Source organism: Pempheris klunzingeri, chromosome 2 (assembly GCF_042242105.1).
Source record: "Pempheris klunzingeri isolate RE-2024b chromosome 2, fPemKlu1.hap1, whole genome shotgun sequence".
Taxonomy (NCBI): domain Eukaryota; kingdom Metazoa; phylum Chordata; class Actinopteri; order Acropomatiformes; family Pempheridae; genus Pempheris; species Pempheris klunzingeri.
In genome coordinates this window covers 30,407,187-30,479,275 of record NC_092013.1, presented here as the reverse complement: position 1 = coordinate 30,479,275, position 72,089 = coordinate 30,407,187, and the positions used below count along the sequence as shown (strand labels likewise).

General features: G+C 43.7%; 1 protein-coding gene across 1 annotated transcript; it reads right to left on the bottom strand.

The window, feature by feature from the left end:
- Positions 1-25,878: 25,878 nt before the first annotated feature.
- On the bottom strand, positions 25,879-65,953 carry cntn3b (contactin 3b). The gene is made up of 22 exons (XM_070838676.1): positions 65,899-65,953; positions 63,236-63,371; positions 52,963-53,138; positions 49,578-49,676; positions 47,625-47,828; positions 46,593-46,695; positions 46,086-46,270; positions 45,518-45,654; positions 44,420-44,549; positions 43,682-43,832; positions 40,091-40,218; positions 36,711-36,886; positions 33,633-33,750; positions 32,606-32,764; positions 32,337-32,486; positions 30,803-30,873; positions 30,174-30,408; positions 29,535-29,644; positions 27,757-27,943; positions 26,755-26,867; positions 26,508-26,673; positions 25,879-25,970 (listed from the first exon to the last, which is right to left on the bottom strand). The coding sequence occupies exons 1-22, from the start codon at positions 65,951-65,953 to the stop codon at positions 25,879-25,881; spliced, it is 3,081 nt and encodes a 1,026-aa protein (XP_070694777.1).
- Between the last annotated feature and the right edge of the window lie 6,136 nt (positions 65,954-72,089).

Genomic DNA, 72,089 nt, shown 5'->3' with positions numbered 1-72,089 from the left:
AAAGGATGAGAGTTATGTTGTCTTGGTCCACACCTCTATAATAAACCAGACTTTAGTACTCAGACATAAATCAGCTTCTTTTAAACTTTTCTTTTTAAAGATTTTTCCTTTCAGTCAACAGTAATAATAGAGACAAAAAGTGTCTTCCTTCCAAAATGGGCTGTTGGCTACACAGAGCTGATAATATTTCACTTCACTTACTAGCTTTACTAACTGTATGTACGTATCACAACTAAAATCGACCAACTTGTAAAATTCAAAACAATTATCAACATCAACGGGGACGAAACGTTGGTTGACTGTCAATCAAACTGCATCAGCGAGTCCACGGGGGAGTCAGGACCACGACACTGAACAGATCTCTACAGGTATCTGTTGGGCACGTGCAGGTCCAGGCAGCGAGTCTGTATGAGAGCTGCTGTCAGCAGGTGGAGTCCAGTCCTGAATGGTCAGATATAAAACATGATTTGGTCAGTCACCACCTGTGTTGCTTAAAGCAAACTACACTTTGTTACACAGTCCTCAAGTGAGTTTGTAACACTGCTTCAGGCGGCAATACTTCCATTCTGATTACTGGCAGTAAGTCTGGAAAGACAAAGCAGTGGGCAGTACGTCCTGGTGCAGTCATCAGTGGAGAATATCTACCAGCACAAACACAATTTACTTCCTTTTACTGAAGATAATGTCAGCTGATGAATGTACACTGCAATCATCCGACATCTCCTCACCGGTATGAATTATGTATGTGGGACAAAGTGAGTGGGGTGCTCAGGCAGGTGGACAAATGACTGTTTGATGGTTCGTCACTGAAAAGTGTGTTTTAATTTAAAAAGTGCCACTCCACTTGAACCCCGCTCCCTCCCTCTATCAGTGGACACCTCTATGGTGTTTGCTGCGGCATAATATCAGGTGTGACAGGGGAGCGGAGGTGGGGAGTGAAGCACCCTGCTAGGCCACAAAAGATGTGATAATGATGCTCATAATACAAAGATCATGTGTCGCTCATTTGAATGATTACAGAGTGGAAAAGGTCACATGATCCTGCAAGAGCGACGGTGGCCACCAGGCCAAAATCTCCTTCCAGTGTTCCCCTGAGCTTTGCTACAACAGGGTCACATGACCGATGGAGACACCCGACGGCATCAGCTGGCTGCTTGTCTGCGGCTTTGCTAACAGAGCTAACATGACTTATACTGTGAGGAGGTAATCAGTGTCAGGGACAAGAGCGCTAGCATGAATCAGATTTTGCACAGATCACTTGTTAATAGCAGATGTAAATAGGGTCATGCAGTGAGGTAGGGTTCATGTCTAGATTGCAATTATGCAAATGTGTGCAACTTTAATTAACCATGTGACTGATATCCAATCATCTCACTTGTCAAGTTCACACAGCTCAGTGCTGCAGTCTGAGACACTGCGTCTCGTCTGAGTAAATGTTAGCACTTTAGGGACAAGCAGCACATTTTTCACTTTGTCTCTGAATTATAAATAGAGAAATGTGCCATTGATTTTATCTACATGTGACGGATCCCGGCATTAATTACTTTAACGGCCCGGTCTCTTTGCTCTGCTCTTTAATTACAAGTGAATTAGACAATACCCAGTGTGAATTATGTCTAATCAGAGGAATAGATTTCACCAATTAAAGTATCCCCCAGTCCGGAGGTGAGGGCAAAATTTGCTCATAAATCCAAGCATGGATCTGAACACAGAGGCGGGGTGATTCAATAAATACACGCAGCTCTCATTGCTGCATTTCAATGTCAGTTCCTGTACTCAGAGAGAGACAATGACTGGAAACCATTAAGCTGAGTGCCGATGGCTTCAGGAGCTCAGAATATGGCTCACCGTGTCAAAGGAGCTGTTGTGACTTCTGCTGTGAAAGTTTTAATGAGAGACCTTGGACAGCTTCTTTACATTTTTGTTACCGAGCACGCTGTGAAGTGTCTGCAGACTGTAGGCTAGAATATGTAAGAACGTTGTAGAAACGCAGTTAAGAATTCTCTTTCAATAACATCATACTACAGTGTTTTCCTCAGGACTTTCATGTGCTACTAAGTGCCTTCAACTAAACACAAATGCCAGTAAAAACACACAAATTGAATAAAAGGAAATCAAAATAAAACATAAACCACAGCTAAACCTAAAAGTAGGCGAGTACGTTGATGGACGTAACATTATGCCAATTAAATGCACTTTTATATACCTAATTGGAAGAAATTACTTCTATCACTCTTTTCATGGACTTTGCAAGAATTTTTTCATTTTGTTCATTAAATTCTTCTCCTTCATTGTGAAGAGTTTTCAATGGTGAAACATCCGTCTGATGTTTACAATGAAAAGGCTGGAACGATACAGAAACAGTTGATTTAGAGTAAACTACGTCCATTCATGACTAATATGTGAACACAAGAATACGTTTAGTTATGAACATGCACAGTTTTAGCAGTGTGCTGCCTGGGGCCATACAAAGGCAAAGCACAGCTGCTGGACAGAAAACATACTTTGATGGTGATAATACACTCAAGTTCAGCCATAATGCAGTTGAAACCATTGAAGTGAATGTTGGAGGCTCAAGTATTGACGGGGGGGGGGGGGGGGGGGGGGGGGGGGGGGGGGGGGATTAGAGTAGTCAATGTGGACAAGTTGTGCAATTTGTTCATTCAAATTTAAACACCAAGATTCAAATGAAAGAGTTTCAGTGGGGAGAAAAGCACGTCTAAACTCTCTGTTCTTACACTGCGTGTTATCTAAAATAAGGATAGTGTATATTTGGAACCGTACCCGCGGTGGAGGACGCCACAGTGGTGACCTAAACTCCCCAATGGCATCACATAAAGTTGTGTTCAGCAGATAGAGAGAGAAAACAGCCTAAAGTGGTGGCAGAGATGCCAACCCAAAGAGTACGAGTGAACGATCGTCTGTGTCAAAACCTGCTCAGAGAACTAAAACAGGATTTTCCACCTTAGCTTCTAAAAGCAAGTCATTCATCACCCTGAGAGGCGCTGCCTCGCTACTATGAGCTGCACAAAAGGCAGATTGAAATTTCTTCAGAAACTATTACAGCTCAAAAGAGTAGCCCAACTAATTAGTTTGGACCTTTTTTCCCAAGAACCTTGGGCAGGACAGGCACTATAGAGATCAGTCAGTCGTAGGAAGAATGGGTCAACATTTCTAAAGCTGACATACAGAACAGTTTCATTATATGGAGGCTGTGTCTTTGGAAAAGGATGGACATATTAGTAGTTTTGAGGCACTATTCATTTCATTTTACAGTTTTTAAAACAAGACTGGCTTTGCAGGCATACAACAAAAATACATTACACATTCACGTCAAGGATAAAACATCAACATCAATCTCTAAAGGCTAAGTTACCCAGAGCACACACAGAGAGAGAGGTGATAATAGAATCACTGCTTCTCTCACATACACTTTAGTATTTTTTAACCACAGGAGCAGCAGAGCTCTGGGGAAGACAGTGCTGGCCTGCAGGGTGAACCATCCTGACAGCTGTTAATGAGTTGTCAGCGAATTTGGTACAGACATACAGAGCATTGTCCTCAGAGGATACATCTGAGTTGCACAACACTTCAACAAGCACCAATAAGAGGTTAAAAGCCTGAGCGGTATTGTGTTAATAATGCTAACACTGTGTGCTAACTGGCCCAGTGGGGATCTTGCTCCTCTGAATGATAGAAACCAACACTTAGATTCAATATTTCTGAACATTTCTGACTGTGATCACCTGCTAACTATTAGCTATTACTATTAGCATTAACCTGGCATATTAGTGGGCTAAGTAGCTAACATGCTAAATGACGGCTGCATCTGAGAGGTCTTTAAGTGGACTTTGTTGAGAGGATTACCACTTTAATTAATGAACGAGCTCTTCTCTGGGGCATCATTTTAGAAAAACATACAGTAAAAGTGTCTCCATATTTTTTCACCTCCCCAACAACACGGCTTCTTCAGGACTGTAATGAGCTTTCTTGGTTAACAGAAGAATGAGGTTGCTATAGGGATGAACAGTTTTAGAATTAATATCCTTTACATGTGAACTGTAATCTGTGTTTAACAACCTGTGTTCAGTGGAAGATCAGTGAAATGAAGATTTTATTAATCATATCGTCACAATAAGATGAGATTCTAAAAGTCAGTACGCAATAACACTCAGTTTACCCAGTACCCAGTACACCATATTATTCATATTATTCATCTTCGTAACGTTTGATTTGTGGGAAACGATGGAAGCCAAACTGAGTCTAATGATACACAACACAGTAAAAATGTGTGGATGGAAAGAAATTCAAGATTCCCTGAAGGACCTTCCAAACTCTTCTCATTAAAGGGTTTGAGACATCCAGGAAGACATTTCTTTTATTTGGCCACAACATATTAATTATTTAAGATACCATTTAGTGAGCGTAGGTGTGGATAAAATAAGGTACAAAAGAAGAGCTCACTCAGCTCTTTAATCTTAAAATTAAGATTAACAAGCTTCAGTGGCATGTGGTATTTCAGAGTTAAAAAGATTTGCTTTTCCATTCTCTCTGCTCTTTTACAGGGTTGTCAGACTCCATAATAGTGGGAGACGACCCCCCCTCACCCCCCAACCTTACCTCCCAGAGCACCTGAGCTACGTTACAGCACACCAGTCACCAGCCATGCCTTTGCTATCTAATGCATAATTTGGTGCCTAATTTGACAGTCTTCACTTCAGCCTGTTTTGCCTGTAGGTCCTCAGTCAGCAGAACAAGCTCTGCGTGTATTGCTTGCTATTTTTACCTGAGTGCACATCTCTGGCTGATAGGTAATTGTTGAAACCTTTCTTCTCATCATCATCAGAGTCTGGGAGCCTCGCATGGCAACGTGGGCTCGTTTTACCGAGGAGAGGATTTTCTTTGAGCAATACTGATGTGGTAAAATAAATAAGGTCTAATTAGTCATTTTCTGTACCGTATTATTACCGCGAGGTTAAACGCGTGAGAAAAGAGATGGAGAAAATGGAAACATAGAAACGGGCTGTTGCATCAAATGCTCGACCCTCGCACCGGATCCCTGCGTCTCGTGTGAGGACCCAGTCCAATTACATGAGAGCCCTTCACAGGGAGCCGCTGCAGAGGTCATGTGATTATCCCTTAATAGTCATGAACCAAAATCCTCCCCAATCCCATTTGTTGGTAACCCCCGTCTGTGTGGCTTATGAAATACGAAACGAAGCTGGGAAACAGTATCCAGAAAGGTTGCCATTCTCTCCAGTAAACACAATGCCATTATGTGTGCCTGTAATGAAATCGACCAGCGTCGGCCACTCCGTCTCATCTGCAGTCATTGCCGGCACTCTGGAGATGGACTCCCTGTGCGCATTCACTGTGTTGAGTGTTTTATCAGCAAACAATGATTCAATGCTTTGTGGTCTACCACAAGCTGTGCTTCTCACACATCAAGTGGAGAGCTATTAGGGAATACTTGGGGTGAGGACGGGTGGGGGTTGGTGCCTCGGGATGAAGTCTCTTCGCACTGCAGGAATTGTGCTGACTGAGCCGTTCTGATAGACAGGCCGTGTCTGTATTCAGAGCTCAGCGAGGTTCACCAGCTCTGTGTGACAGCAGCAGTGTTTGCCAAGGGGGGAGAAGAGGCCACGGCAAAACAAACACACAGCTTTAGTCCTAGAGCTGGTCCTGTTTGCCAAAGTCCTCAGCTCTCTCTACAGCAGGAGCGACGAGATGGGAAGAAAATGCTTCAGACCTCAGTGGGAAAAAGCCGCATCATTCCGCCGTACAGACGACGTAGTTTATGTCACTTACTGTATTAAGTCAAATGTCTTCAAGCTCCAAATGGAACTTTTGACACATGCATTTGAGCATGATGAATGCCAGCCCTCTGAAGTCACACTCCGACAGCAGCAACAGGATACAGAGCAGTCTTTTGTGTTTTATTTTTGTGAAAGAGATGATTGACCGGCAGACATAAAAACACGCTCTGAGTTACAGTTTACTTCCCGACACTGAGCCTCAGATGAACTGTTTGCTTCTCCACCCAGACTCTCCTACATCCTGTTTCAAGTGGCTAAAATAAGCAAATGCAAGGGAGCAAATTTGACACACTGTTGTTTATGCTCTCTGTGGGGTTTATCAAGCAGCAGCTCAAAGGAAAAGGTAAGTGTCTCATCTGGCATGAATATTATACATTGCCAGTTCCTAAAAAGTTTTCACCTTCGGATATTCAGACTTCCTGCTGAGTTAAGAATAGAACGGCAGCATTAGCACTGCTGACTTTGTCAGCACTTAACATTGCACATTAGCGTGTAATTCAAGATGTCTGTCGACAGTGACAACCTCATGTGTGGACAACGAGAAAGAAAAATAATTACAGTTGTTTTAAGTGTTTGTACACACAAAATGGCTCCATCACAAGCCCGGCATGCAGGTGAAATCTGTGCGACTGTCACAGGAGAAAAACCACATCGTCTTTTCAAATGTCGCTGGTGGTTTTTAGGCACATACATATTCTCTGCATGTTTGCATCATCTCTGTGGATGTTGGTTGATGCTGTTTGATCATATTTGCCTCCTAGGTGAGAGTGCACTTACAAAACTAGAAACCACTCAGAAGGGCAGAAACTGATGTGAGTAAAAGGTTTCTTCTCATGGGGTCAACAGCCGCTCTCATCCCTCTGTCAGAAAGCTGCCACTAGAACATTCACAAACACTCCCAACATGCTTCAGGCAATGTTTTCTCCTTTCTTCTTACCATAGCATTGAGATTCTCCACCCCACTCTTAAAAAGTGAGCTGACGCACCAAGCCCTTCGTCTTTTCCCTCTTTTATGTACAAACTTTTGGTGAATTCCTATATATCCTGTTCAAATAAAACGTGATTGAATATCTCCTTGAAGAGATGGGATGTGCTAAAAGTCCAAAAGAGAGGCACCAGAGGTTTGTGAGAAAGCCCCACAAATGTTTACTGGAGGTCATAAAGATGCTCAACAAACCTTTGACTTTGGGGTGATAATGATAATAATGATAATTACATTTGCTATACGGCAAACATTGTTGAACACGTTCTCAAAAGTAACTTGAATATATATTGCTTTTGTGTTTAGCAATCAGTTCATATTCATCTGCCCTCAGGTCATAATTAAATGAAGAATCAGTATACAACAGGAAAGCAAAACACCAACAGCAGAAAGATGAAGATAAGATGAATACCTCTGGTGATACCACGTTTTTAAATCCTCCTATTTAGCACAACTATAACCGTTCCTGTGAGGTTTAAACGCTGCATTAGCAGTTTCTGAGTGATTCGAACACAAGACTGTACAAAACTTTACATGAATGTAAAATATGATTCAATTATCCATTGTATTCACTAATCATGTTGACTAATGACGGACTGAAAATGATTTAATACAAAACGTGACATGCTGTTATTATATGCAGGCGTCTGCTACTCACAGAGTACACAGAGTATATAGAGTACACAGAGTACATAGAATACACATAATACACAGAGTACACAGAGTACACAGAGTATTTAATAGTTGGCTCCACATTGACGAACCACAACATTAAGATATTCTTACATGCACTACTTGGTGATAATATATCTGTATGTCTATAATATCACAACATTTTTAAAGGTGCATTGGAGTATGGAGTATTTTCACAGTGTGATATTTGTGATTTTACTCAAGTAAGGAAGTCTTGCACCACCGACCACACCAGTGTTTTTATTCTGCTGAGAAATAAGCTCAAAAGGGGAGTGTCACCGTACTCCACTGTCAAACCAGAGCAGCTGACTAGCCCCATGTGTTGTGACTGCATGTCTTTTGTGAATAATTCATCTATGTTGCATGTTTGAGGCCGGGGGCATCTCTGGGACCACTACTGCATAGATCAGGAGCAGCCCTGTGCTACTGAATGGTGAGTCAGTGCATTAGTATACCACACCCCTCAAGCCTTACACAGAAATCAATCTGAGATTCAGGAGCTCTCCCCTTCAATCCCAAGACTCTCTGTGATGGCAGTAAATTTATAAGGTAGCAGACAGATTGACAGCAATTGAATAATCCTCAGTATTTATGAGAGCAGTGGAGGATCTCCAACGTAGCAGCGGATAATGAAAGATGATGCTGATGTTGTGTGAAAACACTGAGTGGAAGAAATGTGACTGATATCAAAATAATCTAATTTTGTGGAATCCAATGCATATAGTGCTGTATAAAGGGAGGAGGTCTGGCTCGCACCAGTGTGGGGCTGTCAATTCAATAACGTGTCCTTCCTGGTGCTGAATCTTATTCAATTCAGCAGAGGTTAAAACCGTTTGATATGACTAGACAATTCCCCCACTGAAATCTTATTGTTCCCGACAGTGAGGACAGATGATGTAGAACAAAACAGTGAGAGAAATAAGGGCCTTCTTCTTTCCCAACTCGGCACAGATTGCCACATTCATTATGTGTGTGTTGCCAATCTTCAGCTGATGGGCCAAACGAGTGTAAGCTTGTCCTTGAACTGTTAGACCTCAAACCTCGTATTTCATCTTCACAAAACCAAATGTACCAGCTGAGTACATGTTGTGAAGTGATTCATTTCGTCTGAATTCCAGTCAGAGAAGAATTGTTCACATAGATGCATGCATTAGGGCAACAATACACGTTTTGATGCTGGAACATCCCCATCTGACGTCTAGGAAAACACAGCGTGCCCGGAACGTAAAATCAATGGCAACCTTCATTAGAGTCAGTGCAGATCTCTATCGACACATACAAATGTACTGAAAGTGAAATGGATATATTCAACTACAACACATTCTGTGTGTGTGTGTGTGTGAGTGTGTGAGTGTGTTGTGTTAACCTTACACATCATGCCAACAGTGGAGACTGCTGTTTCCACATAATGAGATTAGCTGAGTATCTGTGCAACAGGATCGCTGCACTGCACTCTACCTCCTCACATCCACTGTTGGAAGACGCCACTGGCTTCCCAGTATTTGTAACATAGTATCCATCAGCTTTCATATTAGCTATGAATTAAGAGGCGTGTCAATAGATACAGCGGGGTTAATGTGACAAAACTCATGTGATTAAATCAAACAATCAGTGGATCATTCTGCAGCACACAGTCCCTTCGTGTGTGCGTATGAAGCCAGCTTGTTTCTACATGTTCTTCTCACCAATACCTCCTGGCATAGAAACCGGCCATGCTACGGTGGCTTGCGGTGGTGGTTGGGCTGTAAAGGCCCGGGGGCGGTACACTGGGAGCGAAGACAGTGGGGGGGGGGGGGGGGCTCGTGAATTTGGAAGAGGCATGAGATGAGAAAATACACTCACCGATTCTATTGTCTCCTGGAGATTGTACATCACGGTTCACCCTGGGTGGTGTGTTTCTAAGCTCTGCGACGCATTTACTGTCCAAAAGGAGGATTAGTGAGGAACACACAACAGGATTTGTCTTTTCTCTGGAATGGCTCAATTTTCATATCTCCTTCAGCAGAGGCTCAAGATGGAGTTCAACGAATGGTCGGAATCACATAATTGTTATTTCAATTTCTTCTTACAAAAATCTAAACGTAAGACAGTTGCTATTGAATAAATCAGCTACAGTAGCATTGGTTTCTGGTCTTAGTCGGTCAGTCCTGGGCCTGGTGAGCTTGGTATGTGCAAAGTATGGAGCCTCACATGTTCATCATTACATAAAGATGTAATTATGAAAAAATAATCACATCACAACAGTCACATTTTATTTTAAAATGTTCCTCAGAGAGAGAGAGAGGAGAAAGTGGTTCAGTCTGGTGGCAACAGGAGCTACCAAAGGTGATCACATGACACCAAAATGGAGAAGGGGTTTAAAATATATGCCTCCTTATACACACATGTGACTACGAGGGTCTGTATCTGTTAACATTAGTTAACATTAGTGGTCACACATGGGGATCATGTGGTCCGTCACCAGCATGTCTGGTTGGTACCGAGCATCTCAACAGAGACGGGGAGGAGGCAAGGTGGCTCATTCGTTAGCTACTTCCATCGTCATATCTAGAAAAACATGTTTATGTGTGAAGACTTTTGTCCAGTGTGTAGGTAAAAATGCCCCTGAGTGCAGCAGACAGAGCGTTTCTTTCCTACATATTCATCTGGGTCACTGTGTTACTGCGACATGTTACGTGACTGATGAGAGAAACAGAAAGACATTTCTTCAACCAAGGTGACTTAGAGGAACTGTTCACATCTTAGGCTCTACAGACGAGAGCTCGGCCTTTTATGAGCGCTCTTCTTGGCACTTTCAGTGTTGGATGAAGGATCTTCTCCTCTTCAGCCCAACTCTGTGATTCTGATTGCTATGGAAGTGACATGTTCATCAGAAGGTTGCAATGTAGTTGTTATAGAAATAGCTACTGTTTATGTGGCTCTGAGCTCGTGTTGTATTGAGGAAATCAACAAAAATAATGAAAACGTTTCATGTCCACTTTATGTCTCATGTAACTGTTGTGGTGTGACTGTATAAGGGATGCTTTCTGATTTCATACTGAGAGGGGTCAGTTGGCATTTTGACAAGTTAAAGCCCTCAAAGTCTAAACATCTGACTTGCACAGCAACATACAAATGTATCATAGACAATATATCGAGTCAGAGAATCCAGTTCTTGTAGAAACGGCTGTCTTATTGTTTATCACAAAGAGCGACGAAAGAAACAGAAGTGAGCAGGCCCACTATCAGTTTGGTGAGCAGCGTATCGATGAGCGGCTCGGTGTGCAGCTCAGTGGGGCTAACTCACCGTCAGGTCTGTGGCCCTTCCCTCCAGGAACAGCCCCCTCTTTCAAACATCACCTCTAACCTTGAATGACACCTGTGGAGATGAAATGTCCACTGCAGACTGTTGTGGTCCTCCCAATCACCAGATGTCTCACGTTATGTCTCCTGGTGGCGGTGGAGATGATCTCCTCTCGGACTTTACTGGTCTTGACAAGACATTTTCTTCCTCTCATTAACATTCAGATATTGAAATAAATGAAAATGGCAACAATAAAAAGTATTAGCTGGGATAGCTGATTGCCTTAAAGTCCATAGCCACCGCTGTCAGCTCATGTCTGCCAGCTGACTTAGTGTTAATAGCTGATAACAGATTCTCCTTTTTCTAGAACATAAAGTGTTAGAAGGGACATGTTCGTCCTCTCACTGACGATCAGACACTAAAATAAAAAAAATAGAGCCAGTACAAGTACAGATTGATGAAGTGAAGCTTAATATATCAGTTCATCTTCTACAATCATACGGTTACGAGATGCTGCTGTCACCGTGGTGATCTGCATCCAGCAGATGTGATGACGCCACAGTAAATAAATGGGTTGGGATCACTACCGCACAGACTCTGGCTCCAATTAAGGTCACCAGCGCAAGAGGGCAGCGGGACAGTGGGGGGAAGCGGAGACGTGTCGTCCATCTTTATGTGTTCTCTGGTTTAGTCATGTGACATTTGACATCAAGCCTGTTGTTGAGTTGCTAGATTTAGAGAGGCCGGGGGAATGTGGTTGGCTGAAAGGTGAGGGGGCGGGGACAGCTCCACAGTCCTGTCACATGACATGATGAAATAAAAAGAGGCTTTAGAAAAGAGACGTTGTGAAATACTTAAATGTACCATGACATGAAAATGATATCCAGTAAAATGAGAAAGAGTAAACAGAAATTTCAAAACAATGAGGTTGACTTTTATTGATTTCTTAAATTATTTCACATCTTCTGTTAAAATGAAAGCATTAATAGTGTATTACGTGATAACACCGCAGAGGCATAAAGAAACTCCTGTAGATAAAAAAGTCATGGAGAATATTATACTCCCATCTCATCATTTATTATTTAAATCCCAAAGTAAAGTAAAGAACCCACTGAAGAATTATGTATAGACGCTGGAGAAATTTAAGATCAAGGTTACTGGAGCAGTGGGTCCATTGCCCCCATCATGTTTCAGCCAGTGTTTGAAGTGCGTGCGGCGGTACGTCAGGGGTCTCTGCGGTGGAACCTTTGAGGGCAGGATTAATAGGAGTGGGGGTCTGCTGATGCATGCTCTTGCTCCTTCGGGTCTCCATAATTCACATTGTCAGCTGAAGAGCCGGTGCCGAGCGCCAACCCGGAGCTGTCTCTCATCATCACACACAGTCAAGAGCCTGTCAGAACAGATGAAGCCACTGGCTCAGCACTGTCGAGGAACATTGAGCCGTAATTCACATTCTCCTGCCCCGACAGGCCTCACTAAATCCAGGTCCTGCCATGAAACGCTGGCGTCTGATCAAGGAAGCCCTGTGTGAAAACCACAGGAGAGCCGCCACAGTGTGCCATGAGCTACATTAGCAATGATCAACTCGCTCTGCCTCCCTGTCACATGATGCTGGCACCCATAATTGGTATTTGGCCCTCCACATCTGTACACATCAGTATGTGGCTGTGCATCAATGGAAAAAAACAGAAAATGAAGACATATCCTTTCAGTCCATGTCTTATTCACAATGCAGCAGATTTGTTTGACACATATAATAACTTCTCTGCATTTTTCTTGAGCAAATCGTGTTTCGGCGAAATAAAAAATTAAACTCTGAGGGGTTGTTGGGAATTAAATTAGTGTAATGATACGCATCATTACATTGCAGTGTCCTTTTGCCACAGCCTAGAGATGTGTGTGTGTGTGTTCAGCCGACCCAGTGTAGCAGGATCTCACAACAATTATCCGCACTACGATATTTGTGCTGATATACACATCTTGGCAGATGCAAACAAAAGCTGCAAAGCCCCGATGTTCCTCGCACAGCAAAGAAATTCCTGTGAGTATATTTAACTGAGAATTTCAACACCATCAGCATACAGAATCCACATCTGCGTTTCAGTGGCTTAATTAAGCTGTAATGAAGAAGTGGGGATGCTACATCCAGCTCAGGGATTTCTGGTGCCCAGTGTCAGACCTCATTTATAGCACCAGGCTCCATGATTGGCACCTCAGTCTCCAGGAAACCTCAGGGCAACACGAACACCAGGAACAGACTGAGGAAATTATCTTTCACAGGACTACACACCACAAGTAAGACTGAACAGATCCAGCAGCTAACAACAAGAGAACGAGAATACTTTGCAGAGACGTGCTCATTTTCCTGGAAGATATTTGTCATTGGACACAGATGACTGTATAAGAGCATATAAATGAAAGAGCTCTTGTGTAGACATGAGTTGATTTAACATAAGACGCAGTTTAGGAATGCTAATAACCACAACATCCATTGCTTCCTTTGCTGCTGATACAAATGTTTAATTCAAATAATTCAAATACATATTTAATTTGCTCCAGGCTTGTGTGCAAGAGAACAAATTACAGTGCAGCAAAAGAACTGACATATTAACATATGTCATCTGCCAGGCTCTCCTTTTACACTAGCTGCTCAATTAAACGCTTGTTTAAATTCGCACATCTTTTCACAGTTCTACAGTAGCAGACTGTAAACGGCTTACTATGATGCATGCACCTCACAGGGCTTCACTGCACTGGATGTGCTGGATACACATAGATGCATGTGCATGTACTGTGTGGGCTGTGATTCATTTTTCAGCCTATTTACCAAACTAATGCAGAAGTAGTGAACATACATGAGTGGATGGCTGAACAAACTGTGTAGAAATGCTGTATTCCTTGCATTAGGATGTGTCAGCAGAGAGTTATTTATACGTCTGCATTATCATTGGAGTTACTCAAGAGCCTATTGCATGTCATGGCTGATGTGTGTGTGTGTACCCAAATGACAGGAAGTTAGCAACTAGCTGGTGAACACAGTGCAGCATTTAGCAGCTATGTCAATGTCAACTTACAGCCTGTTGTCCTAAAATATCAACGGCTACTACTGTTACTGTGGTATATAGAGTTAGAATATGAGCCAGGCTGATAATATATGACTTCCCTCTAATGTCCAGTAGTGGTGCTGTCAGCGGGTGAAATCAGAATCAGAACCAGAATCAGAATCAGAATTCCTTTAATAATCCCCAGGGGGAAATTGCTTTTTGTTACACACAGCTCCAAAAGAATAAGAATAAACTTCAAACACGAAAGTAATAATAATGATAATAATAATAATAATAATGATACAAATAATACCACTACTACTAATAATAACATATAACAACATGTACACTCAGAGTGAGATGTATTATATAATACTACCACTACTACTACCACCAACAATAACATATAACAACATGTACACTCAGAGTGAGGAGCTGTATTATATAATAATAATAATAATAATAATAATAATAATAAAAAAATCCACTGTTGAACAAAAAATGTCCTGTGAGAACAGCAGCGTTGGGCCGTACTTTCCCCAGTAACAAGTCACAAAGCCAAACATGTTACAATTTTCCAAAAGTGATCTAAGGTGGGACTGTCCAACACTGTTACACAAACCGAAAATTGGGTCAGTGTTATTATCACTTGAAAGGTGAAGGCTGAAGGATGGTGGTCTCCAAGTGCTCTTCAAACGAAAATCCTTGGGTGATCCCATCAGAACACCTCTGAAGAAAGTCTGACTGCCGCATCTGTCATCACATGTATCACTAACTTGTGCTTGAACTGAATATTTGTCTGAAGATGTCTGACATGTTCCAGTGTGGTTGGCAGAGGGACTTGCTGGCGTAGCAGCTGATCAACCTTTAATTGCGCTGGTGAAGAAAAGGAAAACTGAAGCAGCAGGAGAAAGGAAGATGAGGTGTCAAACAGTGTGAGCGAGATAAGAATGCACTTAATGTGTTAAACTCAAGCTGAAAATAGAAACTGTTTTACAGCTCACATTTGTGGGAACGGTGTTTCCTAAAATTCTGCCTCTGCAGCACACTAATGAAGAATATTCAAAGGCAAAAGAAAACTAGAATAAACCAACATGCTTCATTGTTTCAAGACCTCCAGGTTGCAAACTCAAAACTTCACTCTTTTCACTAAGTCCACTGAAAAAAGCATCTAGCGTGTATCATGCCTGTCTATAATTTAGTTTCAGCACCTTATTGCTTGGATCCAGGGGGAGATTTATCATTAAGGCTTATTATCTGGGCTTTGGCGTATTCCTTTAAAGTAGATTGAGCAGAAAAGTCTTCATGGTATGGGAAAAATGATAAAGCATGAAGTAGATCATCCATCACTGCCTTGATCACCACGGTGCATGTGCAGCTCTCATGTGCTGCCATGCTCTGCTTTGCAATTAAACTGGCACTGGAAATATGAATCAAAGCAGATTCACCAAAATGCAATTAGACAAGTTCAGAAAAAAGACCTGGGTACATATGTTATAAATATCAGCTGCTCTTTCCAGCCTTTGCTCTTTTCAGTGAGACACATCTGGCGTTACTCTTTGACATTATGTTCAGACGGCGAGCAGGTGTCCAGCGGAGGAACAACATCCCGTCTCAGCTTTCAGTGACACATGTACAGTCTGCAAGAAGCCCAACATGCACCCGCACATTACACATTAGCTCCCATTGTGGATGAAACTATTTGGACAGCTGTAGATGACAGCTGCTTCTGTTCACCCGCTGTAGGTAATGAACCCAGAATCTGGATTAGATTAACACTTTGAGCGACTATGGCTGATGACATAGATACAGTCATTAATCAACAGGTAATCCATCAATCCTGACGAGGAATACACTTCCAGACTGATTGAACTCGACGGCTGAACACAGACAGACACGCATGTATTCTGATGGGAGGGGTTTCAGTGGTACGTAGCACTCTGTAGATGTGTCTAAGGCCTTATGAATGTGTTATAATTTAATGCTTTGGCATAATCCGCCCTGATACCAAAGGCTTTGTCTTGCTCTTTGAAACTCAAAGGTTAATTCCAGTTTATAACAAGCGGGGCCTTATTTTTGTAGTTGGTTTGGGAAATCTAACGGGAAAAAGGGAGAGACCTTAGGAGCAGCAACACAGCGGGGACAGGCATGCAGGAAGAAAGAAATGACCGTGGATCAGAGGACAACCTCCTCTCTACCACGCAGACCTGGAGAGATGACAGAACACCACTCAAGGACACCATTCAGATGCAGAGGAGAAACAAGAGATGCCATGAGAGGATGGAGCAGGTAATTGTAGACAGCACATGGTTTGAGACCAGCTGCGATCACAGACAGAGCAAGGACTGCTCACGCTGTCTAACAAGGATGTCTTGTGGATGTGTAATGTTGTTAGAGTGCCACAGAAAGTCTTGGGCAGGAGGATGGGGGGTGATGGCAGGTGTTTGCATCCCATCTCCTATTAAAGAGTAGCTCCACCCTAAAACGATCTTGTTGTATATCTAAAACTCTCTGTTAACGTTAGTAGCTACATTAAGTTAGAAGCAGAGGTCTCCGACCACAGCCGCACCACTGAAAACCCAAACTGGGTCGCCCTTAAAAACACTGTTAGCATTCAGAGGCATATGCTAACCTCATTCTTCTAATTTGTCATCCCTTATCAGTGCAGCGACGGTAGATGCCAGGTTTCCCGCTCACTCAGTTTCATTAGAGCAGGAGCTGCCAGCACGGTCACGGTGCTCTGCTGCTGACCACAGAGCAGAGCCACAAGGGCAAATGGGGGTTAAGTGCCTATATCAATGGCACTTCGATGGTAGTCATTGAGGGAGGAAAAAAACCAACCTCATTCACTTCCCCTGCTCAGATTTTCCCTGCAGGTCTGGGATTTCAAGTGGAAACTTTGTATTTAGAAAGCTGCCTGTCCAGTCTGACCCAGAAAGACTAGTATTGACCACCAGTCTCCCTCCTGGTGCATTTTAATCAATCTTCATCTCTAAAATATAAAAAATGCTTCAAGATTAGTTAGACTTTCAAGGTCACCTTTTTCCCACATCAATACTGCACGACCTCTTCAGCTGAGAGCACTGGTGATTAGGGCAATAAGCAGTGCCGAGGTGGACCTGTGTGCCTCCGCAGGATCGGCCGCCGCCTCCTGGCCCTCCAGGCCCGTCCAGCTGCCTCCTGGAAGGAGCCTGACGCTGCCGTCCAAAGCTCAGTGAGATCTGGGAGCTGGTTGAGGTGGTTTGGCTGGGGCCCCTCTGTGAGTCAGAGCTCCCATGTGAGCAGGAGGGGGAGGGAGGACCTCGCCCCAGCTTGTCCCTCACATGTCATCGTCTTTTCTACACTGAAGACTTTTTCCACTCGCACGCTTCCATTCAGATTTGAGATATGAGCCGCCCCTCACATGTAAACACTGTCCCAATTTGACAGCTCCTACCATATTTACTGAAGATATTTCCTCTGTCTGTGGCACACAAAGTAGAATCTTCATTATTTTCACATGGCGCATCTTTCTTTTCCAACCACTGCAACAAACACTTCTCCTTTCTTTTATCTAGACTGATTTAATTTTCTAAGACCTTCATGTATTATAAAAAGCATTTTCCTTGCTTTCCACTTTTGTTTGTTTTACATACAAACAGATGATGGCAGCTTTTACTTGTCTTTGGGATTTAACACCCAGGCACCTGTTTGAGGTCTCTAGCCGTGCTCGTGCAGTGCTCTGGGGACAGCAGTGCTTCCTGGCTGGTCCCACTTTGCTCCAGACCTCACAAATATTAGGTGGAGTTCTTTGGCAGCAGACATTCACTGTTTGTCCTGATGATGATGATGATGACGATGACACTTTTATACTGAAACTTAAAGCGTAACAGAGCTGTACAATATCACAGAAATACCAAAGGCGAGTTCTATTTTTTACCGTTGTCAGGTGTGCTGAATAGCAGCTCACATACTGAGCGTGGACTACTCTTTTTGATGTAGGCGCTGATGCAACAGGACAGTCTGTGTTCAGAGCCTGCTGATGAAGTCTTCATACCACATTATGTGTAATTCAGCCTAATGACTTTGTGGGGCTGAAACAGACGAGAAAGGCTGGATTCAAGCAGAACTGCTCCAAGATGTAATCATTTGCGAAGGATTTCACAAATTTAGCCAAATGTGGAAAATCACCTGCTACGACTTAAAAAAGATGGAGCCCAATCAAAAACTAAATTGCGTGTACCCTGTAACTACGGCACTCCTCGAGGTATCCAACGGTTCAGAAACAGGAAATTCTGAAGACTAAATGCTAAATATCCCTAAATATCCTGCCAGTGCAGATGAAAATAGAAGGAGGAACGTCAGGATGACATTCAGGAGCTCTTCATCCAGATCCATTCAAACTACATGTAGACAGTAGATTTGCCTTTTCAACAATAGAAACACATTCCCATTCGAGGTCCTCATGGGGTCTGAATAATTACATGCTGTCTGAACTGATGTTTTTCTTTTTCTCACTTGTGCCCACACTAAAGATTGCCTCTAAAAGCTTTGCTCCGCTGGCATCTCCACACAGTCTTCAGAGTGATGGATGGCGCTCGCCTCTGATCGCTCCTGCTCATATTGTTCTCTGGCCACACAGGGCAAATACTCCCTCTTTAATAAACCTCAGTGATTCATTTCCAAACCTCCCTCTGGTGTCCTTTCCCTTTTCGTCTGTAAAGAAGACGCCCTCCTAATTAGCCAACACTGATGGAGCATCTATAATGCCAGGGGACAAAGGTACAGTCAGGGGCTGTGCTGCTGCTGTTGAAAAGAAATCTATGAATAGCCCACTGACTCAGGCAGAACCCTGCATCTGGTCCTTCAGTGGAGTGGATGTTGCCTGAGGACATACATATCATTTTCATATGTCATTTTTCTTCCAGATTTTATATTTCAATGGCCTTTGCTCCTGGTGAACTGATGTCTTGAAAATGTACTAAGCTACACACATGAGATACTTCCCCTTACAATCTGCTGTTGTCACTGACACTGTGATGAAGTTGACATTTCCTTCTTTAATTAGTGAAGACTCAGTGCTGCTCAGTGTCGTAACGTCTCCTTACTTTACACTGAGAGATAAAATAGGCCTCTTGTATGTTAGGGTGCATTTCCATTCGTATGAATCACAGACAGTTAAAGCACGTAAGATGTGAAGGACACGAGGTAGGACCCAAACTCAGAGTTACAAAGAAGGTTTATTAACAAAAAGAAGAATAAACCCCCAAAAAAAACACCACAATGGGGAAAATGAAGCACTGGCCAGTAAAAAACCCAAAATCACCACGAGGGGAAAAACAGCTAGGGCAGGTGAAGCGTGGCAGGAAGCCGGAGACCGATCGGTAGCATTCACAAGAAACATGTGGGAATAGTCTGACACAGGAGTCACAGGGGGGCCAGCTTAAAAAGGGGAGTCTTAATGGGGATGATTAGGATCAGGTGTGTCCTGCTGCTACTGAGGAGGTCGACTCCGCCCTGCCACACTGCAGCACTGCAACACAAAGACAGAACACAGAAGCAGGAAAAACACTACCATGACATAAGAGATATCTCGCTCATGTCTGTCCATCAAATATGAATCTGGAGCCACAAAAACGTAGCTTAGCTTAGCAGAAAGCCTGGAAGGAGCTTGCATGTCCTGCTAGCAGCTGTAGAGCTCGAGAGCTTTAACACCTTCTATCCAACCAAAAACTGGAGTGTAAAAGCAGCTTTTCTGTTTTTCTGCTTCTGCTTTCAGTGCTTATGCTAAGATAAGCTGATCACCCCCTAGCTGCAGCCTTTTATTTCACGATCAATCATGAACTCTCAGTAAGACAGTGAATAAATGTACATAGACACTTAAATAGTTCACCCTAGTTTACACCCTGTCCGTCCAAGTGTAAAGAACGCTGAATCAGAGGACTGATTTTCTTTTATTTCTGAGGAAGGGTGCAGGTCTTTGTGTTTAGAAGGATTGCTTTGAGATTTTTTCACTAATTCATTAAACACAAAATACATATAATAACAAGAAGGCCTCAACTACATAAAGAGACAGTCCATCGTTACTTTAAGACATGACGGTCAGTCAGTATGGAAAATATCCCAAACTCTGAATGTATCCTCCAGTGCAGTCGCAAAAAAAACCATCCAACACTGATGAAACGAGGCTCCCACGAGGACCCCCCAGGGAAGGAAGACCCAGAGTTAGCTCTGCTGCAGAGGATTAGTTCATCAGAGTTACCAGAGTTCTCTCCTCAGATCAGAGCCACATAAATGCTTCACAGAGTTCAAGTAGCAGACACACCTCAGCATCAGCTGCTCAGAGGAGACTGAGTGACTTCATGGTGGAACTGCTGCTTCCATATGCACCTCTGGGAACTCCTCCTGGTTTGTTTAACGCGTTTATGTTTACTACATAATTCCATATGTGTTCCTTCATAGGTTTGATGTTGTTGATATTAATCTACAATGTAGAAAAGAAAAAGAAATAAAGAAAAACCATCGAATGAGAAGGTGTGTCCAAACATTTGCCTGGGACTGTATGTATATACTGTATGTTAGTAAGGTGTAAGAGTCAAGGTGATGGACTTTGTCAAGAATGATTGCTTTGATATTTTTTCACAAGTCTTTCACATCCTTTTGAATAAAGCAGCAACTGCAGGGGAGGAGGAGGAGGAGGGTCAATTTCTGTAGTTCTTTTTGTGAAAAATGAAACACTACTGAGGAAAGAAAAGAGTTAACATACAGATGCATACAAATAGATTTTTTCTTTCATTTAAATGTAATTTTAAATTGAACTTTGAAAACAGTTCACATGGTTCTGAGTGAAAAACATTGACTACAAAGCCCTGATACTACTAATATAATAAGAATAAACACAACAGAATAAAGCGACCTTGGCTTTTTCATAAACGTTTCAACTGTAGTACATGCACTCTGCAAACAACCTGCAGTAGGCAGATTAGGCCTACACTAATGCCACAGAGCAGTACTGCTGCCACGGTTGGTAAGAAAAACCCTAAGTGAGCTTCACTTTTGAGATCAAATGCACCTGTTGTGCTCATCCCCATATGTGAAAATAGTTTCCTCTCACTGAGGGAAATATCACTTTTCAAAGCCAGAATAGACCACGAGAGCATCGTGCACGGCGGTGCTCTAAAGACGAGCTTTCATATATTTTTCATTACAACAGTACACTCAGCGATAATTTGCATGTATAATAGATTGTGTCTCTTCACAGCTATCTGTAAAAACCGAACAAGGAAGTCACAGCGGATGAAAGCAAATACACAAACCTTTTCTGCCACAGAAGCACAAGTTCAAATCACACGGGCTGTGTATTACTTAGAGACGACCTGTGGTCACAAATAAAGACACATCTCCTCTTCATAGAGACTGTGGCTGCGTGGGGCTAATGGTGGGTAAAACGCACAGCGGAAAAGGCAGTGCAGAGCTGTGCTTTGATGAATCGGGTGATTATATTCTGAAACACTCGCTCTACAAACTGCTGTGGCATAAAGTAATCCTGTTTAGATCCCACGGACTAAAAATGCCTGCCTGCCATTGATGTGTGAATCCCACAAGCAGTCTTTCTGCACCTTTAGTTCAATCAAGTATTTCTGTGATGTCACTATTCATGTTAAAGTTAATACAGTTACACAATGGGGTTTTACTTGATATCTTTAAAGCTCTGGCAATTAACTGGTATGAATTATTCAGCAGCATTGTCTATAGATCTATAAGTCCACACATTAATTGGTCAATTTCTACGTGTAATGGGTGCTTGGTGGCACAGCGGCTCCATTCATCCTTAAGAAGCCCCCTAATCATCACTACATTTGATAAGTCGTGGTGCCTTCTGGACCTGGACTAGACCCCTGCTTCACTGGCCCAGTCTGTGGGCAAGCTCGTCTTCAGGTTATCTCATGTCGTGCCCGACAGTGGAACACAGTTCACTGCTTGTTTGATTGCTCTATACGTTTGTCATCTTGTACTGATAAAGGAAAAAAACCCATCGTAATATTGTAAAAACTATGTCAAACGTATCACTCAGCACGGCCTGAGTAACTCTCCCACTAAACTCTCTCCACTAAAACCTCCTGGCCCGGAGTTTTGACGGATAAAAGATGTTGGTGTGGCTATGGATGAGGCAGAAGCAGGCAAACAGCCCACTGACTGGAATAAACATTTTTATTAAGTTATAGTTTTAGAAAAAATCCAACACAAATTCACAAACAATGATTAACATGCACATTTTAGTATACAAGACAAAACAGTTACTTTTCAATATGAAAATGCCATTCTACATGTCAGTATCTCACAGAGATCATTGATTAATACATCAGTATTAAGGTCGGAGAACACACTATATAAAAGCAGTAAGGGTGTCTTTGATGGCCATGTTTAAAAAATGTATGCAAGCTATTTACAGTGGACCAGGTACACTTCTTACTAGCAACAACAGCCACAGAAACCAATCTAAACCAGCCGACCTTGTGGATATAAATAGATATGTTGTCGTGTTGCGATCATTACATTTTAACCATCCTATCTGGTGGCTCCGATCACTTCCCTCACCTCCTTTAGATTGTACTTTGTAGTATTTATTAAAGCACAAGGTCAGAAACAATAGCTTTGTTTGCTTGTATGAGCATGAGCAGGGGTAAGAAACATTAGGCTGAATTACAACGATGTAAATAATGAGAAAGCTCTGAGAAACTGCCACACATTTCAGTGCCATAAATCAATAACCTATGAGTCTGGGTATTAACGGAAATATTAACACCTCTTGGATTGCACACTTGCACACATAGGCTGCTCCGAGGCCCGGTCGCACCAGAAAGATGAGATTCATCATCATGTCTTTGTGAAACAAGCGCTGCTGGAGGCTTGGCGACTCACAGGTCGAGCTAATGGCTAAACACAGTAGACAGCCTGGAACATGCTAGTGCTGGTCAGTCTCTTTGTTTTAAGGAACACACATCGATTTCTAAAAAACTCTTCAAGCTAGCTAGCCGGCGAATTGTCAGTTAGCAGTTGTACCACACCAATACACCAGTATTTACCATTGGCTTGGAAAATACTAGGCGGCAGATTTCCCACTGTTCTGACGGCACATTATTCCAAAACCCCAGTGGTCCAAAACAAAAGGCCGTTGTCCTAAAACACGAACGCCCGCCGCTGTGAAAACCTCCCCTGTCTCTGGTTAGTTAGCTCAGTGACAGCCGGCCACGTCTGTGCTGAAGAATCTGGTTCTTGGTACTACGTGATCTTTCTGGTCTTACACCAAACCACATTTCAAACTCTGTTGCTGTTAGTGTGTTGTTAGGGTCAAATAATGGAATAATGGCCACCAGAACAATGGCATGGCACCAATAACAGGACACTAAGTTCACACAGTCTATTAGAGAGACATACTGGTACCATCAAAACTGGTCTACTAACCTGTCTAAGAGCCATACCTTTCTTGTGGAGCAGGTTACGCTCCAACAGAGGAGGAACTAAAGTCAATAGGGCAACATGGCCAATACGCCACGTCAGCTTCCCCCATATTGGATTCTCCGGCTTCCTCGAAGGTAAGCGTCGTCAAGACAGTTTGCTAAGGGTCAACGGCACAAAAGAGTTCACCAAAGGTGAACTCCAAAAGATTTACACAGATTTACTTTGCTGGTTACAGCAAATGAATTGGTATGAACAAAATCAACCATGAAATTTGACCGTTTTATATGCTGGTGTGACTGGGCTTTGATACTGTTGGAAAGAAAGGTTCAGTAATACTACTGCTGGAGCACGACAGCCCAACAGTGGTCGTGTTCAACAGGTAACTCAAAAGAATCAACCAGCAAATCAATTTCAGGCCACTGGTCCAACTGAAAGACACAATCTACCACAACACTTCAAAATACTTGTAAAATATGTGAAAATACAGAAAAAGAATGTCTTTGAAAGGGAGTAAAGTTGTGGAGGACATCGGAAACATCATTGACACAACAGAATGAGAGCAATAAGAAAGCGGCCATCAGTCAATCAAGCAGCTGAATTGTGACAGCTGTAATAATGGGGCAGGAAAATCAATATCCCATTGACTGGTCTGCAGCAGTCTAATCAACGAGCAGAGCTTTATGAAACCAGTCAAGGAGCAGATAGGACAGCCTGATTATGTCGGCCGTTTGGACCTTTTATGAGGCCTCTGGGGTCTGCACACCTGTTCAGATGGCTAAGTGAGGACATCCAGTCACCTTGCATCAATTCCTTGTGCTTTCATTCGACTTTGGGTGTGTGTGTGTGTGTGTGTGTGTGTGTACTGGTGGGGGGGTAGGGGGGGGGGTAGAGAGTGCAAAATGCAGACGATGACAGCCTCCGAAATAATGACCTACACAGCCCCATGTTCAGCAAAGGCACAGTAATGTGTAGCAGTTCAGTTGACTGTATCCTTCCACATCCGCATGAACATTGTCAGGAGCCCAGTAATCACACCGCGGCTCTTACTTGGGTGGCTTCTGACAGACTCATCCACATGATAAAAGGGCGTGAAAAGTAGCTCCCTCAGCAGAGTAGCAATGTTCTTTTGTTACCGTTCAGTCTGGTGTGTGTGTCCAATAGACGCCGATGGGGTGGGGGTACAATGACAGCCATGCCTTTCGCTCCATTTCCAGTCAGGGCTCTTTCACCGCGGTATTGGCATCAATTATTCTGATGCCTTAATAGCCCATAAATTATGCCATGGATGGAGTCATACATTTATTATGGCACAGACCATAAATACTGGGACCAAAATTTCCGCCCTATATATCTCAATCCATTGTTTCTTTCCTAAAGCTGCCAACCCTTTTTGTCTTACGTGTACTTGTCTCAGTGAAAATGTCATCGTCATACCTTTCCTATTAATGGTCTACCTCTACAGTTTCCTGCCTCGCTAATTTCTTCAGGAGGAAAAAGCAACATGAATCTTTCTCCTAAGCTGTTTCAAAAGGAAAGAAAGAGAGAAAGAAAATCTGAGTGAGCTCTAGTGAAGGCACTGTTATCCTGTAGTCCATTGTGCGCTGGGCCAGCTGGTCATCTGGGGTGTAGACGGTACATGTTCTGTGATATGATATACGTATCTAGAACACAGGTCGTCTAAATGTAGAGGAGGAACAGTACACATGGGATCTGCTTGACTTAGTATCACCACACATCTCTATTCTCTGCAATCCTGGCTTTTTCGCTAGACTGAGAATGCAGTGTGTGATAGGCATTTATTATTTAGAGGAGCATGAGATAGAGGGCAAAACGCCAGGATCTATCAGAGTATTGTACAGAGGGCCTTGAGCTCTCTCACGAACAGACCTAATATTATTTCCAAACGCAAGGATACATGCATTTTTAGGCACAGTTGATCAGTTTGTTATGCTTATCTTTCACATATCTGACAAAGCCTGGTCAAACTCCTAAGTCTGCCATGGACTTTTCCACGATGGACTTTCGTTTCTCAAAAGCTGCGAAACACTGTGATAATTGTGGATGTTACTTATATCGGTGGTTATATCAATGATTTAGTTTAAGATTCATCTTTGAGACGACAAAATATGGATGCAGATACCAGTGACTACAGACCTATCACCTGCTGAGTAGTTGACCTTTAAAGATAAGTTCCTTTGAACACACTTTTTTGCAAAGAAATTCCATAAAGGGTTAAAGAAACCATGAAGCAAGCAGCCTCTATCCCCTACTTTGGTATGGACTGTGTGTGGAAAATGGGTTTTTAAGGCAGTAGTATCTCCAAAGATACTAAGAAGACAAGTCATGTAGACATCATAACTTCTAAAATGAAACCTAGAGCACGGTGGCACTTACGACGCTGGATGAAACACCGAAAGATATCATGCACACAGATCATCGCGTCTCTGTCTGATGGTCCTTTAACAGAAAGTGGCGTGGTCCCTTTAAGAGTTCGGCGGAGTCCGGTCCTTTCCAGTCTTTCCCGGACTTGTGCCAGTCCAGTGGAGGGTTTACATAGGACAGGCGCTGACTGGGGGGATGGAGGGGGAGGGAGGGCGCTCGGTGGGCTCTGATTAGGCATCACCAGACGGAGCAGAGCAGTGCACTGATGAGGACTGCAGAGAGGTACAATGGACTGAGGCGGATCGCTCCTGAACCCCGCGCTCCCATGCCTGCAACAAAAACCAGCAGAGCCGCTCATGTAGGACCAGAAATACCCCTCCAATCAAAAGCACTCCTCTGCATCCTGCATGCTATCTTCTACATTTCTGACAAGTCATCATAAATCAAAAGCCAACTGTGAATTTTTTCCACATCTACGTTATTACCGGCTTTCACCAGGAGAGGCTATTTAAGTATCCCGAGAAGATAAAGTTCGTATCGCATCAAAGAGGAGAGCGGCAAACTGAGCCGCCTCACGGTTTTGCACAGCGGTGGGATGGGAGCACAGAACTGCTTTATATGCTGCAGCGCTGTGCAGCCAGTCAACAAGGAATAATAACCCAATGGCAGAGATGGATGACACCGCGCACGCATTTCTAAAAAGGTCGCTTTCCTTGCACTCGAAATAAGTCTATTACACACGGTTGGAAGGGGATGCAATGAAGCCAAATTGAATGTTGTCTCTGAATTATTGAACCCTAAATACCCATTGACCAATTGGACAAAAAGGAAATGATATCAAGAAGGAGAGACAACAGCAAACTCACTTAATTTGTGGATGTGGATTGGTTCACTGCCCAAACCTTCGCCGCCCTCACTCATGGCCTTGATCTGAATGAGATAGTTGTCGCTGGCGGAGAGGCTGAGCTCCACAGTGGTTTTGTCAGTCAGGATGGTGCTGATGTCGTTGTAGCGATGCCTCTTCAGCAGCACCTGTGGCAGGAGAGAAAAATGAGCTCATGTCACCCTCGATTCTGGACACAAATCAGAGCGTTGCAGCGAACCGGGACCTACCAAATATCCAGTGACTTTTGACTCGGCCTCCGTGGCTACTACGGGATCCCAGTGCAGCGTGAGAGTGGAGCCAATCATGGTCCATTGTATGTTGAGTGGAGCCCGATCTGGAGCTATAAAAAGAATCAGAGGTCAAAATACTCCTGCTGCACAACTCTTTCCCGTGGTTGGTTTTCTGAAGCAACAGGACAATTTACAGATTCCTGCTTTAAACAGTAGCTCCACTTGGAACAATTGTGAATTACGAAAAACTCTCATCTTATCAGACTGAATAATGAATTGAAGCTGCAGCGGAGTGCCCTCCCTAATTAAGACAGAGTGAGTTCTACGGTGGCCCTGAGAGCTCAACACACTGCAAATAACAAATGAGGAAAACATCCGTACCAATCTGAGATCACATACAGTATGCAGCAATTAGAAAGCTTGTGAGAGGACACAATCAAATACGGAAGCAAACAACTTTCAAATTGGACATTTCCTTCATTTGCATGTGTTGTTTTTTCTATGTTGCAGTGGGCCACCACAGAAATCCACCATTTTCTGAAATAAAAATGGAGGGTCAGGTACTGCTTGGCCACTGGCAGCAGATCTGTGGCCACAGGAAATGAAAAAGATATGGCCAGAGGAAGTTGGACTCTAATCCTGGTGTCATGAAACATGAACATGTTTTCACTCACACAGCAGAATGTGGGCCAAAATCTCTAAATTTCAAGAATCTAGTTTGCGGAGCAGTTGTTCATTTTAAATACCTAAATTGTCACTGCAGCTATGTTCCGCTCAACCGACTGCTTTATCTTTGTTTGCTTTTGGCTTTTTTTCCCAAGGTGAAAGGAAAGCTCCGTTGTCAGATTGAATTTCATGTGAACAACCAGCAAAGCTGAAGAAACGCTGCGCCTCTCCTGTTGAGGTCAGCACCACGTCATCTGAGAGGAGCTGACATGGTTCGTGAACGAGGACGGTTTGGAAATGATTTCAGTGCCCGGCCTTCCGGGACGGACTCACGTGGTTTCTTTGTGGTGCTGTTGATGGGGGCCGACTGCGGCCCGGGGCCAGCTGTGTTGAAAGCAGCCACAGAGAGGTAGTACACCGTGTTTGCATTCAGTCCTGTAATGTTGACCAGTGTGTAGTTTCCAGATATGCGCACTTTGCCAATAGTGTCGGGCTTGGTGTCGTCCTCCCAGTACATGACCTGTTGCACAAAAACAGGAACACAGGGAAAAAAAAAACCTCACAATCACAGTCAGGGGGAAAAACAGCCAGATTCCACTGGAGCATTTCACTGCATTATTGAAATTCATACTCCATCATGAAATCTGAAATGCTGTTTGTATTACAGACGGGGAGGGAGGGAGCACTGATGAATAATGAATTTTTCACCAGTGGAGTCTCAATTACTGATGCACATCCTCTGAGCCACCCTGGCCATATAAACAGGGCATTAGTGGGTCATACGATCACTCACCCAGGAAGAACATTTCATGATTATTGCCCGTTTTGCTCATGAAAACAAGCTCAGCTCTTACATTTGTCTGAGGACACTGGATATCAAAAGTCAAGAGGTTACAAATAAATCCTTCGTATGTGCTATGTATTACTATTCTATGTACTAACAAGGCAGCGGGGTTCTGTGCTCTGTTAAACAACATGCAGAGACTTTGTTATCCTTCAGGCTATTAGCCTTCAATTAAGGGTGCAGATGAAGTGATACTTTTTAAAGCTGCTTGCTCGCTTTGGGTCACTTTCAATATTCATGTGTCTGGTGTTAAGTGACATATGGCTTCAATCAATAAATAATTAAAATGAAATGTGAAATCTGCCCTCGAGGGAGCTCCTGCTACAAGTGATTGTTTTTCAGATTTCTATCAGTCAAAGCTGTGTGTGAGGAGCAGCACAATTCACATCACTAATGTCATGTGGTGTGACTGTTTGAGCAGTAATAATGACGATTATATTATAACTATATTATAACTCAGCAACAGCTTGTAGAGTCCAGCTGAAGTCCATTAATCACTATCCTGGGGATGGTTGCAGCGTCTCACACGTGAACACTTGCTGCTGAGTGATTCTAATCATGTGAATGTGTTTTTAATGATGCTGAGCTTTGGCCTGTTGGTTAAACACTGAAAGCATTTTGTTCAAAATGAGCTCCACCTAAACCAGCTCCGGCAGTAAAATCCTGCTTCTCCATCAACGGTGAGGAATAATAAGTTAATGATAGAACATGTAACAGTCCAGCAGTCACAGTTTAATACTGGTAACAGAGTATTTTCACAGTGTGGTAGTTTGTACTTCCTCCATTACTGCATTATACTGTACGTGCAGTCGGCTGCTCCGGATCCAAACTGCTGGTGGCCTATTGAGATTCAGCAGCTTAAATCCACTTCAGGAGCGCGTTTGGATAAATGAGCTCTGTTCCAAAAGGACAATGTGGCCACTGCTATGGCAACTGGGGCGCTTTGTGCTGAGGGCCAGGGGTGACAGATATTGAAAGAGCACTGGGAGGGAGAAAAAACAGTCAAACCCTCTTTGCATTCTTGAAAGGATGAGGGACTCTATTTTCCTCTCGTGGGCTTTCTGTTGGTTTGAGGTCATTATTACGTTTAAAAGATCCTGACAGAGATACATGAGAAGGTATAGTTACAGTAGAATAATTTAAGTTATAAAGAGAAAGGAAACTAATTCAAAGAACAGTGAAAGGACGGCTGATAAACAAGCCACACGGAAACACTCAATCATCATGCTATTTGAGAAAAAAGGAAAGAATGATTTCACTAACGTACCTCATATCCAAGCACTCTTTCAGAGATGGCAGGGAGAGCTTCCCAGATCACTTCAATTTGCACTGCAGACACACTCCTAGTCCTAACCCTCTTAGGAGCCACACTGGGGACTGCAGGAATAGAGAGCTGGTGAGAATCTCAGAGACTCATCCAACACCGTCACCGTCACACACACACACACACACACACACACACACACACACACACACACACACACACACACACACACACACACACACACACACAAACAGAGACACACAGAGACACACAGACACACACAGACACACACTAATAGCAATAAGAGGAGAGGCACAGAATAGACCTGTAGTTTCACCGAAAAGCTATTTCCCCGCTCTCTTTAATGGGATCTGTGACTGACATAAGGGAAGACTATCTGCCCAGCAAATTCAATTAACAGAATACCTCCCTGACAGCGCAGTGTGGTAAGTGTCTGCTAGGATTTCCTGTAATCTAGCAGCACGATAACTAATATCAAGTTGACATTCCCAGTTTGAGCGGTGAGGGGAATAACAGCAGTGAAAAAAAAATCATTTCATCATTACTATTCAAGGTCATAGCTATAAGGAGAGATTATATCTTATTCAAGCATCACTCTGTGCTGTGAAGTCTGTGCCGTACCTTCCTCTGCTGAGTACACGGTGCCAATGGAGCTGAAGGGCCCCTCCCCTCGGTTGTTGTACGCCCCCACTTTCACGTCGAAAGGTGAGAACGGTGGGATGGTGTCATTGCGAAAGACGTAACGCACCACGCCAGGCGTGGAGATAACCGCTCGTGTCCACGTGACCGTGCCCACGGGCCTGAAGGCGATGATGTAGCCGAAGCCCTCTCCGTTCTGCAGTTCCTCGGGAACAGGCTGGGAGCAAAACACAAAACTATAGTGATATTAAAACGCATACAGACAAAGAAACAGATCGGCCCGTCTCTGCGCGGCACCACGACAAGGGCGTCTAGGATTAGACACGGCACCTCTCTTTGCCGTTACTGCCCAGAGCACTCCACAGTCACCTTTCGCCTTATCTTTTCCTCCTGCATGGCTATGTAATTGTGGCTAAAGTGCAAAACTCTTGAGAGGAAGTGCTCTCTGTCCCCGCTTTTGGGGGGAGAAATGACACTCGGAGGCTGAGCCAGAGGAGAGGTGTCTTGGCTCGCTAATGTGGGTCATAAAATTGCTCTGTTCAATTCTGCACAATTAAGCAAAACCATTACTCGGCCATGGAGAGAACAGTAAAATGTGACAGATGACTTACCTCCCATGTTATCACTAATTCAGACTTTGTGCCGCCTCCACCTCCGACATCAGTGGGAGCTGTATCAGGAACTGAGAGGTAAAGCCCAGAGGGGAGCAATTAGAGCACAGTTTACAAAGCCCAATGGCAAGCATCAACCACACACGTGTCCTTGTGACACGGCTGCCTACTGTCTTCTATTTTACACCCCACAAATCCCTCAGTGTGGGCAAACACAAACATTTCAGAGAAAAGTGAATTACTGATAAATATCACCGTGCATAAACACCCAGCCAAGATCTGTAGTATTCTACAAATGCCGTTCCACTGGACTCACCCCATTACTATTTCCAATCAGCTGTTTGTGCACCGCGTGTGATGGCAAAGCTGATAGTGTAGGTGGAGGAGCACTCATGCACATCTTTTAGTGTCCTTTAGTAAGTGGAGCATCGCATTTAATGTGTCATATCAGGAAATGGTTGTCGCAGCATTAGTGTCTGATGCACGTGGATGCTTGTCTGCTGGGAACTGAGGTCCAGGTATTTCTTGGGAGTTGTCACCAAACTCTCCAATTCCCTGGAAAAGTATTAGTGGAAACCTGGATTTATAGTGTGTGTGTGTGTGTGTGTGTATTCATCAACTGAAGACTTTGTCGTGGAGCAAAGGCGCCTCACCAAACCTCACCAACTCCTTCAAACTCAAACGCTGCCCTAACGAATGTGTCACCAAATAAGAAGAGGCCACAAAGCTCCTCCTTAGTGAAGCTGGACCAGTTATATAAGCGACCTCCATGAAAGGACAACATGTCGACGTCTGGCTGCTGTCCACTTCTCAGCACTGAGATCAGTCCAGAAACGTCGGCTCACACATGCAGACTTCTCCAAAATCACAAAACCTCTCATGTATGTTGAGTTTTCTTCATCTTTCACTTTTTACAGCTTGAAATGTCAATTGAAATGCAGTTAGTGAACATAATCCGGGGTTTCGCAGCCACATCAGGCCTAATGATCTGTACATGATTTCCTCTGAATTTATAAAATATCTGCAGCCATCACACAGCAGCAGAATCGATATGTACTTCTGCAAATTGAGAGAGGTGCTGAGAGACTGCGAAGCTCTGGTACCTTCATTAATTATTTAAATACTCTGACAACCCAATGTACGAATCTGCCAGTATCTAACGCTAATTTACCTCCAGCTTTTTTCCAAACACCGTATGGGTAAGCTCTTACAATCAGATCCCAAATGGATCAAGCCAAGTCATTTGTGACACAAGGGGAACGTCACAGCAGTATTATACATTATCAGACACTTGGCTGTGTGTTTTTTCCACTTCCACTTCAAAGTAAAGGAATTATTGCTCTAGTAGCACATAAACTAACGATTCTGAATGAAAAACTAAAAACTAAAGTCATTAAAATTAAAATCTAATTTCATTTACTGGGAGAAATCCCAGAAAGAAATAAGTGATATATTCCTGCTAAGTAATCATTATAAAACTCTGTGTGTGTGTGTGTGTGTGTGTGTGTGCAGCCAAGTGTTTGGTTTCACATACTGGCATCCTCTGTCCTGGTCTTGACTGAGGCCGGGCTGGGCTCTCCCAGGCCTACAGTATTGCGGGCCACCACCCTGAACTCGTACTCCACCCAGGCGTTCAAGCCCACCACTGTGGCTGTGAGCATGTTACCATTGACCACCTCTGGCACTGAAACGTGGAAAATGATTCTTTAGAAAATCAGGCCGTCACACAGCTGGACTCAAATTGAATTATGAATAAGTAAAACCCCACGTGAGAGCGGGCAGGAGGAGCGTTTGTCACGGTACCTGTGTCAACAGCCTGCCAGCCCACCGTAAAGGGCGTCCGGGCCTGGATGATGTAGCCGGTGATGGGGCTGCCGTTGTCCCTACCGGGAGTCCAGGAAAGCTGGGCCGTGCTGTCGGTGATCTCCTCCACTGATACTTTGTCCGGCGGACCTGGTGGACCTAAATCATTCAGGCAATAACGGGGGTGAATCTGAGGTGATCAGCCATCCCAAGAAGCCTCCGCCCATCTAGCTCATAAAAATCTGCACCTTGTTACTAATCAAGGCCATCACGCTCCCTCTAATTAAGGACTACGTCCTTGGTGTGTGCATGCGGGGGCTTTTCATCCACTGTGTGTGCAGGGCTACGAAGTGAGCCATTAACATAGGATGAGCAGCGGTGGAGAGAGCTGCTGGGTGGGAATGTTTGTGAGGAAAGGAAAGAGGGGCTGCATGGGAGCAGACAGCAGTGAGAAGAATAAAAGACGAGTTAGCACAAATAGAAAGACAGATAGGGAGACGCAAGCGTTTGTGACTGTTACATGCTCCGGCTTTACCGTGTTGCTGTTGTTTGCTTTACTGCTCAATTATTCAAATAGTTTCCATGATATTTTGCCGATGTGTAAATGAGCCAATTATAGTCATTTTCTGTGATAAACATTGCCTTCTCAAAGCACCTGGGACAGCTATTACAGTTTTTAAGGGCATGAATACCAATGTGAATCACCAGAGATAAGCCCACACAGTGAGCCAGATGCACCGAGCACATATAAACGAAGCTACCTCAGCGGTGCCAGTGTGATGTGTGTGCCATTTTTAAATTTAAGCAACACATATATAATGTAAACAGAGGCTGACATAACTCTGACTGAGGTAGCATCCATTTTGGCTTTGCTGCACTGCATATTTACAGGAAGCCTCAGGAGATTTTTTTTTGTGTGCATATTTCTCTGTCAAGCTTTGCCTTCATGCCAAGCTTCAATGCCACATTATTTTACAGTAAATATACTAGGATATTTGTGCAGTGTTACATGAAAACAAGCTCTTACCTTTAACAACCAAGATGGCAGAAGTGGACAGGCTGTCCACATCAGTGTCAATGACACAGACATATTTCCCTCCGTGGTTCAGCTGGATGTTACGAATCATCAGATCCCCTGATATACTCTGGACGGGAAATATGATCAAAACAAGGTTAAGTAAGAGATGGAGTGTTATTTCATCACTCCCATTTTGGCTCTGGGATGGTTGAAACATCACATTGTCTCCAGGCCACGGATTTTTGCATCTCTTCAAACACCAACAACAGACATGGCAGATGCATGCTGCACAAATAATGCTATTGGCTGCCCTTCAGGCGCTGCTCGGCCAACCAGCCCCCACCAGCTACCAAACACAGGACACGCAAAACAAACATGGTCTAGTTAATTGGCAAGACAATCCTAATTATTCTGTAATTACATAAGTGCACACAAGATATGCGTATAACTCCCAGCGTAAAAAGCAAATATTATTTCACACAAGCTGAATGCTGGAAAACTAAATATCAACAAACTTTGAATCAGCGTTCTCATCTGTACGGGGACAGTGGTGTTATGTGTGGCACGAAGGGAGGAGGCCAGTTTTCTTACTGTCGAAAAAAATATCCCGTTGAAAAGACCAAAACCAACAATGCTGTCGCTTATCTCTAAGTTCTGGAGATCTTCCCTCCCCAGTCTGTGGCTCTCAGCTCCAGCTGAAGACATAACATGTGCATTAGCAAACAATGTCCTGCAACAGTCGGACACTTCATTACGTTACATTACAGGAGGAGATGGTTCTTTTGTCGGGGACTATTTCCTGCCATTGTTTAATAGACATTTGGTGCTCTTGTGTCTTCTGTGGTGTCTACAGCAGTACAAGGGGGAGGCTCGCTGATGCATTATAGTAGTTATATAGTTTTTGCACAACAATGGAGATTTACGGCTCAGAGGTAGAGGATACAGCAGGCCTTGTACACAAAAACAATACTTATCATGGCCCCTCTGTCCTGTGCAATTTTAAGCTGTCCCAGACAAACGTTCTCCATTGTGAAAGAAATGTTTGGTCATTTGTCCAAAATGGTTTGTCCTAAACCAAACCGTGAGGTACTTTTTTGGCACCTAAAGACATATTGTGGAAATGTGGTGCAATTGTTCTCAAAACTCAAAAACTGAGAGCGGTGCACGGTTGGGAGGGCCTATTCACCAGCGGGTCCTCTCTCACTGTGTTTGTGAGACAGACACAGCAGAGCAAAGAGGGGCTGGGCCAGTGTGAACATCCCCACAACTAAATAAGATATAAAAGAAAATCAATATGTGAAGGTCAGTGTTGATATTGTGCAGGCCACAACAAATAAATCAATGTATGAGAAATACTGTGTTGGCACCACGTGTGTATGTTACGCATCAATTAAAAAAATAGATATTTTACATGAAGCACACCAGCACTGTAGTCAGAGTTTGTACTTTACATGTTCAAGACATGAGACATCATAACGCTATGCTTCACCTGAGTTATAATAGCTGTCATATAATTTGGCATGTGTGAAAATTGCTATTGAGCAGTCCGACACAGATTCCAAACAAGATAATATCATAGCCGACATGCACGGGATCGTAAAGACGGCTGTTATCACATAGTGTGAAGGGATATTGAGTCAATCGGTTCATTGTTGGTGCTGGAGAGATTCAGTGACAATGTTGTATTAAACCTTTTATCCACACACTGTTATTCTGTTCTCATTTTGGCTGTGAATGGGAAAGTCCCCTGATGAAGTGGCCTTCATGTATGCCAGCCTGTGGAGCGCAGTGTGTTGCTCCAGAAATGAGCGACCTGAGGGGTGAGCCAGGTAAGACTCGCTGCAGTCATAGCAGATTGCATCGCCCCAGTGGCGAGCGATCACAGCTCCACTCTGCAGCGACTGGGCAGCAACACCCACGGAACTTCTCCACCTCTCAGAAGCACCTGACAAAGCAGAGCCGAGCCGAACGGCACTTGTATGCGGCCTTGGGCGACAGAGACTCCTGCTTTCTTTTCTTTTTTTTACACACAGCTCTGCCATGCCTGATTCTCTCACCAGCTGCCACCTGGCCGACCTGTGAGCTTGTGATCGAGAGCAAGGCGCCCTGCCATGGCAGAAAGGAAGTGATGAGGCAGATTTGCCTTAATTATGTTAATTAATTCATCAGAAGCAGTTGAGCGGGGGGCTGGTAATCTCTCTGGACAAGGGAAACAGATTCTGTGGAAACTATAGCTCATTATACGGCTATGTACAGTTCAATGTCACTAGTAATTGCCATTTGCATTTGCGATGATCTGAATTTGGCCTGTCCACAACACTGTGATGGCCTTCAGATGATGCCAACCTTTAACATGTGAATGGCAGCGAGCAGGCTGCTGACCTTGGACGATCAGTGGCACAATAAAAAGGTAAAACAGTGCGTAAAGTCATTTCGCCCCCCGACGAGCTCTGAACAACTGACCTCGCACTTCATCAAAAGGAACAAGTATCCAACAAAGAGTCGTCACCTGTTATTAGGATTTGAAACGAACATATATTTTTTTGCCAGGCCTACCCTTGGTGAATGCCAGCCTGCTCATTACTTAATTATTTCGGGTCTCAAGATTCATAAATAGCTATGCAAATTCAATTATGGTAGAGGGAGATGATAAGAAAATGTTCCCCCTTCAGGTAAGGGAATTAGAAGTTGAAATGAAAAATATAAAGACTGTATTAATGAGGACCCTCCATATCAGTGAAATGGCATTTCACCGATATATCTTTAGAAGTACAACACACGGCAGCTCACACGGCCAATTCAAAAGGTAAGAATCCCGATTAAAGGCCTGATAGTGCCATTAATCCAGGCTTTAATGGCGTATGGATGAAAGAATGTAGCTAATGCTTAACAGATACCTCTATCTTTTTGATATTCCATCCACCACTGACCACTAGGAAACTTACTTACACACATATCTCTGCTTGACGGGTGTCTAAGAAAGCCTCAGCGGGGCAGTGGAGCGTACCCTCGCACATCACACAGTGTGTCCCATTTAATCCCAGAATAGTCAGAAAGTAGCTGAGTTTAATGCCTGAGATGACTCACCCCGCCCACTCTTTCGAAATGATCGCTGTCTCGCTGGAAGTCGATGAGCTGGCCGTTGAATGCCCACGAGAAAGACACATCCAGAGCTGGATCACAGGCAATCTGGCAGGGTAACACGATGCTCTCGCCAACAATGATCTCCATGTTAGTAGGCCTCATGGTGATTCTGGTGGGCTCTGGCCAGACAACAGACGACAGCGTAGCATGTTAATATCCATGCCACGGGAACCTTTAACACCACCGTGACCCCTGCAACTGCCATCTCACTTCAGTTCACGGCTAAATCAAGCCGCCGTCATTAAATTACCCATGGATGTGTGCTTTTCTGGATTTTAATAAGCACTTAAATTCCAAGCCTGTCCATTAGCAACATTTAACGACATCTCAGGTTTGCACTTTATGTTCCAGGATCAATTTGGAAGAAAATGTTTGAAAGGGAATTACGGAGATGGGGGGCACATTCCCACTGGTGACTGTTTAGGATTGGATGCCTCAGAGTATGTTGAGGAAAGGTCACAGTAATTAAATTCTATGACATTAAATGGTTCAGCTGTCAGTGTGTGAAAAGAATAGAAGCTAATGAGAAAAATAAGTCAGGTGGCTACACACACAACAGATTAGACTGGAGGGCTACATGTACGTGTTATGTCACTGCATTCATAAATAATGACCTTTAACTAAATCAAGGATAATGTTTTGCTGCTTACTTAACTGCTGTTTTGCATAATGTCTACCAGCCATATTAATTTGATACTAGCCTTGGTTGTTAACGCTACATATTCAATATAAATCGGATATAAATGAATAGAAATGAGGGCATGCTCATGCCACAGATTGACGAGAAATGGTTGACCTTTATTGTGAAAGAACAAAAAGGAAATTGACCATTTCCTATCATGATAAGCAATTATTTTGCACGACTCAATGACTCCTACATACATGCATACATTTTAGTATCGACAGGACTGAAGTGATGGTGTCTAAACCGCACATTTCCTTGGTCTTTGTCACGTAGCAACTCAGAGTCTTAGCATGGCCAATATTGTGGATTATTTCCATCCTGATTTTTGCTGACACGATGAAGAGTATCATTTAAAATTGGGCCTATTTGATCAGCACTGCTGGACAGCAAAAGGCTCCCAGTGGTCCCAGGGCTATCAGGGCTATCAGGGCCAGGGTTTGTTGTAGCTCCACAATGGTTAAAAGTATTCACAAAAGGAAGAGACAGGTTGACAGGCTGGAGTTCATTCGGCTGTGTCGTAAAACAGCTGTTTCAATGCTAAAATGGTGCACATCAAATCTTAAATAAAATATTTTAAACTCCAGAGTCAGAGCCAGATGTGATGAACAACTGTTGTCTTTGCTTTGTCATTTAAACCGACCACGATCCGGACGCTGCCACAGGCTGAACCGAAGACGTTACTGCTCAGTTTGTGTTCAACCTTTTGTTTGTAGGCCCATTTAGACCTCCTAATTCCACATTTAATCTCCTTTTGGAAAACATTCAGCTCAGAAAAGTTACCTTTGTTAAATGCATATTTTTGTTGTTTAATAACACTGTAAGCTTTTTGCTCACCCAAAGCAGTTTACTGGGTGGAGAGGTCTTAACTAACTTTTCAGGGATAACAATGTCCTCGCAGCACGATACCCACGAGCTGACCTCTTCTGTGAGTTTAATAATGTCCTGAGATGATTCAATGAGCTCCTCCCACACAGTGCAGTCCAGACAGCCTTGCAGCGTCAGCGCTGCCTCCGACCAGAGTTTCACCTCTCTGGTGAACACTTCCTCCTCTGTAGGCCTGTGCAACACGGTGGGAAAAAAATCGCACACAATTGTGTTCAGCCGTACCCAGGAGGGGGAAGTGGGAAGGATGTGTAGGCCCCTTTGACTGAGCCATAACACGAGCCAGTATTTGTGGTGGGGTAAGACATATTGGTAAAAGCTGTCCGGCGCACAGTGGTTGAATTCGCCCAGAATTAGATTAGAAAAATCAGGACACAGCGACTGTAGCGTCTGCACAGTCTGTAGAATCAGTTCTGAGGCAATGTTCTCATGTGCGTTATGTGAATATAAACCACAGACCACCAAATTCTTGAGGCAGGTGGAATAGACACATAAAAACAGGAGGAAGTTCAACGTCCTTGGTGCAGAGTCTCTGTATTACTTGTGAGGTTTTGCACCAGTATTTATAAAGGCATACACTTCCTCTGTGTGACTTCCTGGCAATCGTAGCGTCCTAGTTTGTTCATAAAGGTGCATTCATCAGGAGCTCACAGGCACATTCCTTCTCTCCACGGTATGTTTCTGTCAAGGCCTCTTTAAACTTGTGTTTTATCTGCTTGGGGAAGGAGGACAGTGGACTACGAGGGCTTTGCCGTCTTGCTCGTTCTCTTGCTCATCCTCTCCTCCCCTGCGTGAGATGTGCTGGTGAAACCTATTTTGCTGTAGTTACAATCATTCATTGAGGCTTGGGAAAGTTGAGTCCAGAGGTGTTTTGGTGCCTGTTGGGTTTTAGCAGAAAGTATCTGGTGCACTGAATCGAGAGGCAGAGTGGCATCATCAGCGACACCAGTAGAAACACAGCAGTCCATAATAAACTCCATAATGTTACTGAAGTTTAAAACATGACAGACAGCAAACACGTCCTCATGTCAACCTCATGACGGCGCTAGAATTAGTGTTATTAATGAAAGTAACATCAGTGATTGTCTGACCAATGAGAATTAGGTTGCACAAGGGCGTATCGACCCCCCAGGAGACGCCGGCCCTACGTGCTGCGTTGCTGTGATTGGCTCCAGTTCCATCCAGTTGACTCTGGAGGCATTTTGGTCTGCGTCCGTTGGACATGAAAACTAGGTGAGAGGTTCTCAACCAACATTTCTCATCTGTGAATTGGTGTAATGATGTCAAACTGGCTCTGCCTGGGTTTTTATTGAGTTTGGAGAGGTGGACTTAAGGTGACTTTGCACAACTGTGGTTATCTTCACCGTCACTTTTCTAGCTGAAGTAAAACCTGCTACATAAAACATATCTATAACCTTTGTATTGTTTGTCAAAGCAAGCTGTGTTCTGTGCTTTTTAGATTCCTTTTGTTTTAAAATTTCATTTATATTCTAATTTTTTTCTTATGATACAACACTATGGCTCACTGGCTCTTCCCTGCATTCCAAAACAACGCTGCTCCTTTATTTCCATGTCATCTACATCTACATCTGCTTTTTACATTAGTCTTTTTTTTATCATTAGAGCACTGTGTTGACATTGTGTCATAGATGTGGCCATAGCTTAACATGCATATAACATTAACATAGGAGGGATGAAGGATGAAGAGAAGGGTCAGTTGATGTTGAGATGTAGGACTGAGACGAGCAGGACTCACCTGTGATAAGAAGCCTCCCAGTTGTGCTCGCCGTCCCAAACTGATTCTTGGCGATGCAGGTGTAGCTGGCTGCATCCCGTCTGGTTACATTAGCAATCTTTAATGTCCCATTGGGAAGCAAAGCAATTCTGACGGAAAGATAAGATAAGATAAGATAAGATAAGATAAGATAAGAAAAGATAAGATAAGAAAAGAAGATATTGACAGCGTCCAAGCAGACACGAGGAGATAAAAATAAAAATATGCACAGCTACGGTAGAGGAAGTATAAAACATAATAGACGTAACAACGTAGTGTACAAGTGGGAGATATTACAAAGCATTGCGTACTGTGAAGTGAGCTAAAAAGATGAATAAGTATAAAGCACAGTTGGTGAACATTATAGTCCTGCTATTGTCAGTTTAGGTGCAGTGAGGTCTACTGGGAGCAGTGCTGGCTGTAAAGTCTGACAGCTGCAGGAAGGAAGGACCTGCAATATAACAACAGATTTTTGAGTTCAGTCGTTATTCGATCGGCCGTTATCTCGTGCTGATATTCAATACCTTCACATCTGACAGCTTATTTATTTCAGTCTTCATGTTGTGAGTCTACTGCATGATATTCTTGTCAAAATGGAAAAGCCTCAGAAGCACCCCGGCACCTTAAGGCTCTCCACTTAAGCCCGGAAAAATGAATTTTTTTGAGGCGGGTTAGCAGCAGGCAGGGTGACCTAACACCCCGGCTCAGTGGTGGGCTACACTCTGGGACATTTGACTAAATAGAGAAATATTTTACAAACTGCAACGACGAATAACTCAATGAATAAATAATATATGCTTTACAGGCTTTATGTTGCTAAGGTCACTGTGGAAACTCTGTCACGCTGTGAGGCTGCTGACTGGCTGGATATTTAATGAAAGCCCAGTATATCCCTGTAAGCTACAGACATGATCTAATACAGTGCTACTGGAGCACAAACACTGTCCCACAAAGCAGTGCACTGCAAAGATATTAATAACCAGCACAAAGGTTCAGGACAATTCAAACACCAAAGGAACTGCAACAAACAGCATGTACTGTTACTCCTTACAATGCCAGCACATATAATAACAACGTAATGAATGCTGGACTTGGAAAGAACCAGCAGCAGCTTCTGGCATATTAAAGGGTCAGTTCACCCAAAGCACGTCTATGTGACCTTTGTTCATTTGTCAATTAGAACCCATTTTTATAGACGTGCTTTCATGTGATGTTGCTTTTCCATCAGGTATTTGGTGTGTGTGTGTGTGTGTGTGTGTGTGTGTGTGTGTGTGTGTGTGTGTGTGTGTGTTGGGGTGGGGTGGGGAGGATCTGTCTGCATCTGTCAGGAGGACTGATCCAGACAGATACTACCGGACTGACAACCTCTCACAGTTGCAATGATTTTTAATGATTTCAAAGTTTTTATGAACCTATTTTACTGACTGTTTTATATGGTGGCTGACTGCTGACAGTCATCAAGTCATCAACAACTGCTTCAGTCTGACGTCACAGAGCTAAAGCCTCACCTCGCCTGTTCGGCCCACATTTGTCGTCGTCATCCATAGAAAAGTTTGATCTAGTTTGGAGCCACAGCTTCTGCAGGTTGATCATCTGATGTGTTCTGATCCGCTACATTTATGCTCCATAGGACATTAATGCACTGATGTTATGTTATGCTGAGGTTAGTTTCTGGTCAGGTGGAGATCACCGCTTTACTGAGTATTGATCGACCTTTACTGTCCTCATGTTTCGTCTCCGCTCTTTTGTCTGTCTTCTGTGTTTTTCCTCTTTTGTCTGTCTTAACCTTGTACCTTTGGTTTGTCTTGGCTTTGTTTGGCCTCACTGCTTGATTTTCTGATGTGAAATTATCTTCTGAGTGTCCTGCTTTTTCTCTCTTTGTCGAAGCCCTTTGTAACTCTGTTTTTACAGATCCTATATAAATAAAAGCAAAATCCTCTCTAACAGTAGCATAAATGGAGAGGAGTCATGAAGTGGTTGAACTGACTCAGTAACAGTATCTACACAAACTTTGCCAACATTAGCCACCATGAGCTCCTGGTCATACCTGAGTGTGCTGAACTGAGAAGGGGTGAATGCTGTTGCTAATGGATTCAGCTTGTTTTATTTCATTTGGCCAGGTTTAGACTGAGATACAAGTGTTCTGCTTCCATCCCCAATGCAATGAAGGTGACGAGAATGTAGAATTAAAAAACTACATCGAAACAAATCAACAGCGATGTGACTTTCAGTAAACGAGCGCTGGATAAATCACAGACCTCAGTGTGAACGGCCGTCATTTTCAGAGAATCAGTCCAGATGAAAACTGTCAACAGTCTGTTTTGTAGATTTTCCACAGCAACAGCAACAGGGACGGGACGGTGCAGGCAGATATTTCAGAGATGGATGTCTCAAAAACGGAATAAATTAACCTAAAAACTATCTGCATGGCTAAACAGCACAAGAGGTAATTGTGAAAATATGTTTTTCATAATATGGGTGAAAGTACCTTTAACCGATGTGGCATTTAGTGACAAAATGGGGCCTTAATTCATTTTCAAAACACTGAAAGCATGACTGCATATGTGAGAAAACATTCCCCATCCAGCGTCTGCATACATCCAGTGATGTGCACCTTGAAAGACTATGTGGGCTTAACATACAGCATGCTAAATGTCAGTCAGCGTGGGAATTTGACCAATTTCCTGCAGCTATAGATGACTAAGGAGCCCCAGTGCTATTTTGACAAGATGCTTGATGCCCATATTGTTCCCTTTCAGACCTCCTTTTCTATACGCAGCATGGGAGTGATTCAAACAGCACAAAGTTATACATCCTGCCTGTGTGTGTGTGTGTGTGTGTGTGTGTGTGTGTGTGCAGTGGGTTAGTCACCGTCGAAGCTTTTCTTCTCCCTCCAATCAGATGGCTTGTTCAGATGTGTCATTCCTTGTCTCTGATTTGCTTTTGGATTTTTCCAGCTTCTAATTGGCTCTTTAGTATTGTGTACGAATGTTTCATTTGCTCACATTCAGCTTCTAGTGCATTCAATAAGAAATCAGCAGAGAGGGACAACAAACTAAATTAAGAAGCACTTTATGCTGCTTAAGGTGGTGCTTGAAGTTTGCTCATTGTGTGCATTATGTCTGTGTGTCTAGTCAGATGTCGCTGCTCTCATTTCAGCAACACGGCTTTTGTCTGTCTGTGCAGCTTCAGTGGTTACGTGAATCAAACTCTGTTTTTATGTCACGATAACACAGAACACTTTTACCTCGGATAATTACAGGAGTTAGTTTCACTTCTGAATCCCCTCCTCTATCGGAAAGCCTTTTGCTAATCTTTTATCTTCTAAGACATGCAGTATCGATAACGACCAGTTAGCATCTTCATCCCTCACACCAAGCTATTTGCACACGAGGGTGCATGTGCTATATTAACCATGTGTAATTTTCCTGGTGGGTGCCCTGCTCTCATTCTCCTCATTAGCCTTTCCTTCTATGCACCTGCACAAATGCCAAACACACTATTCAAACAAGCTGGCTTGCAGTGAATGTGAATAAAAGCTGTTAGGAATATGCACTTGGACTTTCATCCTACCTTTCAGTTCTCTGCAGGATCTCATTGCCTTTCTTCCACAGGCTAATTGCTGGGGGCGAGGCCTGAGGCTTGCATTCAAGAGTGACTTCGCTGCCTGAGCGAGCTTTTATCAAGGCTCTTAATGGACTTTTGGAGAAACTGGGAGGCGAGGCTGTGTGGGAGGGGGCGGAAAGGGACAGGAGAAAGGCGAGGGATTAAAAAAATGAAGGCAACCTGAACTTTTGCAGATCAGCCGTGCTGTATCGACACCAGCTCTCCTTCAGCTTCAGCAGTGATTGCAGCTTGAAATCTCAGCATGAAGTGACTCCAGGCTACGGAGCCACCTGCCCACCCCACACACTAAATCCATCCTCAGCTGCTGTCCCCTGTCATCTACGCATTCTGTCAGCCATCATTTGGTGTCTTCGCATGTGTCAAGACAGAATTGAGATCCTCATCCAGCCAATCGAATAGAAGTCATCAAAGCTTTGCAAATAAATCAATAGCCCATCTACATGAGAAAGCATGCACAGTGCCACAAAGCAATGCGTTTGTCGTATCCAAATCAATATGATGAAACGACTGAAAGTAAAACGAGACACTCCATCAGATTCATATTTTTGCTGGCAGTGACATCAAATGAGTCTGCAGACTGATTGCTGAGGAGAGCTATAGCTGGCTGCTGGTTTTCATTTTGGAGATGATCAAACATACAGACAGATAAGAAGGATAAAAAGACAGGGAGGGAGGCAATCTTACCTAGCACCATTAGCTGGGCACTGGAATAAATAATGCCATGTTTGTTTTCAGCCACACACTGATACGTGCCAGAATCTGACAGGTTTAGCGCAGCTAGAGAAAGGGCTCCGTTTTCGATTTGTACTCGGCCCTGTGGAGGAAAGAAAAACAGTTCTGCATATCCATTGCAAGGCCAGACTATTATGTCCAAAAGCACAGCAGCAATTACTGGAGCACCATGACGGGAGGAGGACAGTGGGAGAGGAGAGACAGCCTTAAGAAGCTCATGGCTTTCTATGTATGTGCAGCTCGTGATGGGGAGGGATGAGGAGGTAGTGGCAAAAATGGCTATCCTGCATCCTAGATACACAGAAAAAGAAGCAATGTTGACAGTGGCGGCAGCAGCATATTAAAAAGTCATTTGTTTTCTGTGGTTGCTCAGTTGGAAAAACTATCACGGGTGGATTCACACAGTCTTCATATGTTTATGATAGACATGTGCAGGAAGGTGGAGCTGTACCAAATAGAACATGTGAAGTGAACTGCAGTGTAGCTAAGTGCTGCTGACACTGAAGTCATGTGACCGTGGTGTAGTTCGCTTAAAGCCTTCGTTAATATGTTCGATTTTTACACACTTATCCATCAAAATGTGCTTGCTGAAAATGTGTAAGTATCAGAACCTTTTGGTTACCACAGAGCTTATTTTCTGCAATAATTCCAAACCCAATGAAAACTCCTGCTGGCTTTTTGTCGAGGGAACCAGGGCGATGCTAACTTCCAGGTTGGCTTACACCAACTCTTCACGTTAGGTACAAAGTACACATTCCACACACACTTTTGCACTCTTGTCATCTGCTCCACCTGCAGATTTAAAGGGGCACTCCACTGATTTTACACATTGCTATTTGTAGTAATCATAAGGAGTCTAACTCATGTACGCAGGTGGAACTTGCTCTAAAATCTAGAAATCATTACATACAACACCAAAGCTTGTTAAACAATCCTGGACATAATCTGAGCCTGTGTACCAAATATGTATAAAGGGACAAGTTGAGCTTTAGCTTAGCTTCCCAGTTAGCCAAAGAGCAGCTTCCTTAACATAGATTCAGATCTCCATACCTCAGCCACGACTTGGTTCCCATTCTTCAGCCAGCTGTAGGATGGTTTAGGCTTCCCATTGGCCTTACACTCCCACAGGAGGTTTTCCTCAATGGACAGAGCTGTGTCCGTCATTGTCTGGAGCCAGTGAGGTTTAGCTTGGGACAAATGAGAGGATTACCTTTTCAGACACGTGTTTTAATTAAAGAAGCAGTGGATTAGTAAGGAGTGGTACCAGGAACCATAGAGCAGCCTTGCATCAAATCTTGAAAATTTGAAACTCAACAAGTGGATTATCAGCTTAATGGGTAATGCAGGTTGGTAAACAGATTTGAATACTGACTGGAAAAGAATTTTTAGAGCCTCTGAAGTAATTTTCACTTTTCAAGCCTGGATGCATAGCCTGTGCTGTAATTTCATGGCAACGCTATGCCCCGCTCGTTATAGACAAATGGGTTTTCTGTCAAACAAACGAGATTAAAGCGCCGGTCACGTGCACGCCTCCTGTACAAATGTGTTACAGCTGTTACAGACACACGTTCACTCCTGCGTCTCCCTGCATTCAGTCAGTCTGAAATGGTTCACTGACCATGGAATGAAAGACGACCCCGTGCAGCATTTTTGCCTCGCCGATTCTCTGCCATACATTCGTACGTCCCCGCGTCCTCCTGCTGGAAATTGGGGATTTCAAGGACGGCGTTTGAATTCTTCATTTTGACTTTGCTGGGGAAAGGGATGCCGCTGGTTCTCCTCCAGCTTATTTCTGGGACAGGACTGGAAGAGACGAACAAAAAGTTCCCATGATGGTAACTGTCAGTAGCAGTGATCAAAGTGTGATTAAACAGAGAAGAAGAGAAGCCTTGTGAATTATTGTTCCCTACAAATCAAAGTGTGATTGCTCGGATTTCAGAAGCTCTTAAAAGAACTTTGATTTCTGCTCCCTTGTCTGTTCATGCTACGGGCTGTGCTTTGCAATGGACTGATGAATCTGAGAATGAGTAATGTTATGCTTGTGCATTCTTAAATCATCTTGAGTAGCACTATGCATGGATGAGCCTACAGCTTATGTCACATACAAAGGCTGAGGCTGACGTACTTTCCCAGAGCGAAGCATTCCAGTTTCACCACCGATTCCTTCGCAGCTGGAACTGAATCGGGGAAGTGAACTTCTATTTTGGGTTCATATTCACCCATTACTCCTGCAAAAAGGAGAAAACAAGAACAAGCTTTTCACATCAGTGATTACTAGCACATGTTACACTTGCGTGGGATCAAAGAGAGAGAAGTAACACAGTGGGACAGCTCACAGAAAAGTCGGAGCAAAAGTGACCAGAGACGGGGAGAGAAGAATCAGAGGTGATTTATAAAAGATTCAGAGAACACACATCAGGGAAAAGACTTGCTTAGTAGAGATTTATCACCTGTGGCAATGTGACTTCATTTATGACTGTATTTATATTCACATCACTACAACGGGTCAAAGACTTCTTTGCACAGATAGTAGTATGCCCTTTGCTATTACCAATTACAAGCCAGAGTCTGGCAGCCAAAGCTGATTTGAGGTCCAGTTCATGTTTTCAGAATAAAGGTCACTAAAGCCTTTGAAAAGCAGTGGAAGTGCTGGTATCTTAAACACAGTGTGGGAAATGTGCGGAACATGGGCCTCCACAATCCATACCCCGCTCACCACAGTGGTTTAGTCAGCAATGATCCGGGACATTTTCCAGTGTGGAAGTGTCAGAATAAAAACAGGACTTCAGACTCAGCCAATCATCCGGTGCTTCCGACCAATTGTAACATTTAGAAAACCAATGTACCACATTCTCATACGGCACGTTTGTAACTAATGGGTTTATTATGGTTAACAGATGAACTGCTTTGTTGATTTTGTTATATCTCTACATTTATCCTGAAGCGAAGATGATTTTGTGGAGGAAGAGACACCTCTCTGTATGATTATCAACAGATGAAATGTGTGTTTCTACAATAATTGTCAATTGTCAATATTCAGTGCTGTGCAGCAGTCTGTCCTGTCGGCGTGTCACACAAACATAGCTACTGACTGAATCTGATCGGACAGTCAGATAAACCAGTGGGGTACAAGGTTCCCTGTACTTGAGGCCTTTACCATCACTCCTGAGGACCAGTGGTGTCGGAGAGCTGAGCACCTTCTCCCTCGTGACGGTGTTGTTGACCACACAGGTGTAGTTGCCAACGTCTGAAGGCTCCACTTTGGCGATGTACAGACTGCCGGTCTCTTGAGAAATGAATCGCCGACTGTCTTGTTGGACAAAATTTGGGTATTCGTTGAAGATCCAAGCAAACGTGAGCTCTGGAATGGAAAGGAAAACAATGAAAGTCGGAGCAGCGTTGGTCGACTGTCAAACCTCACTCTGACATAAAGCATCAGATACATCGATCTCTGTGGCTGGGGCGACACATACCGCGCGAGCTGTGGCCTAAAAATGTAAGCATATCAGGTCATTGGGCCTCTCTTATCTCAGCTTCCTTGGGAAGAGATAGCATGGCAAATGTAATAGCTATCAGTGCAGAAGAAATGGGAGACTTAAGGAAAGAGAGCGAAACAAAATGGATTACAGCGCGTCAGTGGCCCTCCCCTGACACATGGCCTCCATTCCACGGGTCCCCGGTGACTTGGTTGGTTCATGGGAGGTACGAACGAAGGGACGGATGGATTGATCTATGGAAGAGGGAGTATGTTGTGATGCCCTCTTACAAGTGGCAGGTCTACCATGAGAAAGGAGAGACCTGCCATGATGAATTACTGTGTCAACTTAAGGAGTGCGCACTGCACAGATTTGCAAGAACGAGGCGATGCTCTGTGTAATCTACCGCTGCAGAGGTGGGGGGCTCTCGGTCAAAAGGTGTACGCAATGACTGTCAATCATATCTGCTGCCCCCTGAGGAAGCCAGTCTCCCGCCTTTGGACGGCCGTGAGAGTCCCAGCAGCAGAGTGCAGCGATGCAGATACAAAGCTCCTTCTGATTAGACAAGCACGGGCCACATAGCCACAGTCAGCATAATCTCCATCTGAACCACGTGACTGTAATGAGCACTGATAGATATGAGTCAAGTGAGCAGTGGTAATATAACTTACTTAACAAACATTGTGAAAGCCCTTTGATTCAACAAATAACTGCAATGGAGCACAAAAGTGACACATTCGCAGCTGCCTGAGATAGTGCTGTATTTCCTTCATCAAAAACAGAAACAGAAAAAGGAGAGAAGGAGAGAAGGAAAGGAGAAAAGCAAGAGAGGAAGCAACAGGGCAAGGAGAGAAGGAAGGGGCAGCAGGCATTCACTTCTGAAAATGTGAGAAAACAAAACAGTGCTACGGTAACAGCAGCCAAACGCGTATAAGCCTATGTCAGAGCAAAGCTGTCACACTGTATTTCACACAGAGTACTCTGACCCATTATCCCATAGTCCAGCTGTACAATGCACTGCACTACAAACTGTTCTCTTGTGAAGGAAATTGTTGGTTCCAATGTGCAAGCTGCTGTATCGAGAGGGAGACCAGCTAGACGGCAGCCATTGTTCACGTCCTCAGTTTACTGCAGATACTCAGAGAGGTGGGACCGAGCACTCCGCATTGTTATCTCTCATTTAAGGAACACATTTTTATTTTTTCGGTTAGAGCATCTTTTTTGAACGTGCAGACGAGCATAAATATAAAGCTGCAGACAGCAGCTGGTCAACTTAGCTTAGCATAAAGACTGGAAAGCTGCTTCAACTTTAACAGAAAAATATAAGTGTGGTGTGAATCTACTCATCAAACCCTCGACAAGAAGGTGATTAAGCATGTCGCCCAAAAATATCTATCATCCTATGGAATAAGGACAGAAACACCCAGGTGGGAATTTGCTCAGTAATTTTCAGCATGAAATACATCAGAGGATGATTATTAGGAGCAAGTATTTACATTGATGGGTGTGAAAACAGATCAAGTTAGGACTGAGGGAGAAATCCTTTATCAGAGGTTGCCATATGAAACGAGCGGAGGAACGATTCCTATGAGTCCTGTTTAAATAAGAGACGACAGGCACAAGAGCAGCATTACCTCCAGAATGGGCCGGTGGTCCACATAACAGAACCACTCCTTGGCCTTCACGGACGTTGACAGCACTCCTTGCTGTTTGAGTTTTGAAGTTATCAAGATCTGATGGGTCAAAAAACATTGAAATAGAATTAGACATCTGCTGCGGCAAAGTAAAATCATCAACAGCATAGAGTTGCATAGCATGCTGCCAAAAAGTGTGTATTTGTATAGTCTATATTCTCCAGGGATTCTTTGAAAGGGATACTTCTGAAAATAGGAGACACAAGTTGTCCCAAACTCCCTTCACTGATTCACTGAGGCATGTTTTTGATGTTACATTTTGAGCACTGGGACTTTAACGGGGCATCATTGATGCCATGGAACACCTCCTGACAGCCTCCGTCGCTTTCAAAGGCATCTGGGGTGCTGATGAAATAGATGGACCTGACTTGGTGACTTTTCCCTGCAACACTACACTTTATCACAAGGAAGTGATTAGGTTGAAATGAGGGGGGGGGGGGGACCTGTGGGGGGATGGGGGGTTGTGCGTAGACTGAACAAACACAGGGGGCGTGCATGACAAATGACAGTTTGCTGTGCCAGCAGCAATAAGTAACATCATTATTAAATGTGGTGTAATCTTGCACTTAAAAGCATTAGCTTCCCCATCAATACTCTCAGCACAATCTATCCCCTGCAAATGAATGAGCAGTTGCTGGCAGACAAAACCTAAACCTGGGATGATAAACCACCCCTGGCTTCATGACTGATGCAGGGAAGCTGCCGCAGTCCGCTCTGCTCTCTGTCTGCACCCTCTGGCTAACAGCCTAGAGTAAGCCTTCCAAACACAAACAAAAGAAAGTCAGTGTGACCGATAAGGGAAATTAGGAGAAGGAAGATTATGGAGAGAAGTGGGACAGAGTGTTGGTAAGATTAATGAGCAGCTCTCTGGTGACCGCAGTGGAATCAAACAGAGCCAAGTCACGGCAGGACACCGAGGAGGCCACAGGAGGAGATGGCCGACTTGAAATACAGACAGAGGCGATGTCCTTCTGATCTCACCAGGCTCTGCTAGTAAATACAGAGTTCACCTCCTGAAGACGTTTACCATTCAGAGGCGAAGTGTGGGAGCGAGGCTCGTATACCCTGTCTGATTGAAAAAGCCCGGCATAAATGCAGTTGATAATTATAACGGCAACGCTTTTGGAAGCAGCGGGAGGTGAATCAGAGAGCTACTGATAATTACTTAGCGGACGAGGAAAGGATGACTCCTTCACTAAGATCATGCAAAACGGCACAGAAGAGGGTAGAGATGTAGCTGGGCTTAGTGCTGCAGGGGATACACTCCTCTCTTCTCTGGCCTCTGAGCAGAAGAATAATGGGCTTCACTGGAGTGAACTGACCACACACTGTAACTCTGAGAGCTGGAGGCCAAACTCACTGTAGCTGCAGTGATTCCTTTGTAAGCAGAATCCGTCTCTGCCATACAAGAATGGCTGGCCTAGAGATTACAGAGAGCAACCGTCACAGCTCCAAGATGATTGGTCTGGGCAATGGCGCCGCCGTGTAGACTCTCCCTGTTATATACTGCGCCCAACAGTATTATTGAGCGAAGCTACTTTTACCTGCTCCACAGGCAACACAACACGGCTGTCCCACTGTTTGGCTGCTATCTTGACAAAAAAATCCTCTTTATTACAACCAGGGTCTATTTGTAGCTGTGGCCATTTTTCACTGCGCTCACCTATGCAATAGCTGAGAGCTGGGAACAAGACAACATTACAGCAGAATTCAATAAAGGGCATGAAATGTGAGTGAAATCAGACGATCAGACAGGCTGTAGGCAGGACAACCGTGTAGACGCAAGCAGTTCTTTTTGGCACATCAGTACAAACTGTAAACACAACACTGACACATTACCACCTAAAACACTTCATATGGTGTTTGATAAGATAACAAGGTGATACGGCGTTTGCAAACACTTGGTTATTTGCATATCCAACAAACACGAAGCAACGTTATCATTCATTTGGAGTCGTGTTTCTTGCCGCCTGACCACTGCTTTATACGTCCAATAGTCTCTCTTTTTTTTTGCTCTGTCTTTGGTCTCCACCAACTCCTGAGGGAAATATCAGGCTTTTTAACAGCTTAATGTTCACCAGCTCGTTGTTAACTGTGTCTGTCTGCTGTTTGCTGCTGAGCAGGTAGAGTACAGTGGGCTTATCAGAGGTGCTTCTTTGAAAACAGCCTCTGGCTGTGACTGGAATTGGCATTTATGACAGTGGTAAGACTGAAAGACGCCAAGAGGCTCTATATGGAGCTGATATCACTTGCTGTGGGTGTGTCACTACGACACACAGTCAAAACTACGCTGAGTGCAGTTGATCATCAGCGTCAAACCAAAACCAGCAAAATAAGGGTTAGCACTCCTGAATGCAGTTTTGTGTTCAACTCTACACATTATTTCAGTTCAACTGCAAACGTGAGCTGTGGAAGGACATGTTCGCTTACGTTGGTTGCGGCTAAATTTCGAAGGCATGACGGTACTATCTTAGGGCAGTGGCCTCATTACATGGGCAAACAGAGAATCAGCCATTCTGATCTCCTAGACCTCCCTCACTGTGCATTAGGCAAGACAGTAAATGTCAAGCAGCTCTGCTCCTCACCCGGTCCCCACAAGTGAGATTCATTACTGGGCGATGGGGATAATAGCAGTCCATCTCCTGAGAGGAAGCGAAAGGCTCTCTATCCTTGGGACATGATCAATAGTCAGCAGGGTTGATCAAGAGAGGAGAGGTGCCTCTACAGTGCCTGTCTAGAAAGTAGGACCCCACTCTACCGCATCACTTTCAAACCCGCCTTTTGTCTTTCAAGCAGACGGCTGACAGAGCAGCAGACAGCCTGTCACACTGTGATCCGCTCACGAGCTGCTGTATATATTACGCAAAGAGAAGTGGCAGGTGATTACAAAGATGCAAACACTTCTTAAGTATTATTTGTGTTTGTCTCCTTTAAAGTTTGGATCACAGGGACTGGCGTATCACTTGGCAAAATATGAGTCAATTCGGATTGAGCGTGGATGCTGTCAGAGTTGGAACCACTAATAAGAATCAATTGAGTTCAGAGGCAGTCAGAAGCTGCCTCACCCACAGTGTTTGTTGCGTCTGACATTTCATTCGATTACCATTTCCACTCTCGAAAATCTATTCCCAGACAATATAAATGAGAAATAGGAATAGTGAAAAAAAAAAAAAGGGAAAAAGAGCGCTGAAAAGGAAGGCCTGGGCTACAACCATATTACACACATGCCAGACTGATATGCAGCAGATACAAAGAGATGCCAGAATCTCATAACTGTGTGTCAGAGTCGTGCCAGAATCATGTTCGCAATTGTAGGATCACTTACATGCAAATTGCAGGCTGGCTCTGCGGCTGAGGATGGACCCCCACGAGTTGAAGGCCATGCACTGGTATACCCCGGTGTCTTGGTCCTTGTCCAGATTGCTAATGATCAGGCTGCCCCCAGACATGTGACGCCGGTAGTCATTCCCCAGATCAATGAGTGTTCCGTTTAGTGACCATCTGGAAAAACGCAAACACAATCAGTAGCTGAGCCCCCTGGAGATGCACACTCACAGAGATCGATTTGATCAGGCCGCCCACATCATGCTGAGGAGATTAAAGGTGAGTAATAAGAGAGGAGCTCTGTTTTATTGACAGAGAAACCTGAGTGATGTGGATATCTCTTACAGCAAGTTAGGCAGAAAGAACACATTGATGACAATGAGGACAAGCAGTGTGTGGCTCCAAGCGTTCAACAGTTTCACTCCATGTAAATATATAGCTTTGCTATTAGTCCCAGCAAATTTCCCAAACTGAGAAAATCTGCCGTGTTGAGTATTTATTTTCTCCTACTTGCACGGTGAAGTGGATTTTATTTCATCACAGTTTTAATTACTTCCACTAAGGAGGCTGTGTTTTGGTCCAGTTTGTCTGCTGGCAGAGTATCTGGAAAATGTTAACAACTTTCCTTGACATTTGGTGGAAATGTGGGCCACAGGCCATGGGCCAAATGTTTCTGTGCAGATAAGAATATACAAATTATGTTTCATAGCATGGTGAGATAGAGCTTTTTAAGGTTGTTGTTCTGTTGGTCAAAGCACCATTTGGTCCAGTCTGAAAGATCTCATCTGTCATTATTTGAGTGAAGTGCAGACATTCACGGCCCCCAGAAGATGAACCCTACCGACTCTGGTGAGCCTGTCACTGTTCCTGATTTAGTAGAGTAGTAGTGGTAGTAGTAGTAGAGTTAAAAGTTCCATGTAGTGGAGTAACAGTATACAGAAGCATGGCATTAAAATACTTGTATAAACACTATATACTCAACGTTGCCTCAGATTTCTTCAGAAACTGTTTCTGCTGTTTGTCTGCTGCGGTGAAATAACTTTACAGAGCTTTCTGAACCGTTCTACTTCACACAACAGTAAGCACTTTGAATTGTGGGACACATGCATCCTGGAGATTTTCTCCAAATCAGTGTGACATCCAGGTATCTTTGGTATACTGCAGACTCTTTTTTGTTTTCATACTGCATGAGACATCTTGGCCAAATCAATGCGTGCCACTGGTATTTGAATACAGCCTTAGTTGCTTTCCACCACTGCTAAACGTACATGGCAAACATTCTACCTGTGAAACATCAGCATGTTGTCATTGTGAGCATGCTGGTGTTAGCATTTAGCCCCAAACTGTGCCAAAGCCTCACAGAGCTGCTTGTGACGCTCTCAGTCTTGTTCTAATTAATCAACTGCTTACTTTACTTTAAAATATGAAAAAATACAGCCAATAGCATAAACATGTCAAAAGCACCCCATGACGGCACGTTGATGCAGGTTCAGAATGTGTGTGTGGCTGTGCAGCCACGGTGCTGCTACTGTTGTAAAGTTATGCGCTCTCTGAGTGCTTTCTAATTAGTTTATGTTTGTGGTTGTGTCTCTGACTTACGGCTTTCTGACACCTTCATATTGTATTGTCTACAGACCATTTCCTTCAAGGAAAGGTCACGAGATTCTCTGTCATGTGAGCTCAGTTCAGGAAGCGACAGCTATTAATCACAGCCACCAACAGAGACAAAACTCTGAATAATGTTCACGCTGAACAATGAAAACACTTCATACGTTATTCACCGAAATCCCCAGTCTGTCGGTGTGACAGTGACGTATTTGAATGAGATGCAAACTGAATCGTACCTATAAGAACTCAGAGGGTAACGAGACTTTATCTCAGAGCTTTAACGTGGATGAAAAATTACTTTTCCTGCTCCTTATAGAATTTGAGAAACGATGAATTATTGGGATGAAGTCTACCTTAGAGACAGGGCTGTGAAATGACAATTCCAATGAAAAGGAGAAAAAAAATCAATATCATATTTTTGCTTCCCAGGCAAACTAACAGGCAGTCAGAATGAAGCTTCACAGCCTTAAAGGCAGTCATGGCTCTCCTGCCTGACAGACGACAAAAAACAAAGCTGTCTTTCATCTTGTAGCTTGCATTATTCATCTGTGCCAGTCACTTAATCTGACCGATTCTGTCACTGTTCCAACACCGATATTACTTTTAAATGCCCTATAATTGTCAAGACAAAGCTCATGTTGCTAAGAATTTCTAAAACGCACACTTTACAATTACATTTACAGTCTCTTTATTCCTCCACTGTCCTTCCCCTCCTCTGTTTGTGCCTAAGATGGATATTGTATGTGCAAGAGGGGAGGAGGTTAAATGGAAAAGCATGGGAAGCTACACAGACTTGAAGCAGGATTGAACTTAATGGGGGAGGACGGTGGGCAGCCTGGACAGATCACACACCCCAGGAGCAGGCAGCTGGCCAGGTGTGATGGTGTCTCTGCACCGCAGACACAATCAGTGAGCCACCTATGCACTCCTGCTGCAGCTCAGACACCTGAGACAGGCTCTGGTGTCAGAAAACATGAGGAACCTGTCGTCAGGAGCTCCTTTTTCATCAGAACACAGAAACACTGGATGTGATTTAAATATACAAAAAGATAAACTGACTGTTAGCGAACGAAGAAGGCCTCATACTTAACATTTACGCAGTCTGAACTATTTATAACGAGATAATAATGAGAGGCAAGTGGAAAAATGTGAAACATCACACTGGGAAAATGTGAAGAAACATCAGCACAACACACGATGCACAACATCTGTATGAACCCAGCTGAGCTCCAGTCTCTCTATACCAAAGGGAGAGGAAACACTTGTGAGAAATGCAGCTTCCTCTGATAGAGAGCTTCCACTGGTGTGTGGGAAACACAATTCTTTGCATAGGTTCACACTTGCTGCTTCCTCTTCCACCGGTGATAAAACACAGCACCGCGAGTTCATTTGAAATGGGATGAAAATCAGCCTCAGCCTCATCTGCTGCACCACTGACCGCCTACATCCACCACCAGTGTCGCTGATCAATCATGATTATATGAACTCCTTCACTGATTGTCTATTCACTAACTGTGAAGGTAATGTTACGCAGGGCATTATATTTTGTCTGATGGCAAAGTGAAAAAAATATTCCACCCATCTGAGCACCATGCATAATGGCAGATAAATCAGTACCACTTTCTAATAAGGTGGGATAACGGTGAATAAATCATTTATTAATGCTTTATAGATCGGTTATAAACCATTAATAGCCTTCAGTTGTGGGCTGGTAGGTTATGGCAAATCTCTCTGGCTGTTGAGGCATAATTAAGGTGAAATTATTCTTAAATAAGGAGTCTCTCTCTCTTTCTAACACACTATCAAGTCTGCAGTCACCAAAGTCTGTAGGTCACAATGAACCATCGAGTGAGCAGTTATACATGCTATTCATGAAGCTATTCAAGCCGTCGGTCGTCTGTAATCATGTTCATGTTAATCGATTATGTTTTTTAACTTATCATTGGCATCAGGTAAAATCTAGAAGTCTGCACGTGTTATCCCATCACACGGAGGCAGTGACCCTTGTGTTCTACTGTGTCTACAGCCAAAAAACATGTTACAGCCAGAGCACTTAGGATTTAGACTGAGTCATGGCACGGTAACAGTTAGTGTACTGAGCAGGGTTAATGAGGCCTTTATATGGTGTGTTGATCTGATTGGTTGAAGTTAGCCAGTGTTAGACAGTGACAGACAGATGGTTCATACATCCTGATGCAACCCCTGATCTCTGTTAACATCCATGTGGAACACCAACATCCAGCAAACTACAGGTCAAAACAGGAAGTGCAGGTCAAAAGACCACTGAGCAATCTACGGTTCTGTCTGAGCTGGATCATGACCATGTTGTAGAAATGAATGCTTCTCCTCCACCTTAAAGCCTCCTGACTCTGAGCGTCATAGTGAGCTGCTCTCACTGTCACTGGTGATATATTCTTTACTCACCATTACGGTTTATACAAAAAGCTGAGAGAGGCAGAAGGGAGAAGCACTGCTTGATGTTTATTTATAAGATGCTACTGCACATACTAGTTAGTGTCTGCTCTCTGGTTATATTTATACACAGCACTTACAATGTCAGGTCTCATCTTAACATTAGCTCTACCTCTGGTCCACTGAACGTGGAAAACGTGGGTTCAGCTATTATGCTGCATACAGAAGGAATTAGGTCTAAAAAACATTTCAATCACATTTGTAAATGCCTTTCTTACTTGTGTCTGATAATTATCTGTGTGCCTGTCTACGCTTTAACTGTACATGGTTACTGTTTAGTACTAAGGTTGCACTCTTACCGATGCTGGTACGAGATACTGATTCCAATAACTGGGTTGGGCGCTGACGATGGGGCCGAATCCCTGTCTCATCTATTCATCTATTACGTTTACATCAGTTTACGTCTCTGTACCACCCAAGTACATCCGTGGTAACACGTCATGTACCAGAAGAAGAAGACTCACTGATCTGACCTGAACAGAAATGCCTCCACGGATGAGCTTACTCACTTTTAGCACCAGCTGCATGAAGATGCTCCTTTCAGGACTAAATGTTGCATTGTAATGACTTGGTCCAACAGAATCCTGACTAGTGACAGTTCCTCTGTAATTTCTTTCAAGCTGGTCAAACTGGCTTTGTGTTGGCACATGCTAATGTTACAATGGCTCCAGATGAGATGAAAGGAAGACGAGGATGGCTGGATTACTGGCACGGCCACGAAAACCACAGCACGATGGTGCTACAAGCCACAATATTTTCACATTTACCTGCTGCTGGTGCTCAATTATGTATCATTTTAATAATGAAGTATTACCATTTATCAACTATTAGATTAGTATGATAACAAGTGAGTACATGCATACCCATGTATCCATCTATTTGGTGAATTTTGTTTTACAAAGCAAAGTTATCATCAAGCCTGATGTTGCCTTCGACATAAAAGAATGAGTCCAGTCTCTTCTAGTGTAGCACGCAGCGATACACCAGGATCAATCGAGTGTACAAACCTTATTTTGTGCACAGGACTGTCTTGAAAAAGAGGCCCTGATCTCAATGAGACTACCAGCTTCAAGAAAAACATGATTAAGACACGACTAGGCATTGCTTTGTTTTAAGGCGCCACGAGCCAAAAACATCCACAAACAACCACAATCAAGTAGCCCTCCTCATTTGGAACGAGGAAATTCAACCTAAACAAGTAGTAATAATCCACGAGCAGTTCTGTAGTTGTGACCAGCCTATTGCTGATGAGCACAATAACAATAGCAGTATCTCAAAAGCAATAGCTCCTTCATCACTGCATCAGTCCAGCAGAGCAGAGGTCTTAATGTTGGCGCAGCCCAAACTGAACCGCAGTGACTATACCACCACGTCAGGCCGAGAGGAGCTTACAGTAAGTCCGACGGAGTCCAGGAGAACAGTCCTATTTGCTGCTGTGTGCTGCAGGCGCAGGCTGATCTGAGCATGCTCCGAATGAACTCCCCGTGACCTTGAGGTTCACATCAATTTTGCATGAGGTCTCCTCATCAAATAGACTGGGGATTGTACTGCAGCACTGGCTCACCTGGCTTTCCTCGAGGCCAGACACCCACAGAGACAGCAGTCACCACACAGACCACACACACCACGTACTGTTCACACACACACACAGTTTAGAGCTGATAATGGAAATTCAAATGCTGACCAGGGTACTCTCTACAATTATGTTTAGTAGGTTATTGCTGCTGCTTTTTAATAAATTGATGTTACATTTGGCCTTCAAGCCAAATGTAACATGATAAATATTCGTAAAACCACCCTGCATCAGTGGAAGTGTGTGTACGTGCGTGGGGGCTTATGTGTCTGTGTGTTCATGAGTGTATCAGCTTAAAAAAATCCAATGGAATTAGTAAAGTATTGACAGATATACAGTACATGTGCACACACACACACACACACACACACACACAGTCATAATTCCCTATCAGAGGACAAAATGCCATTTACAATCATAATGTATCAGCTGGATATGGTGCTTTTATTCCAATTGGACTTAATAAGAAAATAAAGGCATACTGATGAGGCACCAACAGGGTAGGTAGTAAGTCCCTCCAGACATTCAAACATATAACACACACCTGGATTCTGTCAGTGTATCCCAGTTGTTTGAAATGATCACATGAGCTCAAAGATCATCACCACAATTAGTTAATTCTTTTTAGATGCAGCCCTGTTATGTGTCTGCGTCTCCATAACAAAAAAAAAGAAAATCTCCTAATCACACCCTCCCAGTTCTATTTATGTCCCTGTTACCCCGTACCGACCCGTAAACAAAGCTAGAGTCATACATCTGCCTGAAGTCACATTACATGATAGCAGACACCAGCCAGAGTACTTTTTTATTCCCCCTTTCCAATCACTGCTGTGCCCTTGATCCTGTGTTACAGCAGATTCATAGTAAACACAGTGACAGGTGTATTCATAAAGCACAGCTCTGAGGCCCGGAGTGCGCTCTGCCGCTGCTCTGGACTATTTGTCAAATGAAGAGCTGTCAGAGTCCCTGTCCGTAAATTCACCATGTCACTGAGTGGACGAGGTGGAGCGCAGCATCCGGGTGCTGGAGACGAACTCAGACGGTACGAAGAAAACTAGCAAGGGTTATGAGCATGAACACAAATGGCTCATTCAATCCTGTCTGCTATCTGTACTCCAGCGTTCAAATCAACAAGACAACAGCTCCTAGCTTGTCAAGCAGCCGATGAAATGACTTATCTACCTCCACACACAGGAGCAATTATGTGAGGAGGTTTTTATTTTACATTTAGCTGCTCCCACTCTGACTCGTTTGCCTTTTTCAGTTAGCGGCTTCCTGCATCTTTCAAAGTGCCACGACACATCCTGGTCTGCTGGGTCTTTTCCTGAGATGGACTTTAGAATAAGGCTAGTGATACTATTAATCCCATTTAAAGAGCAAACCCAACAATGAATTGATCCTACAAACAGCTAAGTGAATGTAGCCAGAGCCTGACATGTGTAGTTAGACTCTTCAGAGCTCCACTGTTGTTCATAAACTATTAAAACACAGCGGTGAGCCACACCGATGCACTGGGCGTCATGTTCCTTCTTTATCAACATGAGTACTGTGGTTTATTCTGACTCAGTCCCACACACACACACACACACACACACACACCATCCTCCTGCTGAAAATGCTCACTAAAGCACCAAATGTGATTAATCCACAGCAGAAAAAAGCCCCCAACTAATGCACCGTTTGCTCTTGTTTGTGAAATGTTTGCTAACTACAGTTTCAGGGAACTATTACTTAGTGTTTTGGTTTTAACTATTTGTGAGGCATTTTGCAGTATTTTCATCGTCCCGTTGGTTCCTTCAGAGGGAACCAGTGGGCTTGGGAGAGACAGCCTGACAACAAAGGGCTCATGTTCATGGTTGTTTTGTTGGTTTAGGTCTTTTTAAAAGATTTACTGACCGTGAGATAATACAAATTAACACCAGTCTCATCCTTTAAGCCTTTTTCCTCCTTGCTATCAATGTGCTGCTATAAGAATACACTACACAGTGTACCCAATAGATTTTATATGTGGGTGTTCTTGGACTACTGTTTTGTTTTTACAGAAAAATACAAATGTCAATATATTTAGTTTCTTTGACCTTTGGGGTGTAATATTCAGTGATGCTCAGTTGTATGTTTGAGACACAAAGGAGCACCAAAGGAATACCATGCTGTGCTCCGCCTGGTATTTACTACTGTACATATGGTCCATCGCTGCTGTGCTGGAAGATCAGGGACAGTGAGTATGTTTGGCCACTGGATTCAGACAATATCTAACCAACAGCTTCAGTATCTTATCTACATTTTATCCCTGTAGGATATGCAGAAAAGCTACAGCAGCCAGTTACAGTAGAGGTGACACAGTCGGTGATGCAGCGGCTCCCTGAGAAGGGTTAACATCATCTTCTCTGACAAATTCAATATTGTGTGACCCAGTTTTTTCTATGGATATTAAACCAAATGGATGAATTTTTCTTAATAGCTGCAGTAACTGAGGAAATTAAGTGTGGAGCTCTGAATGTAATACCCTTTTGCTTGGCATATCTAATTATACAAATACTGTTCATTTGCAGGGCCTAGGCTCACGCGTAGCTTGCAGACTCTGGTGAAAGTCACAGCATGGCCACTTCCTAAAGGCATTTTTTTCATCCTGCTCAGGACAATTTGAGGTTCTAATTTCAGTGTTAGTGAAATAAATTGCCATGAACTGATGCTTTCCATTTTATCGTCAGGACAAAAACATCCTCTCCTTGCCCGAAGGAAAACAAGTCAAGGACAATCAGCATCAGAAAAACTGATGCAGCCTAAATAAAGCTAAAAAATGACTCCTTCCTCAAAGTAAAATTAAGGGCAGAAATCGAGTGTCTTTAAAAGCATTACCACAGACGTCAATCCTCAGTGGTGAGAGCCAGTCACTCAAACATCAGTCCTTCCTTTTAAACCTGGTTTCAGATCTTCTATTCATTATTGAGGGCGCCGACTCCAAACAGTGGAACTACTGACCTAGATGAATATCGGCAGAGTGAGACGCGTGTGTTGTCTTGTGCTACAAACAGAAGCCGAGTGCTCCGAAATGGTGGACGATCAGGTAGTACAGATCTGAGAAAACACTAGAAATGGATAAAATAAGAGAGCACTCTCTAGAGAAGCTGGATGAAGTTATGCAAAAGCTTTATATAAAATCAGAGCAGTAGGAAGGATAATAACACGAGTTCTGTCACCTGATTTCTATTAGGATGTGTCTTTTCTCGAAAAATCTGACAAAAATAAATATTAAAGTTCAAAAACAAAAAACACTGGATCCTTTAGAATGAAAATGGACATTATTAGTGCTGCACTGTGTGCTGACATTAAACATCAAACATGTGATTTATGACAGCATTATCCTAATGTGATGAAAAGCAGAACAAGACAAAAGGCAAAGACGGATCTTTCCCAGTGTTCAGGCAGCCTCTCTGTTCGAGTCTCGGGGTGAGACTAAACTAATACGGTGACATTGCAGGATGTGACCAAAACAATAAAACACTAAGACGCTCCATAAAGCTAAAGGGAAGTGCAGAGTCGGTCATAAATCTCTGTGGGTCCGTCTCTACAAGCGGTCCGTTCACTTCACACGTTGTCATTTGATCCATTGTTCACATCAGCTATTGAGTGGTGCAGCTTTAATAAGTGTGTGCTTCCTTCGGTGGAGAAAAAGTTGCAGCTCATTCCAACAAAAACAGCATTTCCCACTTTTGCATCAACACCACAAAGAACCCGAAATTGAAAACCTCTTCAGTGACACCAGTGAGCGTCCGAATTCTTCAACTTGCAGGTGAAATAATGCAAGTGATGGTTTCGGCTTCACCGGGGGGGTGGGGGTGGGGGGGGGCTCAGATTGCACAACAAGTATAATGATACTCCCCGCTGCTGGGCCATGCACCATGTTTTCAGCGCAGACGCATTATAGGAAATGTAAGCAGTTAACAGAATGTCACTCACAAGGTTATTGCGTCTCTCCCCTGCTTGCTGTGCAACTACACGGTGCTGACCAAGCTCCGAAACACAATCTACCACCAAAAAAAAAACACTGCCGGCTGCCGTTTTCAGGCAGCTCCCTGCATCGCCGGGGAGATATCAAAGGATCTGTGGTGCAAATGAGTCGCAAGAATCTCCTTTTCTCCCCTAATGATTTCTTAAGCCGTGTGCCATATTATAAATCACCAGCTTTAGCCGTACACTGGCTTAAATCCTGTCATTAATAAAGTTAACCTCACTCATATCGGAGGTGTTGGCATATTCATCAACCTCAGCAGCGGCTCCCTGACTCTAACTCTACATCACAGCTCAGGCTGAGAATAGATAAGCTTTGTTCAATTAGAAATGGATGCTCAATTAAGCAGTTGCTCTTTGAAGCCTGTCTTTTAGTTGGATGGTGCGTAATCTCTCTCGAGCATTCATGTCCAAAAAACGTTGTTCTTTAGCAAATCAATGGCAATACACGCTATCGGTACCCTCTTTGATTTCCATGGAAGCAGCAATGAAGACTCACAAGCAATTAAGCAGCAATGGATTTTCACCATGTGATGTGGATGCAGAGTCAGAGCAGGTAGACGGCTGAGCCGAGGCTTGTGGGGAATGTAACTTTGATGTGGTAATTTACCTGTACTGCGGAGGAGGGCTCCCCTCTGCCTCACAAGTAATGGTAGCCTGCTGGTCTGGGGAGTTGATCGGTAAAATGAGGTCACTTGGCTCCGTCCTCCATCTTGGCCCTTGAAATATGACATCCTCTGTACAGGCTGGGGAAAGGGGAGAGAGTCTATAGTAGTACAACGCAGAGAAATTGTCTCTTTGACCTTAAGAGAAACTATTGGGAGAACACAGCCGAAGCACAGACGCTGCGAGGAAAAATATTTAATCTTACTGAAATACAGCAACTTTCTGACACTCGGTGTAGACTACTTGTTCAACACACGAACATACTGTATGTACTGCCTCCTGTCCTCTGAACAATGGAACATTAGGACAGGCCCCGAGATGTGCTGCGTATCTTACATTTAGACCAGTAAACCCCACTCACCCTGTGAGGGACTAGCTGCTCATGTTCACATATTTGACGTGTGTTTCTATGAACCTAACACTTAGGTGGGGTTGGGCCAAAGCAAATATTTCCAAACCACTCTGATAGTAATGTGACTCAGCTGCTCCTGCGTTGAACTTAATGATTGAGAGGAGCGCCGCTGACCAGGCTGACCCACCCTGTCTTTATTTTCCACAACAACCGTTCAGCTGAACTTTTCTTCTTCTAAAGCCGTCCCCTTTTCACTGTAGTCTGAGCAGCGCTGACATTTAGGCGTGATATTTTCTCAGACAGGGAACAGAGTCACACGTATCACCACACCTCTTTTTCATCCTGCGTTTATATGTTGCCTCATCTGTGTTTTCTCGGTCTCGCCTCTTCCGACTTGTGGCCATGTTGATGCCATTTTTGTTTTGTCTTTGACACTAACTCTGCCAGGTCTCTTTCCAATGTCCAAAGCCTTGGTACCAAAATGCACACAGCTTATTACTCATGCTCTTCAAGTAGGAGCTGATGTGGGTTTGCCAGAATGGTGGCTCAGTCAAAAACCCAAATCAAACTGGTTTAAGCTCCCACATCGGACCGGATCCAGCCCTAGACTGAGGACCACTGGCACTTTACTCCAATTTTGCAGGCAGAGCCTGTTTTCCTTTGTGCCCAAGATTCAATTAATGTTCCTGCTTTAATTGAAAAACTAAAAATGAACTAAGAAAATGAAAATGCTAAAAACATGTAGAAATGTAGCTAGAGATGGATTACTGAGTAAAAAGGGGTTTAATACAGTTGTAGAGAGCAGACACATGCTGAGAGAGAGAACTAAACTAAGGTGATCGGTGTTAATTACTTGCCAGGAACAATATCATAAAGATAGATAATAAAAGTTAAGGATTTAAGTTGACGGCTAAAGTCTATTGATGAAGAAAGCCGGTTTTCACATATTTTCTCACAGATGAATGATTCCCTGTGAAGGACAGGGCTGATAAATAGAGTAGAGTGATCTACTTTCACTATGTCTATGTCATACTACACATGCACCGGTTAATTGAGGCCATGAGGACGCACCAATCTGCCAGCAGCTTAAAAGGAAAGGATGTGGAACACGATTTGGTACTAAATGAAAGTGGAGGCGACAGACGGTCAGAGTAGGCCTAATTAAGATCCTACTGCTAACAGATGAGGCAGCATGTGGCTAGCAGTCCTACGCGTGTCTTTAACCGGTTACCACATGTCAGGATTATTTCACTGACAGACATGATGTGACAACATATTGCTGCAACTCGTGGTGGTTGTTCAGAACGAGGTTGGCTTTAACCAAAGACCAGCAAAATCACATCAGATTCAGTCAGTTTGGTTAAACGGCCTCTCCCTAATGTGGGCTTGACTTAAGTGCCGTGCAGGCTAGCATCTGAGGTGTCAAGTGTTTTTTGTGCGGCCCCAGACAACATTTCACTTCAGATGTCATAATGATTGTTATCAGCTGTAGTGATTTTAAGGGTTTCCAAAGTATATGATCACACGGTGAATAAGAAGTAGCACCTCCCCTGCTAGAAACTCGTCCGCCAGGAAGGTGAGACTGCTTGGATCTTGCTCCCTTGGGAACAGGGCGTGAATTACCCATGAGCCAATCTGAATAACATTCATTGGGATTTACAATGTCATTTGAACAAGGGTTGACATTCTGGTGGAGTGTCTGTGCTTCTGCTGCACAAATCCCAGGTGGCCTCACAAGGGCAGAATGAAGCACGGTGGCAAGTAGATTGTGCTAAAATGCAGGGCTGGATTCATTGCACGGTTCCTGATAATGATCTGGACAGGCCATAAGCAGGAATGGGATCGGACTCCCAGTTGTCCCTGACGGTGTACTGTAAGTGTGCAGCAGGACGCCGCTCTGGGGAGCGGTGAAGGACATGATGCCGGAGCGCCGCTCATGTAATGACTGCAACTTAATCAGCGTAACCTTTTTGACCAAGGAGAGGAGATTTTATGAGGATATTTACAAATGTTCCGATTCTGTCTCTTTCTCACTAATGGATGGACATTTTAGAAACAAATGAAATGCTATTTACAGCCCCTAACCTTACACACATGCACTTAGTCTGTGAGGCAGCAGAGAAAACACCAGCACTCCTCTGTAATGAACATGCAATTGAAAAAAAACAAATTTATTAGAGGAGATGTAGCCATGACATAAACCATGACAACTAGTGCAGTGAGACTCAAATATAATGTGTGTTAAAATATCTTACCTGCAAGGCATCCAGTGATTGATAGCAGAACAATTTGTTTCCATGGTAACATCATCTTCAGTTGCCCAGGGCTAATAAGACTCTCATCCAATTGCTTGTGAATGGAACGCTCTCCCTTGAATACAAGAATTTTAATCTGAAGGGAAAGTAATTATGAATGTGATTAAAATATGACAATTTGATCCAAATACGACAAGCATTTATCAGCAAAAAACACGATTACAGCACTGCTGAGTTACATAATTGTTTCTTTTTATTTGGGAGTTACTGTAAGGGAGGAGAAAGTGAAGCTTGAGGAACTGAGAGACAATGGGGGCAAACCAGCAGCAGCAGAAAGAAACAAGGTTATGGTGTGGCTTTCAGGTGGCGGCGGCGAAGAAACGGCTGCTAAATAGGTGTGATTTCTGTTTCTCATCCTGCCTAACAAGCTCAATTCCGCAGCTTTGAAGAGAAGCGAGGAAGGAAATGATTGACCTCAAAAGGTACTTCTCTCTCCCTATTTGACTATTAATAGGAGCAGGCAGACTGTGTAGCAGCTCTCCACAAAATGTCACTTCGCACTATAACAAAGGGTTTGGTGGCCGACTGAACGTAAACAAAGAAATGACTGATTTCACTTTCATACATCATTCATCATCATACGGGCCACGTATCAGAACAGCACACACGCTGCATGTCGGAGTCATCTGTTAGTGCTGACAACATGAAGTTACTGTATCCTCAGAGTTCATCATCCCGCACCTTTTCTACCGAGGTGTTTAAAGGGGCACTCCGGCAATTCACACATTTACAATCAGTTTACTAGTTGGGGAGGCACTTCTCAGCCTGTGAAATCAGTTGTATGTCGTCTGTGGCTGCGAAGGAGCAACACCTCTACGTCGTTAGCACAACTGTCATCAGGAGAACACAGCGATGGGCCGAAACGCTCTGCTGACCGATGGCTGCGCTGGGATCACTTCTGTCGGTCACACGCGCTGAGCAGGGATATATTTTAGATTTCAGTAATGACACTGCTGTTATTGTGCTCCTCTCATAATTTCGTTACTTCGACCTTTTGGGGGTGGGTTTGTTTGCTGGGGTTGACCAGGCCGTTATTTCATGACCAGTCTGGGATGTGTTAGCTAAGGCTGGGGGCTGGGGGCTGGAGCCCGGGGGGGGGGGCAGCTAGCCCTCACCAAGAGAGGGGGAACACGCCCCAACGTACAGGAATATAAAATGTCTATTTACATTTGAAGTCTTCTTCAAATGTAAATGGGAGGTAACAAGCTGAATCCAGGAAGCACCTGATTGTGTTCAGTGTGTGAGAGTGTGTGAACACTTCACAGCTTCACTGACACTGAGACCAAATCACATTTCAAGTGATTTAACTGTGGCAGACATCGGGAGAGCTTTACCTCAGCTGGACACCCCCATCGCCCGAGCCGTTGGATGTGGGCTGAAGTGAGGCTACACTGCTGTCCTGTTGTTGGTGGTGGTTCAGTTTCCGAGGGGTCATGCTTGGATAACAAGCTCTCGGACAAATGGGCTTTCAGGTCCAGCGGGACATTTTTCAGAACAATAAAACACAGCACAGTGCCGTGGCATCCAAAACACCGGGACTTGTGCTCCAGCACTTACAAAGTGTGCTGTCACTGTGATCCATTGCAGGACCTGTTGGTCTTTCAGAAAAGTAGGCAATTCTTGTTAACACAAAATGGAGGAAACTAGCACGCTGGACCGATAATCATGACAGCAAACCTTCTAAGATGTCAGAAAGCATTTAGACTCGAACACTACAGTAGTTAAAAGGTACGGCTGCTTGTTGATTCTGTGAAGAGAAACTGCCTTACAGTCGAGTTAGCTTGTCACTCATGGACACCTCAAAGAAATGGAACAACATAAGTTCTACAGCAAATACTGTAGGCGACTTTGGTTGCATTTGAATTCATTCAAACAGATGACATGAAAAGGTGACAGCCATAGGAGGTTAATCCAAACTGTAGGCCAGCTGCTTGTTAAACCATTTCTTCACACTAAATACAGAAAATGTGTGGATGTGATGTTATTACTTTTTCAACGAGTGATAAATAATTATTTTATCATTTAAAGTACCTTCCCAAGCACGTCCTTAAAGCTGCAGCTGTGAAGAGGAAGACATTTTTGTGGCTGCGTTATGGGAAATGTAGGATCCAGTGGTTTTGGAGCTTGACCCAAATGAGGGACTGATATCTCGGCAACCGATGCATCGATTTTGACCATTAAAAAAAAAAAAAAATCTCTTTTAAATCTCTTAAACTCTTGTGACTTCCCCAACATTATGGAAAGATGACACATGGTTGATAGAGTACCCCTTTATTACCTCTGCAGAGAAACAAGCAGAAGTGCTTTAGTATTACAGTATATAGTATTTAGAGACCTGTCCTGATTTAACAGGTGTTTGATTCCCTGCAGCAGCCAAAAACAGACATTCCGATGTTTACGTCAAAATATCAGTGTATCTTGAAATAAAAAGATGTTGTGTTACTGATTTCATCCTTAAAGGATCCCCCCCCCCACACCTATTAGTGCCACGAGGACCTCTGCTTGAAGGCTGATCGTTCACAAGTTGCTGCATCAGATATCCCATCTAACCAGTGATCAATGACCCACGTGGTGATGTGGAGGTGGACAGAGAGTCCTAAGACTGTAATTTAGTATCAGTGGCCCAGGAGGGGCTTTGCTTTGACCTACATCACAGTGAGTGGAAAACTGATACGCTTCTCAGGATTAAGAATTTAACTCAACCCTTCATCCTTACAACTCAACCCTGTTATGCGGATTAACTCCAGGGCTATCTTTGGAATTCTTGAAACAGACCTACATACTAACCACTCGCTTGTTTCACCAACTTGCAGCCGTTGAACTGTGTCTGTGGTTTGACGTGAGAAGCATAGCTGCATAATCTTATTGAGTATGGAGCCGCATCGTGGTGCTGAGCCGACATAAAGAAGAATCTACAGGGGGGTAAATCATCCCATTTGCCTGATCACAACTTAATGGCCAGTGTTGGCTTAGCCTGACTGTCTTGGTGCCAATAATTGTTCCTCATCTGGTGTAATTGTGAGCACAGCTAGATTCAGAGTGGATTTCCCGGTGTCTTTCAAAATTTAGGAGGCGTTTTGCCACTGTAAAATCCCATCACACTGGATTACACGGTTTGAGGATCTACTGGAGCAAAAAGGAAAAAAAAACAAGTCAATTTGAGTGCAGTGTTAACTGCTTTCTGGGGGATCTGACCTCGTCAGCCCAACCCATCAGTCCAAAAAGCCAAAAAGATCCGGAGAGGAAAATCTCTTTGGAAAGTCTTTCTTTGCACACTGGGTGTTACGCTGTCCCTGGTACAACGTCTCCACTGATATGACGGATGAATGTCCCTGAGCACAGCTTCATTCTGCAGTCTGTGAAACACGCAGTGACATTTTCACGTTCGACCGTTGTCTCCTTTGTTGGTTTGCTTCATCATAAGGCCCAACACCTGCCTGTTTCTTCCTGCCACTGTGTAAGCAGGGTGAGCCAGTCTGCCTCGAAGAATTTTATTTTCAGTGGACAGCTATTCAGTGACTCTCAGTGGAGAACTTAAGTGTTTCATGATGCTTTAAGAGCCATTTCAGGTTTGCTGAAATTGAAGAAAGAGTTGTATCACTCCTGACCTTCAAAAAGCTGCTTAAGTGTCGAACCTTACAGAGCTGCAAATCAGCTGAAGCTTTAGCAAATCCAAATGAAAGAGAACAAAATAAAGTGTGGGCAACAAGAAATCAGAAAAAAACAAACCCCTGTGGGCTTCGTGGCTATGCAGGTGAGATGGCACTTTCTTCTTTGGCTTTCTCAACTGAAATGAGCAAAAGATTGCTCTGCCAAATGTAATGAGGCATCACACTTTTGCCTCCACAGAAGCTAAACCTAATGGAAGTCATTGGCTAAACACATTCCAGAGTAAATGAGATGACGTCTTGGTTAGTGGGGCTGTTGTTTGGCACATAATTGATAGGAAAGGTGGTTAAAGGCATCAACCCCCACCGCGCCGGGGGGCAGTATAATTGCAAAAGAATCTAATAAGAGCGGGAGGAGTGAGTTTTCTGTCGTAGGGGTGCGCACGCTCAAGGTCTGTGTTGAGATCCCATGCGGTGCTCCGAGCTGGGAGACCCACACATATCAGATTATACAAAACAGACCTTCACCCTGAAAAACCGAACTCCGGCGGCACAATGGGAACGAATTCACTGCAGTATGTGATGCATTTATTTCCACTGAGTTATTGTCTTTATGACTATCTGCTGCCATCTCCATTAAATCACTCAGCAAGCGAACCTGGGAGACAAGGATCCGCCACCAGGGACGGACTCCATCTGAATACACAGCTGCTCTGTGCTTAGGCAAATGAATGAAGAATTCATGATCAACTACACAGTGATGCCTCCTTATTTACTCTGACTGACTAAAGACCTGCACAGGTCTGTTTCACATGAGCCTGTGAGGATTTAAAAAAATAAGTGAGGTGATTAACAAGTAAAGGCAGAGCTTAATGTCTGTACTTTGCGGCTTATGCTACAGCCAAATACATGTGAAATGAAAGGAAGAAGCAAAGGAGGATTAATTGTTCTGTATTGATTGCAGCATAACTCTGCATTACCTTAGGTGAGTGAGAAACGCGTCCCATGGCACATTATGCATTAAGGATCCAAACAAAAAGGCATTTCATGTAATTGCCCCCCCCTCACCAAACCTAATCTCAACAGCTGTTACATTAACATTCATGAAAGAACTGGCTGAATGCATATTCTCTGCTGAGATGTTTCATCCATTTCATTTCATGCAAAGCCTTGTAGTCTAAATACAAGCAGCAACTTTGCATGTGTGCCTGGGCATGTATGAATAAGACAGCTCGATCAGAGCTGTTTAAGTGACTACGGCCGTGTTCCCGTGCTGAGGGGCAACGTTCACCCATGAATAAAGGAGGGGTGACTGTGAAATATCCCTCCAGTGGGAAGCAGCAGGGACACTATGAAGGTTTCACACAAAACACATACAGCTGTAATTTCACATTCACTTGCAGCCGCTTTTAACACATGAAACAGTAGGAGTAAACATCTGGGCAGGACACTATACAGCTGTGTATCTTCATGCAAAAAATCACTGAATCCCTGGAAGACAGCAGGACGCCCCCAGTGACTCCCGTCAATGTTAAACACGGCTGGATCCCTCAGCTGCTGCCTAATGCTGGGGCAGCAGAGTAAGTGCACTTAAAAGAGAGGGGAGCAGCGGTCCATTCCTCAACCCCATCATCAGCCAGGCACATCCCCAGACCCTCATCCTAGATACAGACACAAACACGTGACTGGAGGTCAAGCGTGAGGAGCAGGAGACACTCAGGCAGGCTCTTTACATTGTTCTGTGTTATTCAATCCATTTTGCAGCCTTCCCAGAGAAAAGAGCCTGGCTCTACAGTGTAATCTGGTTCAATCTAAAGGCGTATTTTCAAAGCAAATGGTCCTACAAAGTCATCCCTGCATGCCACGCAGGATATTTCTGCGTTAGAGAATAATTGACTGCTTGGCTTCAAAGACGTGTTTCACCTCTCATTTGGCTACTGCTCAAAATATGTGTAAAGGATCTATAAATAAACATGAATAGAGGGGAGAACGGTTACATTCCCTGCTGAATAGTCGAATACTTTGAAGATGGAGCAGGCTGAGCATTTTCTCTCACTGCTCGGTCTGTCCTTTAGCAGTCTGGGTGGGAGAAACAGAATACTTGTGTGCAGACCACTGGTGGCCAAATATTTGTTTCCACATAAATGAGGATGGAGCTGAGCTGTTGCATTCATTTCTCTAATAACACCTCCCCGCGGGCTGCAACTATCTGAATCCTGTGAGATTTCTTAGACAAATGCAATATAAATATTCAAATATTCTGCTTTTAGATGACACACATGCAATTCAGCAACATGGAATCACAATTTAACAACCCTCAGACGCCTCTCCTCTGCAGGGACGCAAATAATTGCCTCAAACAAGTTAGACAGAGAGCTTTCTGCAGGCGGACAGTCCTGATGCCGTTTCTCTGTGTGACTGTGCAGAGCAGCACCATATGGACTTTGTCCTAGATGAGGGAAATGAGCCCCAACGGTAGAAATCCCAGTAGGACCATCCGGACCATTTGATGCTCGTCTAGAA

What these genes read in the sequence shown, in the direction of transcription:
- cntn3b (XM_070838676.1), bottom strand. Translation starts at nt 65,953, where the DNA reads ATGATGTTACCATGGAAACAAATTGTTCTGCTATCAATCACTGGATGC. An exon ending in CTGGCAGGCTGTTGACACAG is followed by an intron (nt 32,487 to 32,605) that starts GTACCGTGACAA and finishes TCCACGTTTCAG; the next exon opens with TGCCAGAGGTGGTCAATGGT. An exon ending in GACCAGGACAGAGGATGCCA is followed by an intron (nt 30,874 to 32,336) that starts GTATGTGAAACC and finishes TTTACCTCTCAG; the next exon opens with TTCCTGATACAGCTCCCACT.